We start from the raw sequence: 72,089 nt of genomic DNA, 5'->3' as shown, positions 1-72,089 counted from the left end.
GAAGGAAATCAGTCCTGAATATTGATTAGAAAGACTGATGCTGAAGCTGAAACTCTAATACTTTGGCTACCTGATGAGAACTGACTCTTTGGAAAAGCCCCTGATGCTGGGAAGATTGAGGGTGAGAGAAGAGGATGACAGAGGATGAGATGGTTGGATGGCATCACCGACTCAATGGACATGAGTTTGAGTAAGCTCCAAGAGCTGGTGATGGACAGGGAAGCCTGGCATGCTGCAGTCCATGGGATCTCAGAGAGTCGGACATGACTGAGCGACTGAACTGAACTGAACTGATGGTATTCATTTAACTTTTAAGGAACTGTCAAACTGTTTTCAAAAGTGGTTGTATTATTTTATGCTCCATCATCAGCATGGGAGTTGCATTTGCTCCACATTCTTCAATACTTGACATTGCCATCTTTTTTTTTTTTTTAATGTAGCTGTTATCATGAGTTTTTCTTCTATTATTGAGGTGTAAGATCATATGTGCTAGATACAGGCAGGCTTTTTGTCAAATATAACTACTGTGTTTTACAGCTCATCTTTTCAATATTATAAATGTTTTTGAAAAGTGAAAAGTTCTCCATTTTGATGAAGTTTACTTTATGAAGTTATCTTTGAAAATTCACACATTTTGGATCCTGTTTAAGAAAACTTTTCTTATCCTAATAAGATTTTCCCCTTATGTTTTCATCTAGTTTTATAATTTGAGCTTTTACATTCAGGTCTAGTATACATTTGTGATAACTTTAGCATATGGCGTTAGGTAATCATTATTTTATTTCCACATGGATAGCCAATTGTTTCAACACCATTTATTAAAAAGACTTTCATTTCCCTATTGATTTACCTTGGCATCTTTGTCAAAAATGAATTGACCATAAATGTGCTAGACTCTGTATTCTATTCTGTTTATCTATACTTCTATTTTTATGCCAATATCATTACCGTAACTTTTAGTAAATGTTAAAATTAGGTAGTGTAAGTCTTCCAGCTTTGCTTTTGGTTCATCTCTTCTTTATTCTCTTTTTTATTTCCAGGCTTTGTTTGGAATAATTAACTTACTTAGGATTCTATTAATCTCCACATTTAGCTTATTAACTAACCTTCTGTGTTTTACTTTTTTAGTCCTTGCTCTAAGTTTTACAATGTACACATTTCCCTTATCATTGCCTAACTTCAAACAACAGTATATTACTGGGAGGGGCTTCAGGATAAGGGACACATGTATACCCATGTCTGATTCATGTCAATGTATGGCAAAAACCACTACAATATTGTAAAGTAATTAACCTCCAATTAAAATAAACAAATTCATTTTATTTTTTTGATAGTTCATTTATTTTTATTGCTGAATAATATTCCATTGCCTGGGTGTACTGCAGTTTATTCATTTATCTACTAAAGGTCATCTTGGTTGCTTCCAACTTTTGGCAATTATGAATAAATCTTTTATAAACATCTGTATACAGGTTTTTGTGTAGATATAAGTTTTCAGTTCATTCAGGGAACAACAAGGAGTCCATTGCTGGGTTATATGGTATGAGTATGTTTAGTTTTTTAAATAAGGAATTGCCAAATTGCTTTTCAAAGTGGCTGTACCATTGTGTATTCTCACCAGCAATGAGAGTTCTGTTGCTTCACAGTCTGGCCAGCATTTGGTGTTGTTATTGTTCTGGATTTTAAACATTTTTTTTTAAATTTTTATTTTTACTTTATTTTGCTTTTTAAAAAATAGCATATTACTTCATGTCGAATATAAAAGGCTTTCAAAAGTAGAGGAAGTGAGCTCTCTTCCTTTGTACTAATGTGCTATAGCTGTCATACATCTCATTTCTATATTTGTGATAAACCTCTCAATTTACTATTAATTATTATTTTGAAGGAATTATCTCTCAAGGAAGTTAAAAGTAAAAAAATAAATGTCTCTCATATTTACTCACATGCTTCTTTTTTATGCTTTTCATTTTCTTCTGTATATCTGTGCTTTCATCTGATAATATTTTCCTTCTGTGTGTAAAACTTCCTTTAGTATATCTTATACTACCAGTCCACTAAGACCAAATTTTCCTCACTTCTGTTTTTATTTCACATTTGAACTATATTTTCCAGATTCTTTGGTTTCCCTTGTGGCTCAGCTGGTAAAGAATCCGCCTGCAATGCGGGAGACTTGGGTTTGATCCCTGGGTTCGGAAGATGTCCTGAAGAAGGGAAAGGTTACCCACTCCACTATTCTGGCCTGGAGAATTCCGTGGACTCTAGAATCCATGGAGTCGCAAAGAGTCGGACATGACTGAGTGACCTTCACTTTTCTTTGTATATAGAATTTTAGATAGCTTTTTTTTTTTTCCTGATAGCATTTAAAAGGTATGATTCTATTGTCTTGCAGAATTTCTAAAAAGAAGCATGTTCAAAGTTTGATCATTTTTTCTCTGTATGAAACATGCTTCTTGCCTCTGGTTGATTATAAGATTTTCTCTTTAACACTGGTTTTCAGCAATTTGACCATGATGTACGTTTGACTGGTTTTCTTTATGTTTATTTTTATTTTATTTTTTTAATTTTAGTTTTTTATTTTTTAAATTTTAAAATCTTTAATTCTTACATGCATTCCCAAACATGAACCCCCCTCCCACCTCCCTCCCCATAACAACTTTCTGGGTCATCCCCTTGCACCAGCCCCAAGCATGCTGCATCCTGCGTCAGACATAGACTGGCGATTCAATTCACATGATAGTAACATGTTAGAATGTCATTCTCCCAAATCATCCCACCCTCTCCCTCTCCCTCTGAGTCCAAAAGTCCATTATACACATCTGTGTCTCTTTCCCTGTCTTGCATACAGGGTCGTCATTGCCATCTTCCTAAATTCCATATATATGTGTTAGTATACTGTATTGGTGTTTTTCTTTCTGGCTTACTTCACTCTGTATAATCGGCTCCAGTTTCATCCATCTCATCAGAACTGATTCAAATGAATTCTTTTTTACAGCTGAGTAATACTCCATTGTGTATATGTACCACAGCTTTCTTATCCATTCATCTGCTGATGGACATCTAGGTTGTTTCCATGTCCTGGCTATTATAAACAGTGCTGCGATGAACATTGGGGTACATGTGTCTCTTTCAATTCTGGTTTCCTCGGTGTGTATGCCCAGAAGTGGGATTGCTGGGTCATAAGGTAGTTCTATTTGCAATTTTTTAAGGAATCTCCACACCGTTCTCCATAGTGGCTGTACTAGTTTGCATTCCCACCAACAGTGTAGGAGGGTTCCCTTTTCTCCACACCCTCTCCAGCATTTATTGCTTGCAGATTTTTGGATCGCAGCCATTCTGACTGGTGTGAAGTGGTACCTCATTGTGGTTTTGATTTGCATTTCTCTAATAATGAGTGATGTTGAGCATCTTTTCATGTGTTTGTTAGCCATCCGTATGTCTTCTTTGGAGAAATGTCTATTTAGTTCTTTGGCCCATTTTTTGATTGGGTCGTTTATTTTTCTGGAGTTGAGCTGCAGAAGTTGCTTGTATATTTTTGAGATTAATTGTTTGTCAGTTGCTTCATTTGCTATTATTTTCTCCCATTCAGAAGGCTGTCTTTTCACCTTGCTTATAGTTTCCTTTGTTGTGCAGAAGCTTTTAATTTTAATTAGATCCCATTTGTTTATTTTTGCTTTTATTTCCAGAATTCTGGGAGGTGGGTCATAGAGGATCCTGCTGTGATTTATGTCTGAGAGTGTTTTGCCTATGTTCTCCTCTAGGAGTTTTATAGTTTCTGATCTTACATTTAGATCTTTAATCTATTTTGAGTTTATTTTTGTGTACGGTGTTAGAAAGTGATCTAGTTTCATTCTTTTACAAGTGGTTGACCAGTTTTCCCAGCACCACTTGTTAAAGAGATTGTCTTTACTCCATTGTATATTCTTGCCTCCTTTGTCAAAGATAAGGTGTCCATATGTGTGTGGATTTATCTCTGGGCTTTCTATTTTGTTCCATTGATCTATATGTCTGTCTTTGTGCCAGTACCATACTGTCTTGATGACTGTGGCTTTGTAGTAGAGCCTGAAGTCAGGCAAGTTGATTCCTCCAGTTCCATTCTTCTTTCTCAAGATTGCTTTGGCTATTCGAGGTTTTTTGTATTTCCATACAAATCTTGAAATTATTTGTTCTAGTTCTGTGAAAAATGTGGCTGGTAGCTTGATAGGGATTGCATTGAATTTGTAAATTGCTTTGGGTAGTATACTCATTTTCACTATATTGATTCTTCCAATCCATGAACATGGTATATTTCTCCATCTATTAGTGTCCTCTTTGATTTCTTTCATCAGTGTTTTATAGTTTTCTATATACATGTCTTTAGTTTCTTTAGGTAGATATATTCCTAAGTATTTTATTCTTTTCGTTGCAATGGTGAATGGAATTGTTTCCTTAATTTCTTTTTCTACTTTCTCATTATTCGTGTATAGGAATGCAAGGGATTTCTGTGTGTTTATTTTATATCCTGCAACTTTACTATATTCATTGATTAGCTCTAGTAATTTTCTGGTGGAGTCTTTAGGGTTTTCCATGTAGAGGATCATGTCATCTGCAAACAGTGAGAGTTTTACTTCTTCTTTTCCAATTTGGATTCCTTTTATTTCTTTTTCTGCTCTGATTGCTGTGGCCAAAACTTCCAGAACTATGTTGAATAGTAGCGGTGAAAGTGGACACCCTTGTCTTGTTCCTGACTTTAGGGGAAATGCTTTCAATTTTTCACTATTGAGGATAATGTTTGCTGTGGGTTTGTCATAGATAGCTTTTATTATGTTGAGGTATGTTCCTTCTATTCCTGCTTTCTGGAGAGTTTTTATCATAAATGGATGTTGAATTTTGTCAAAGGCCTTCTCTGCATCTATTGAGATAATCATATGGTTTTTATTTTTCAATTTGTTAATGTGGTGAATTACATTGATTGATTTGCGGATATTGAAGAATCCTTGCATCCCTGGGATAAAGCCCACTTGGTCATGGTGTATGATCTTTTTGATGTGTTGTTGGATTCTGATTGCTAGAATTTTGTTGAGGATTTTTGCATCTATGTTCATCAGAGATATTGGCCTGTAGTTTTCTTTTTTTGTGACATCTTTGTCAGGTTTTGGTATTAGGGTGATGGTGGCCTCATAGAATGAGTTTGGAAGTTTACCTTCCTCTGCAATTTTCTGGAAGAGTTTGAGGAGGATAGGTGTTAACTATTCTCGAAATTTTTGGTAGAATTCAGCTGTGAAGCCATCTGGACCTGGGCTTTTGTTTGCTGGAAGATTTCTGATTACAGTATCAATTTCCGTGCTTGTGATGGGTCTGTTAAGATTTTCGATTTCTTCCTGGTTCAGTTTTGGAAAATTGTACTTTTCTAAGAATTTGTCCATTTCTTCCACGTTGTCCATTTTATTGGCATACAACTGCTGATAGTAGTCTCTTATGATCCTTTGTATTTCTGTGTTGTCTGTTGTGATCTCTCCATTTTCATTTCTAATTTTATTGATTTGATTTTTCTCTCTTTGCTTCTTGATGAGTCTGGCTAATGGTTTGTCAATTTTATTTATCCTTTCAAAGAACCAGCTTTTGGCTTTATTGATTTTTGCTATGGTCTCTTTTGTTTCTTTTGCATTTATTTCTGCCCTAATTTTTAAGATTTCTTTCCTTCTACTAACTCTGGGGTTCTCCAACTCTTCCTTTTCTAGTTGCTTTAGTTGTAGAGTTAGGTTATTTATTTGACTTTTTTCTTGTTTCTTGAGGTATGCCTGTATTGCTATGAACTTTCCTCTTAGCACTGCTTTTATAGTGTCCCACAGGTTTTGGGTTGTTGTGTTTTCATTTTCATTAGTTTCTATGCATATTTTGATTTCTTTTTTGATTTCTTCTGTGGTTTGTTGGTTATTCAGAAGTGTGTTGTTCAACCTCCATATGTTGGAATTTTTAATAGTTTTTCTCCTGTAATTGAGATCTAATCTTAATGCATTATGGTCAGAAAAGATGCTTGGAATGATTTCGATTTTCTTGACCCACCTCAAAACAAGGGACACATACAGACTGAAAGTGAAGGGCTGGAAAAAGATATACCACGCGAATAGAGACCAAAAGAAAGCAGGAGTGGCAATACTCATATCCGATAAAATAGACTTTAAAACAAAGGCTGTGAAAAGAGACAAAGAAGGCCACTACATAATGATCAAAGGAACAATCCAAGAAGAAGATATAACAATTATAAATATGTATGCACCCAATATAGGAGCACCACAATATGTAAGACAAATGCTAACAAGTATGAAAGGGGAAATCTTTATGTTTAATCTTCTTGGTAGCTGCTTATTGATCTTGGTAAATTTGTGGGTTTCTATTTCTCAAAAATTTGGAAAAATTTCAGTCATTATTTCTTCAAATATATTTCTACCCCACTGTTTCTGGCAATCTAATTATGTGTCTTTTAGAATATTTGATACTGTGTGATTTTTCATTAATGTTGCCTTGCCTTGTAAGTCTTTCTTTTTACTGTGTTTGCTGTTGGATAATATCTATTGTTAGATCTTCAAGTTCATAGATATATTTTTCTCCAGTGTCTAGTTTGCTATTAATCTTATTTAGTAAAGTATTAATTTCCAATATTGAATTTTCACTGGTAGATTTTTCTTTTTATAATTTGCTGTTCTCTCATATTTTTCTTTTAATCTTTACACATACTAAGTATATAACAAGCATTTCAGTTACTTACAGTAACCTTGTTCCTTTCTATGCTTGTTCTATAGCTTTGTTGTGGTGAGGTTTAGCCTTTATACTGGGATTAATTTAGCCCCACTGCTAAGGCATAATCCTTCTAGGGTCTATACTGAATTCTCTGAATAATCAATGAGGTATCTTCATTCTGGCTTTTGGGGAGTCAAATGATCCCTTGCCCTGCATGGTCTTTGGGGTGGTATGACTTACAGATTCTATAATCATTCTTTTCCTCAGAAAATTGTACTTTGACAGACAGATGGGCCTTTCATTTTATAAGTATACAAATGGACTTTCAGTCACTCGTGCAGATTACTGGATTTATTTTTCTGTATAGCTCCCTATTTTTCCAGTATTCTGCCCCTCAAATTCTAGTTGTCTCAGCCTCTTAAAACACATATATCACTTTACATAATTCAGCAAAAACACCAACCTCTGTTTGAGTTTATCCTCCCTGCTCTGTGGTCCAGAAATTTTCTCCAGACAGAGATTCAGGTATCTGTAAGTCTCAACTATGTCCTTGTTTCTTTTCTCAAAGATCATAATCCTTTGTTGCCCACTGTCCAGTAACTGAAAACAGATATTTCATATATTTGACACAGTTTTCTACTTTTTTATGTAACTGGAACTTAATTTTATACACTTTTATTTTCTTATGGACAAAAGTAGAAAGTGGCATCATCTTTTGGAGGAAGAAAAAGAATGCTCCAATATAGAAAATATATAGTGGTTTTAAAAAATGTCTTCTGAAAATTGATAGAGTAGGAAACTCCAAGATTCCATCTAACCACAAAAGCAGCTAATGTGCCTGCAAAAATTATCAGATTAACTTTTACAGAACTCTAGACTCTAGTCAAAATTTTACAACAATCAGGAAAATGTATGATGAAGCAAGAGTAATGTAGCATTTTAGACTGATTACCTACCATTCATCAGTCTTTACACTGGGAGTGGCCATGAGGTAATGGTGAAGGTTGCTAGTGTCAGAGTGAGCAATATGGACCTTATTCTTAAGGAACTGTGTGTCCATTTGGAACTGCTTGATCTTTCATGAGAAACAAGTACATGAACTTGTTGGTATTTTGCCTAATGATGAACGTTCCCAGAGCAGGGTTGGCTTTCTGGTGGCATCTTCCAAAAGCATGTAAAAGCACAAATTTTAGCCATAGCACACTGTGACAAGGAGTAACAGTTGAAACAAGGATTACGCATACCAGAAAACTTGGGAAGGAAGAAATTAGGAAAGAATACATGAAAGGAACTAAGGGATTCTATAAGTTCTCATATATACCAGGAATTCAAAAAGACCATGTTCATGACCAGGACTGCCCACACACTCAGAAAAGTCCCAAGAAAACGTAAACTTCACTTCAAGCTGACCTAAACACTTAATGCAAGCAGGGAGTGAAAGCTAAGGCAAAGTAGTAAATGGCCTAAATAAGCATTGAAAAAGAGTTCTAATACAAATCCAATTTGAAAAGACCAGGAGACTCTTCCTTCCTCCTTTCTTTTTTCTCTAGGTATTTCTTTTAACTGTCAGAACAATGGCTAACCACTTAACTAATGAAGAACAGACTTCAGTGGTCACATGTGACAAAGGACACAGATTTTACAAAAGAGTTTTTAAAAGTTACTAAACAAGAAAACAAGAACAAACCAGAAGAAACTGAAAAACAAACCCCAGGTAGGGGGAGAATGTGATTTCTATAGTTGCCACTTTATACTATTCAAAAAGTTCAGTTTTCAACAAAAATAACGGGACTTGCAAAGAAATGAGAAAGTATGGCCCATTCACATGAAAAGAAAAGAAATTAAAAAGTGTCAAGGAAAAAGCCCTGGACATGTTACAAAAAATTAAATCAATTGGTTTCAGTTCAGTTCAGTTGCTCAGTCGTGTCTGACTCTGTGACCCCATGAAGCGCAGCACGTCAAGCCTCCCTGTCCATCATCAATTCCTGGAGTTCACTCAGACTCATGTCCATTGAGTCAGTGGTACCATCCAGCCACCTCATCCTCTGTCATCCCCTTCTCCTACTGCCCACAATCCCTCCCAGCATCAGAGTCTTTTCCAATGAGTCAACTCTTCACATGAGGTGGCCAAAGTACTGGAGTTTCAGCTTTAGCATCACTCCTTCCAAAGAAATCCCAAGGCTGATCTCCTTCAGAATGGACTGCTTGGATCTCCTTGTAGTCCAAGGGACTCTCAAGAGTCTTCTCCAACACCACAGTTCAAACACATCAATTCTTCAGCGCTCAGCCTTCTTCACAGTCCAACTCTCACATCTATACATCACTACAGGAAAAAACATAGCCTTGACTAGACGGACCTTAGTCGACAAAGTAATGTCTCTGCTTTTGAATACGCTATCTAGGTTGGTCATAACTTTTCTTCCAAGGAGTAAGTGTCTTTTAATTTCTTGGCTGCAGTCACCATCTGCAGTGATTTTGGAGCCCCAGAAAATAAAGTCTGACACTGTTTCCACTGTTTCTCCATCTATTTCCCATGAAGTGATGGGACCAGATGCCATGATCTTCGTTTTCTGAATGTTGAGCTTTAAGCCAACTTTTTCACTCTCCTCTTTCACTTTCATCAAGAGGCTGTTTAGTTCCTCTTCACTTTCTGCCATAAGGGTGGTGTCATCTGCATATCTGAGGTTATTGATATTTCTCCCGGCAATCTTGATTCCAGCCTGTGTTTCTTCCAGAACAGCATTTCTCATGATGTACTCTGCATAGAAGTTAAATAAGCAGGGTAACAGTATACAGCCTTGATGTACTCCTTTTCCTATTTGGAACCAGTCTGTTGTTCCCTGTCCAGTTCTAACTGTTGCTTCCTGGTCTGCATACAGATTTCTCAAGTGGCAGGTTAGGTGGTCTGGTAATCCCATCTCTTTCAGAATTTTCCACAGTTTATTGTGATCCACACAGTCAAAGGCTTTGGCATAGTCAATAAAGCAGAAATAGATGTTTTTCTGGAACTCTCTTGCTTTTTCCATGATCCAGCGGATGTTGGCAATTTGATCTCTGGTTCCTCTGCCTTTTCTAAAACCAGCGTGAACATCAGGAAGTTCACGGTTCACTTATGGCTGAAGCCTGGCTTGGAGAATTTTGAGCATTACTTTATTAGCATGTGAGATGAGTTAAATCAATTTAAATCAATTTAAATTTAAATGAATTAAATCAATTGATTTAAATATACCCAAATAGCTAAAAGAAATTTTGGACAAAGAACAAAAACAAAACAGAAGGATGAAGTCTTCCCAAATAGAGAATCAAATATGGAGACAGAATTTATTAAACACAATCAAATAGAAATTTCTGGAGCTGAAAGGTAAAATAGCCAAAATTAAACTTCACTATGGGAGTTAAACAGCATATTTGAACATGCTGAAGCAAGAATTAGCAAGCTTGAGGATCAGATTATTTGTTGAGCAGAAAGGAAAAAAATGAAGAAAGATATCCCAAGAGAATTGTGAAACACCATCATGTACATGAACATCCACATGATGGAGTCCCAAATGGACAGGAGAGAAAGAAAGGGACAGAAAGAATATTTGAAGAAATAATGGCTAAAAACCTACCTAATTTGGGGGAAGGGCATATGGCTGTATAGAAATCTGTTAGCTCACTTCCTCTACAGACATACCAAATCTACATCTGCCTATAGAGCAATTCCTCCTAAAGAAGACCAGAGGGCTGACTGACCAGCTACTACACAGAATGAGTGCATGGAAATGGGTAGAAAAGACACAACATCCATAGTAACCCCACTTTTGACTCAGCAACCTGCAGCAAGAAGGGATTGAAGAGGGACCTGAATGCACTCACCATGGGACATAGTGAACAAACAGTAGTTTAAAGGAAAGCTAGACTCTAAGGGCAGACTTTATTTTTTCGGGCTCCAAAATCACTGCAGATATTGATTGCAGCCATGAAATTAAAAGACGCTTACTCCTTGGAAGAAAAGTTGTGACCAACCTAGATAGTATATTCAAAAGCAGAGACATTACTTTGCCGACTAAGGTCCGTCTAGTCAAGGCTATGGTTTTTCCTGTGGTCATGTATGGATGTGAGAGTTGGATTGTGATAAAGGCTGAGTGCTGAAGAATTGATGCTTTTGAACTGTGGTATTGGAGAAGACTCTTGAGAGTCCCTTGGACTACAAAGAGATCCCAGCAGTCCATTCTGAAGGAGATGAGCCTTAGGATTTCTTTGGAAGGAATGATGCTAAAGCTGAAACTCCAGTACTTTGGCCACCTCATGTGAAGAGTTGACTCATTGGAAAAGACTCTGACGTTGGGAGGGATTGCGGGCACGAGGAGAAGGGGACGACAGAGGATGAGATGGCTGGATGGCATCACTGACTCGATGGATGTAAGTCTGAGTGAACTCCAGGAGTTGGTGATGGACAGGGAGGCCTGGCGTGCTGTGACTCATGGGGTCGCAAAGAGTTGGACACGACTGAGCGACTGAACTGAACTGAACTGAGACTCTAAGGGAAGAAAATCCATTTACTAACCCTAGAACTTCTTTCAATGAGCAGGCAACTGCAGAAGCCCTCCCTGTTTTCAGAAGCACAGTGCAGGCCACTGAATACCTGTGGGACTCCCCTCAGCCCAGGCCCACTCCAACTTCAGCCCCAGCCATTCAGCCAAGGAAGCCTTAGGTGCAACACTGTCCAGGGACTGTCTCCAGCCTGGGCCCATTTCAGCTTCAACAGTCCCTTCAGGGTGGCTTGGGCAGCAACACCCACCAAGGACTGGCATCTTCCCTGGCTGATCCAACTTCAGCCACCTGGCCCAGCTGTTCCACTCACCTTTAATATCTCTATGACCAAGGGAATCAGTCCTAATTAGTATTGTTAATGGTGAGGCATCATGGGATCAATAGTAGTGTACAATTTTTAAAATTCATACTTTCCTGATGCCTCAACATCTCCACCATCTGTGAACACCTTGTGCAAGCTAGGTGTAGCAGTGTGATAGGCCGATCCTTATCACAGTTCACCAGTCTTGCCCTCCCCTGACTGTGACCTAATAGCATTCAAGAAATTCTTCTCACGTCACTTACTTGTGTGCTCCACATTGACCCTCAATAAAGGCACTTGCTCATGGGTCTTCACTTTCTTGGCCTCCCATCTGCCTGGTTGAGCATGCTCCCTTGGAGCTCCTCTCATATGGCCACCTGAATGGCATCCCGTGCTTCTCTCCTTTAGGAGTTGCGAGTATAATAAATCTCTTTCACTTTCATCCACCTCTCCGTGGTGTTATTCTGTGTTTGCCTCTGACTGTTCATCAATAATTCTCATTTTAAATAGCAAAAGCAAAAATAAACAAGAAACAGACCAGTTCTTAGAAAGACACAAGTTCCTGCAACTCACTCAAGAAGACAGAGGATGCTGCTGCAACCTGCATCTACTAGTAATAGAATGATCTATATGCTAAAACAAAGGTTTAAAGAAAGTGCTTGAGGGCACTTATAAGAGAGTAATTAATCTCAGCTGAGAGGAACAGGGTGAATTTGATAACATGAAGCTGAGGTGAGCTGCAGTGAAGAAAATGAATTTTGTTAGGCGGGAAATTTATTTCAGGTAGTGGGGGTAGTCATGAGTAAAGATGTGGAGTGGCATCTGTGACCTTAGTTCCCAGACCAGGGATGGAACCTGTGCATTGGAAGACAGATTCTTAACCACTGGACCACCAGGGAAGCCTTTGCTTATTAAACTTTGACAGCAGTGTCACTGGAGTTTTGGGTGCTCCAATTGGACATGAGATTTTTTTTTTAAACTACATTGAGACTAGTTAATTAAGGGATATAAATACTGTCTTCAAAATCTAATCTGAATTACAGTTAACAAACCATTTTGGCAGAGGGTGGGGAGCACTCAGGGGATGAAGTGATATAATTTGTATTTGTAGACAACTTGGGCTTCCCTGATAGCTCAGTTGGTAAAGAATCTGCCTGCAATGCAGGAGACCCCTGTTCGGTTCCTGGGGAGGGAAGAGTCCCTGGAGAAGGGAAAGGCCACCCACTCCAGTATTCTGGCCTGGAGAATTCTATGGACTACATAGTCCATGGGGTCACAGAGTTGGACACGACTGAGTGACTTTCACTTTCACTTTTCACTTTCCCTCTGTATGTGGTGTAGAGGATGGATTGAAGAGGTTAAGACCTATTAAAAAATAATCAGTTAGTACTTGACAAAAGACAATGGCAGGAAGAATAAAATGATCATTTTATTTATTTTTTTCTAGTTTTACCTCATAACATGATGCTTGACAAATTGCCTTCTCTGAGGATAAAACTATCTCTATGCCATCTACAGTGATTACACCCAATGAGTCTGGCCTTCTTGTATTACAAGTAACTGGAGGAAGTTTCATTCCTATCTTCTCAGAGTTTAGTTTATAAGAAAGAGTAAAATAGAATGGAGATCCATTCGTATATTGTTACTTTCAGCTTCAAGACCTCACTATGGTGTTTTTGTACATGACTAAGAGATTAAAAATAAGAGCTGGGAATAAAAGCAAAAATAAACAAATGGGATCTAATTAAAATTAAAAGCTTCTGCACAACAAAGGAAAATATAAGCAAGGTGAAAAGACAGCCTTCTGAATGGGAGAAAATAATAACTAATGAAGCAACTGACAAACAACTAATCTCAAAAATATACAAGCAACTTCTGCAGCTCAACTCCAGAAAAATAAACGACCCAATCAAAAAATGAACTAAATAGACAAAGAACTAAATAGACATTTCTCCAAAGAAGACACACGGATGGCTAACAAACACATGAAAAGATGCTCAACATCACTCATTATTAGAGAAATGCAAATCAAAACCACAATGAGGTACCACTTCACACCAGTCAGAATGGCTGCGATCCAAAAATCTGCAAGCAATAAATGCTGGAGAGGGTGTGGAGAAAAGGGAACCCTCCTACACTGTTGGTGGGAATGCAAACTAGTACAGCCACTATGGAGAACGGTGTGGAGATTCCTTAAAAAATTGCAAATAGAACTACCTTATGACCCAGCAATCCCACTTCTGGGCATACACACCGAGGAAACCAGAATTGAAAGAGACACATGTACCCCAATGTTCATCGCAGCACTGTTTATAATAGCCAGGACATGGAAACAACCTAGATGTCCATCAGCAGATGAATGGATAAGAAAGCTGTGGTACATATACACAATGGAGTATTACTCAGCTGTAAAAAAGAATTCATTTGAATCAGTTCTGATGAGATGGATGAAACTGGAGCCGATTATACAGAGTGAAGTAAGCCAGAAAGAAAAACACCAATACAGTATACTAACACATATATATGGAATTTAGGAAGATGGCAATGACGACCCTGTATGCAAGACAGGGAAAGAGACACAGATGTGTATAACGGACTTTTGGACTCAGAGGGAGAGGGAGAGGGTGGGATGATTTGGGAGAATGCCATTCTAACATGTATACTATCATGTGAATTGAATCGCCAGTCTATGTCTGACGCAGGATGCAGCATGCTTGGGGCTGGTGCATGGGGATGACCCAGAAAGATGTTATGGGGAGGGAGGTGGGAGGGGGGTTCATGTTTGGGAATGCATGTAAGAATTAAAGATTTTAAAATGTAAAAAATAAAAAACTAAAAATAAAAAAAAATAAAAATTTTTAAAAATAAATAAATAAATAAATAAATCAGCTGGAAAAAAAAATACGTTAAAAAAAAAAAAATAAGAGCCCTATGAATACCTTGCAGATAGTCTGTATTTTATACCAATATTTTAATACAAAGCCTGCCTAATAATAGTGGTATAGTAATTATTTTTTCTTCAGTTCAGTCACTCAGTCGTGTCCGACTCTTTGCGACCCCATGAATAGCAGCACGCCAGGCCTCCCTGTCCATCACCATATCCCGGAGTTTACTCAAACTCACGTCCATCGAGTCAGTGAAGCCATCCAATCATCTCATCCTCTGTTGTCCCCTTCTCCTCCTGCCCCCAATCCCTCTCAGCATCAGAGTCTTTTCCAATGAGTCAACTCTTCACATGAGGTGGCCAAAGTATTGGAGTTTCAGCTTTAGCATCAGTCCTGCCAATGAACACCCAGGACTGATCTCCTTTAGAATGGACTGCTTGGATCTGTTTGCAGTCCAAGGGACTCTCAAGAGTCTTCTCCAGCACCACAGTTCAAAAGCATCAATTCTTCAGCACTCAGCTTTCTTCAAAGTCCAACTCTCACATCCATACATAACCACTGAAGAAACCATAGCCTTGACTAACAGTTATAAACTTCTCTACTGACTGTAGATGATTTATAATTATAGTGACTTGTAGGTTATAGATTTTCTGGAGCAGTTATTAGTACAAGTGATGCAGCCAAAGTTGAAAACAACTTTGACAGTTTTGCTCAGGATTCCTGTATATCTGAGCCTTCCTTCTGATTTATATTCTTTGTCATTTATACTTCTCAGCCCAGAATCAGAGTGGAGTCAATTCTTTCTCCCCTACTGAGCAAAGGACCCATAGCTCAGTTCAGTCACTCAGTCCTGTCCAACTCTTTGCAACCACATGGACTGCAGCACACCAGGCCTCCCTGTCCATCATCAACACCTGGAGTTGACTCAAACTCATGTCCATTGAGTTGATGATGCCATCCAGCTATCTCATCCTCTGTTGTCCCCTTCTCCTCCTGCTGTCAATCTTTCTCAGCATCAGGGTCTTTTCAAATGAGTCAGTTATTGCCATTAGGTGGCCAAAGTATTGAAGTTTCAGCTTCAGCATGAGTTCTTCCAATGAATATTCAGGACTTATTCCCTTTAGGATGGACTGGTTGGATCTCCTTTCTGTCCAAGGGGCTCTCAAGAGTCTTCTCCAACTCCACAGTTAAAAGCATCAATTTTTCGGCACTCAGCTTTCCTTATAGTCCAACTCTCACATCCATACACGACTACTGGAAAAACCATAGCCCTGACTAGATGGACCTTTGTTGGCAAAGTAATGTCTTTCTTCTTTTTAATATGCTGTCTAGGTTGGTCATAACTTTTCTTGCAAGGAGTAAGTGTCTTTTAATTTCATGGTTGCAGTCACCATCTGCAGTGATTTTAGAGCCCCCCCAAATAAAGTCTGCCATTGTTTCCCCATCTACTTGCCATGAAGTTATGGGACCAGATGCCATGATCTTAGTTTTCTGAATGCTGAGCTTTAAGCCAAATTTTTAATTCTCCTCTTCTATTTTCATCAAGAGGATCTTTAGTTCTTCTTCACTTTCTGCCATAAGAGTGGTGGCAAGGAACAACAGACTGGTTCCAAATAGGAAGAGGAGTACATGAAGGCTGTATATTGTCACCATGCTTATTTAACTTATATGCCGAGTACATCATGAGAAACACTGGGCTGGATGAAGCACAAGCTGGAATCAAGACTGCCGGGAGAAATATCAATAACCTCAGATATGCCATGACATCACCCTTAAAGGACCCACATGTGCATCTAAAACTGGTCATAATTTGTAAATTAATTAATGTGGTACAATTATTTGGTCTCTACTAGTCAAACAAACAGCTTCCTGCGTGGCACTAATGGTAAAGAATCCACCAGCCAAAGCAGGAGACATAAAGAGACACAAGTTTGATTCCTGGGTCAGGAGGATCTCCTGGAGGAGGATATGACAACACACTCCAGTATTCTTGCCTGGATAATCCCTTGAACAGAGGAGCCTGGCAGGCTACAGTCCATATGGTCACAAAGACACAACTGAAGCAACTTCACACGCCCACATGCAGGCAAACAAACGAATGCCTCAAATCACCAGAATTAACCATTTAAGCCCTGGAGAAGGCAATGGCACCCCACTGCAGTACTCTTGCCTGGACAATCCCATGGACGGAGGAGCCTGGTAGGCTGCAGTCCATGGGGTCGTTAAGAATCAGACATGACCGAGCAACTTCACTTTCACTTTTCACTTTCATGCATTGGAGAAGGAAATGGCAACCCACTCCAGTGTTCTTGCCTGGAGAATCCCAGGGACGGGGGATCCTGGTGGGCTGCCGTCTATGGGGTCGCACAGAATCAGACATGACTGAAGCGACTTAGCAGCAGCAGCAGCAGCAACCATTTAAGCCCAAGAGAACTCAATGATGATAAATTGAATCGAGTCAATAAATCTCAAGAAAGAAAAACATGCAACTACCTAGAGATTTGTTGAGCAATCGTTGTTTTGTTGGTTGTTTTAGTTGTTTTTTTATTACTTGCAAACTCTAAAAATGATTGTGAGTGGAGAAAGAAATAGGATATTGTAAGTACTATGTGTTCATTTTCCTTCAGCCTTACATTTGACAATTCTTTTGATTGAAATCAACTGAAGATAAGTAAGAAAGTGAATGCCTCTACTCTGGCCCTGAATAATCTTGTTGCTCTTTAATGCATAGAAATTATGTCCTTTGTAATACCCTCTCCAGGCAACTCAAAATAAAAACAGTCTTTGATTGGTATGTATGCTGAAGGTTTGCATTTGGAGCTGTGTGGAAGAAACAATTATATAAAGAAGAGGAAGATGAGCATTCAAGAGGTATCTACCGGTGACATTTAAGTAATAGCAAAGTTATTTCTAAAACAACAGGATATGGGGATGTGTTTCAGATCTGCAGAATAGAATGAAAAATCTTGTGAAAAGTCTTACTCTTGCATTTCCAGAAAAAAGTGCAAGAATTAATGAAGAGTTCACTTTTCTGAATACTAAGACTTCTCATTTTCTCCTGTTCTAGCTGACAGATTTCACACTTTTACTCAACTGGTGTGTTAATAAACATTGTACTGTGTGTTCTTATTTTCATGGACTTTTCACTGACATATTGACAGGGATTTTCATATTCTTTTTATTATGCTACCTGAACACACCTTTGATTCTTTTCCTTGAGTTCAAGTTGACAAGAAAAACTTCAACTGTCTGAATGTAGATTCCCAGAAAAATCTTCGCCAATAAGGTTACGAAGATAAGTTTAATATTAATAGATAATTGGAGGGGAGAGGGAGTGAGGCTGCCTGATAGATGAAAACTGAGAGAAAGAGAGACAGAGATAGAAAACTTAGAGAGAAAGAAAGTGAGAGACAGAAAGGGAGTGAGGGAGAGGGGAGAAAGGCAGAAAGAAGGAAGAAGGAAGAAAGCAAGGGAAGAAGAAAGGGAGGGAGGGGGAGTGAGAAAAAGGGAAAAATAAAGAGAGAAAAAAGAAAGAAAAAAACTGTCAGGGGGAGAAGGCATTGACTATAGAACTTGAGGGCTTTGTCTGCCTTTGGCAGGAGAATCTAGTAGTCAATGGGGAAGATTTCTTCACAGGAGGCAAATTGCTTGTGGATTCTGAAAATTACACAGTACTTATAAAACATTGAACATATCCCTGGTGACAAGTACTTAAGTATGCAATTTGGTACTTCTTAGGGAAAGTTTTGTATTACATAAATTTGTGTTTCAGAGCCTTCTCCCATTCTGGGTACAAGACGGATAGACAAGTGGGAGGTGGCATAGCTTTTATATCAGTCATTGTGCAAATATACCTTTGGCTCTGCCTCAGGTTTAAAATATTCTCAAGTCTGGAAAAACAATCGTAGTTGGGGAAGTAATATTTTGCCTAATAAATGCTCTTCCTCTCAAATCAACTTGCATTCTTCATTAATGATATGCTTTATTTGAAAGTCAAAAGAGACAAAATGGGCAAGTAGTGATTTAAATGACAGATTTTATGGCTATTCCCTTTAATATCAGAGGTAGAAGAAACCTGAGTCCTACTGAAGTACAGAGCTTGAGGCAAGTTCTTTAGAAGCTAACAGAAAATTAGTGACAGAGATCAAACTAGAGCCCAGATCGTACTGCTCCCAGGCCATGGCTTTATACAAAAGAACTGCCTCTAGTAAAACTCAGTCGGTCCAACTGATGAGAGGCCTTTAACGGCTCTCATTCAAACAGTAGGCATTTTCTCTCTCCTATTTACCTATCTCCCTTCCCTAATACAGCACCCTCATCACCTGCCCCTAGATCTGCCATGTCCTAAGCAAAAAAGTACCTCTTTTGTGAAACCTAACTCCATTCTCCAGCCCACGCTGATTACAGATTTAAACCTCAAGCTCTCAGCACAACACTCAAGTTTTAATTTTTTTGTTTTTATGTCCTTAATCACATAGTACTTGGAATTATTCTTGATTATTTCAGAAAGGTTGTTTTGTCCCTTCAATTTAATTGCAAACTCTTTAAGGACAGGGGCCAGGTTTCCTGCTTGCTTAATAACAGCTCCCAACCCCAAACTACCCACGCACAACCTTCCACAGTCAGACAATTGATATATCTTGTTAAAACTAGAGTTTTTAGTGAATCACAAGCATTTTCAAATGTGTTTTTAAAATGTGCTGTTTTCTTCTTTGTACATTTCTCTATTTTTCAAATTCTGTGCAATGACTCTGCATTACCTTTTAAGTAGAAAATTATACACCATTAAAAAAACTTGAGAGGCCCACATTTTTTTTAATGATTTCTTTTCTCAGAGCTTCAGCTCATGTCTCTTTTCTGATGCCTCCTAAAGCTATTAAATTCTCTCTGAAGATTTTACCCAAGCAGTACACATGCATATCTTACTGCTCATGACCTATAGATCTCTCTTTCAAGCTCTGTGTCTTAAATCTATCCACTGTAGTGTTTATTCAGTCAGCCAACAAACATTAGTTAGGCACTGGTAAGTGCCAGGGACAGTTTTAGGTCTTGCGTAGACATTGAAGCAAAACAGATAAGGTTATTCAGTGAAGCTTAATGGTTAAAAATGCACAGCAAACAAACAAATGAATAAATCTGTAATTTTTAATTAAGAAAATTAATTACAGATGCAGAGTTAGAGTTGAGATTCAGATTGAGAGCTAAAAGGGATATGAATGAATTTCACACCTTTCTATTTTCTATTTTTATTTTTAAGGTCCAGAGAATATAAGTTAGTTTCCCAACATTACACAGCTGAACATGTACTTGTAAGGAGGCTTTGACTCTCAGACCAGTGCTATTTTACATGTACATCATCCTGTTACCCTTCCATTTAGATGGCAGCTAATCTTCTCAAACATGACATTTCATAACACATATTATTCAAGACACAAGATGTTCCAGGATCTTTCTTACGTTCAGGGATACAGTGTTACATGATCAACGTCAAAAACAACAAATGCAATCACTCCGATCATGGAACTTATCCTGGAGAGTTTTAATCTTGACAGATATGTGTCTATTTGATTAAATCTTTCAGAAAACCATCTTTTGATTTTGCTTATTCTCTCATTTAGTAACCACTTTTCCATCTTATTAATTTGGCTACTAATGTAATGTTTATCCTTAAAATTCCAAATAGGAAGAGAAGATTTTAAGAATATACATTTTATTTTATGTGTCATTTTAACTTCATCTCCAATCTGAATGTGATGTTTTTATTATTGTGCAGTTATGTTTTCTTATTTGTATTATGTCTTCTTATTTGAGCCATAAATTATATAGAATATTTTTGTTTTTCATTTTTTGAGTATATGGAGGCTGCTGCTGCTGCTGCTGCTAAGTCGCTTCAGTCGTATCCGACTCTGTGTGACCCCACAGATGGCAGCCCACCAGGCTCCCCCGTCCCCAGGATTCTCCAGGCAAGAACACTGGAGTGGGGTGCCATTTCCTTCTCCAATGCATGAAAGTGAAAAATGAAAGTGAAGTCGCTGAGTTGTGGCCAACTCTTCACGACCCCATGGACTGCAGCCCACCAGGCTCCTCCATCCATGGGATTTTCCAGGCAAGAGTACTGGAGTGGGGTGCCATTGCCTTCTCCGTATATGGAGGCTACTCTTGTTTTATTGATTTCTAACTTTATCACATAGTTATCAGTAGAAGTGGCCTATATATTTTATTTTTAGACTTACTTTGTGGCCTGTATATGGTCAATATCTGTATTATTTGAATATGTAATATCTAAACAATGGGAGCAGATATATCATCCCCAGATAAAGCTTGTTAACAGCGTTTTTCATTTTTTTTAATATCCTATTTGTCTTTTGTCTGTGTAATCTTATCAATCTCTCAGGCGAAAATCTGTGCTAAAATCTCCTGGTATAATTAGAGACATGTTCATTTTCCTTTTTAATTCTATTTTCTTCTATATTTTAAGCCTAAATGACTACAGCAGTCTGTTGCTTCTGTATCTTGCCTTTCCCCATGTAACTTCTAATTCCCTAAAACTAAAATTTGAGCACATTGTTCTTCTGCACAGAACATTAATGGCACATTTGTCAGTCCATCAGTCTTGAATACCTTTTCATGATTTCCATATTTGATATCTATCCTATGTCCCCACTCCTATTTCCACTAATCCTTTATCATGAGCTTTATTCATGAATTCTTTTTCTTTTACATAAATCTCATTTATACTTCCATGCTGGTCACAAATCTAAGAATATTCTCCCTTCTTTCCTCTACTTATCTAATTCCTACCTATTATTTAAGGATATTTCCTCCATAAAGCCTTCATATTCACCAGAACTTATACTCATCACTCTTTTCTTAGACTTTCAGGGAACTCTGGTTCTAGTGGGCATTTGATAGTTTGGGGTTTTTAACTAGACTAGAAAATCTTTGAGTGAGAAACTGAATCTTAGAACATTACAAAGATAACATATAGTAGGAATTTAATCCATTTAGGCTGCTGAAGATTTTTATTGATATTGATTTGCTAAGTTAAATAGAACTCAAGACTGAAGACAAAATGTGTTAAAGATCTGGTGGCTTAGTTTGGCTTAATGATGAAGAAAATCCTATAAATCTTATTATCAAGGAATTAAAATTCTTTCTTTTTATTAATGTGTTAATTCCTATTTTTTGAGACCAATAAAATAAAAGGTCTTACCCTTCTAATAAAAGAAACTGAAAAGAGAATAGAAAGACAAATCCTACTTACTAATCTGTAAGTGAAACACATTTATGTATGTCAGATATAACATTTTTATTTATAATTCCTAGTTATATTTGACCTACATCCAAACCAAGAATAAAATGCTAAGAAACAACAGTATTTTCACCTTTCTTTTTATGAAAAAGATCAAATAAATTAAGGAGGAATTTTCAAAAGGTTAGTTGCTGGTTCATTTTGTTTCCTGACAGTTTATTACATGCTTCAGTACACAGGATGTTTTCTGCAGAGTGATCGCTAATCAATGTCTTATTAAGAAATGGTATTTCTTGTAAATCACAGAAAGAGCATCTGTCTCAATACCGTAATTTCTTTTCTCATAGTTTGACTTTGGGCAGTTCAATTATATCACACAGAATTTCATTCATAAAAAGACCACATGAGGGCTATGACATTATCTGAGAGTAGATCATCCACAGAAAAAAGTACTTTCAATTTCTTAAAAGAGTCTAGTTGGTGTAAGTATGGCTTAAATTATTTTTTTATAATAACCTCTTTTTTTTTTATAATCACCTCTTCTTATTGAACTTGGAACCCTTAGGAAATGAGGTCTCAAGTTCAACATGAACACTAGGCAATTCTTACTTGTCTATTTTTCCCAAGAACTGAATATTTTTTTCCCTTGGAGGTGAGTGGTTACTTATTTTTCACTCCACTTGTTCTATATGAAGGTCTTTCCCTAAAGTAATGCTCCTGGCCTTTCTCCTCACCAGAGGAAGAGTGGCTTAACTGACTGGAGAGCCTGGGAGAATAAACTGTGCAATCATGATTAAACCCTTCTTCTCTTCCTCTCTCAGCACTGAAGCTACTGTCCAGCTGAGAACTGGTGCTTTCATGTCATCTCCATTTCATGAAGTAAAGGCTATCAACCTGCATAAAGAGGTCTGAGGTTCACCAGATATACTGCTGACTTCAGAGCTCATGCTCTTAATCATTTATTTGTACTGTTCATCAACTCTTGACATTATCTGAGGTTAAGTAGATTGCTCAAAGTCACAAATAGGTTTAGGATTGAAATTTGAATTCAAGCATAGGTTTTTGGCTCAAACTACCACACAATTGCACTCATCTCACATGCTAGTAAAGTAATGCTCAAAATTCTCCAAGCCAGGCTTCAGCAATACGTGAACCGTGAACTTCCTGATGTTCACGCTGGTTTTAGAAAAGGCAGAGGAACCAGAGATCAAATTGCCAACATCTGCTGGATCATGGAAAAAGCAAGAGAGTTCCAGAAAAACATCTATTTCTGCTTTATTGACCATGCCAAAGCCTTTGACTGTGTGGATCACAATAAAAACTGTGGAAAATTCTGAAAGAGATGGGAATACCAGACCACCTAACCTGCCTCTTGAGAAATCTGTATAAAGGTCAGGAAGCAACAGTTAGAACTGGACATGGAACAACAGACAGGTTCCAAATAGGAAAAGGAGTATGTCAAGGCTGTATATTGTCACCCTGCTTATTTAACTTCTATGCAGAGTACATCATGAGAAACGCTGGACTGGAAGAAACACAAGCTGGAATCAAGATTGCCAGGAGAAATATCAATAACCTCAGATATGCAGATGACACCACCCTTATGGCAGAAAGTGAAGAGGAGCTAAAAAGCCTCTTGATGAAAGTGAAAGAGGAGAGTGAAAAAGTTGGCTTAAAGCTCAACATTCAGAAAACGAAGATCATGGCATCCGGTCTCATCATTTCATGGGAAATAGATGGGAAAACAGTGGAAACAGTGCCAGACTTTATTTTTTTGGGCTCCAAAATCACCGCAGACGGTGACTGCCGCCATGAAATTAAAAGACGCTTACTCCTTGGAAGAAAAGTTATGACCAACCTAGATCGCATATTCAAAAGCAGAGACATTACTTTGCCGACTAAGGTCCGTCTAGTCAAGGCTATGGTTTTTCCAGTGGTCATGTATGGATGTGAGAGTTGGACTGTGAAGAAGGCTGAGCACTGAAGAATTGATGCTTTTGAACTGTGGTGTTGGAGAAGACTCTTGAGAGTCCCTTGGACTGCAAGGAGATCCAACCAGTCCATTCTGAAGATCAACCCTGGGATTTCTTTGGAGGGAATGATGCTGAAGCTGAAACTCCAGTACTTTTGACACCTCATGTGAAGAGTTGACTCATTGGAAAAGACCCTGATGCTGGGAGGGATTGGGGGCAGTAGGAGAAAGGGACGACCAAGGATGAGATGGCTGGATGGCATCACGGACTTGATGGACATGAGTCTGAGTGAACTCCAGGAGGTGGTGATGAACAGGGAGGCCTGGCGTGCTGCGATTCGTGGGGTCGCAAAGAGTCGGACACAACTGAGCGACTGAACTGAACTGAACTGAAAGATGACTTTTTGAAAAGCACTGTACTGTATTTGTCCAGTTTAATGTTAAACTCAAAGAATGGAGAGGTCTACTTCTGACCGTTATAGAATGACAAAGACCGAATTTACCCTCCCTCCTGAAACAAAAATAAAATAGACAAAATGTATGAAATAGTAGAGTTCAAGACAATGGCGATCAAGCAATGAAGGAAAGTAATCCAAGACAGAAGGGAAAACAAATCAGCTGAACACTGTGAATCCCAGATTATCTGTTTGAGTTTCCAGACTGCTATGGTGAGCAGAATAATTCAAGTGTAGCACCCTTGGTATCCCTGAGGTAAGGAAATGGAGCTGAGAGTCCAGGGAGAACAAGGTGACTAGAAGTTCACAGGACAGAGTGCCACAGGGAAGAGAGTTGCACAGAATGAGAACCCTAGAGATCTTTAGAGAATGTCCCTATGGTATTTGACTGAGAACTGATAAGCACATATGCATGAAAAAAGTCACCTGAGGCCAGAGGGAAAATATACTCAGAAAGGATCAGAAAAGAGTGGCCCATTCTCATACAGAGCAAGTAACAATGCCTATTCTCACCAACCAGATGAACCAGGCAGAAAAAATATATAATTCTTGTGGTAGTGGGTGGAGATCTTAGGAAATCTTGCTTCATTAGACAGGAATAATTGGCACCAAACTGAACACTGCTCTAGTCCTTCCTAATAAATTTTAAAAGAAAGACACAGAACTATCAAACTGATTGTAATTATTTTGACTACATCCCAAGAGAAAGCTCAAGAATATTTTCAGAAATACAAAAATGTATACCATCCAACAAAGTGAAAAAAAAAAAAAACACAATGTCTGACATGTAATCAAAGATTACCAGATATACAAAGAAATAGGAAAACACATAATAATGAGGATAATAATTAATCAATCAAAATTGACTCAGGATTGACTCAGATGTTAGCATTAGCAGATAAAACTTTAAATGTTTTCATAACTATGTTGCATATGCTTAAAAAGTTAAGACACATATGAAATATCTGGAGATAAAAACTAAAATACATAAGATGAAAAATATACTGAATGGGATTCATAATAAATTAGACATTGCAAAAGATAGATTATGTTATGGAGATGTAACAATGGAAGCTATCAAAAATTAATCACATGGAGAAAAAAATAACCCATTCAAATTAAAAGAGCATATCTGATCTATGGGATCACTTCAAGTAACCTAATATACATGTAACTAGACTTATTGGAGATGGTGGTGACACAAAATACATTTGAATAAATAATAATAACTTTTCCAGGTTTATGAAAGTGATCCATCAGGAGAATCTCAATAAATTTCTTGTGCAAGAACATGAAGAAATCTATACCAAGTCACATCATAAGCAGGTTATTTTAAACCAGTGATAAAAAGAAAATTTTTAAGCATTCAGAAAATTTGTGGCATGCTTCTAAAGCAGTATTAGTGAGAATTTTATAGCACTAAATGCCTATGTTAGAAAATAAAAAAGTTGTTTCACATTAAAATTCTGTAAAAGGAACATCAAATTATGTCCAAAATAAGCAGAAAATGGAAATAATAAATTTTAATGGAGGAGTCAATAAAATAAAAAACAGAAAAACAGTAAAAAATCAAAATCAAGACCTTTGAGAGGATTAATAAAAGGTATAAACCTCTAGACAGACAGATCGGGGGAAAAAAGACACAATTGACCAAAATTAGGATGAGAGAGGTTACATCACTACATATTCTTAAAAAATAAAATGTTAGTAAAGGAACATTAAGAACAAATTCAACAAGTTAGACGAAATGGACAACTTCCTTGAAAGCCATGAACTGTCAAAGTTCTATTTAAAAGATATATACACTCTATCTATTAAAAGTAATACATTTTTACTTGGAAATCTTTCCACAAAAATATCTCCAGGCCCATATGACTTCACTGGAGAGTTTTGCCAAACATATATAGAATAGATAAAGTGATTTCTATACATGCTCTTCCAAAACACTGCAGAAGAGGGATATTTCCCACTCATTTAATCAGCATTAGCCTGATAGCACAAGTACACAAAAACATTCCAAAATAACTACAGAGCAATATATTTCACAAAAATTGATGCAAGATGCTTTTGAGTTGTGGTGTTGCAGAAGACTCTTGAGAGTCCCCTAGACTGTAAGGAGATCAAACCAGTCAATCCTAAAGAAAATCAATCCTGAATGTCCATTGGAAGGACTGATGTTGAGGCTGAAACTCCAGTACATTGGCCACCTGATCCAAAGAGCCAACCCATTGGAAAAGACCCTAATGTTGGGAAACATTGAAGGCAGGAGGAGAAGGAGATGACAGAGGATGAAATAGTTGGATGGCACCACTGACTCAATGGACATGAGTTTGAGGAAGCCAGGTGTGCTGCACTCCATGGAGTGGCAAAGAGTTGGACACGACTGAGCAAATGAACAATAACAACAAAAGATGTAAATAAATTTTAGCGGATTGGATCCAACAATATATAAAACAATAATAGACCATGACCAAGTGAATTTCATCTCAGGAATGCAGAAATGGTATAACAAGATCAATCAACATCATTCACCATATTAACAGACTAATATATGTATATATATATATATATATATACATATATATATATATATATATATATATATGATCATCTCAGGAGACATAGAAAATGAATTTAACAAAATGCAACATCCATCCATGATGGAAAAAACTCTCTCAGCATAAAGCAAATCAAGCAAAGATAAATATTGACTAATATCACTTATATGTTGAATCTAAAAAAGTTAAGGGGCTCTCCTTGTAGCTCAGTCAGTAAAGAATCTGCCTGCAGTGCAGGAGACCTGGGTTCGATCCCTGGGTTGGGAAGATCTCTTGGAGAAGGAAATGGTGACCCACTCCAGTATGCTTGCCTGGAAAATCTCATGGACGGAGGAGCCTGGTGGGCTGCAGTCCATGGGATCACAAAGAATCGGGCATGACTAAGTGACTAACACTAAAAAAGTTAAACTCATAAAAACACAGACTGGAATGGGAATTACTAGGAGTTGGCAGCACCAATAAAAGTTTGCTGAATTTTAATTAATTAATTCATGAGCTGTGTGACTATAGACCTGAGTTATAGTTCCAATACTGTTTCTAAATTAGTTTGCAACTTTGGGCAAATCACATTACCGTTTAAGCTAATCATTGCAATTTCTTTTTAACTCTGATAGTCTGATGTGTCTGCTAAGACACTTCAGTTGTGTACAACTCTTTGTGACCCTATGAACTGTAGGCCCACCAAGCTCCTCTGTTCATGGGAGTCTTCAGGTAAGAATACTGGAAATGGGTTGCCATTTCCTTCTCCAGTCTGATACTAGATCTAAAAAGTCCAGTCTCTGAGATTTAGCAAACCAGACTTTAAGCTAAAAATCTGAGATAGACACAGTTCAGTTCTCTTAAAAGACAGACATCAAAACAAACAGATTAGTAATAGTAATATTATGGAATAAAAGACTCATGATAAGAATAAGGCCCATCAAAATTATATTTTCTCAAATAAGATGTCCATAATAGTCATCCTACAGTTCCTTGTTTTGGAAACAGTCCCAAGAAAGAAAAGACTCCTATACTTTTATCCTAAGTAATAAAATTATCAAATATTGATATTATTCTGATAAGCTTGTTTCAGACACGACCACCAGCTAGAAAAAAAATGAATCATACTTATTCAATTATAAAGAAATAAGCTCATGAACAATTGCTATAAGCACACGTTGTTGTTGTTTGTCACTAAGTTGTGCCCAAATCTTTTGCGACACCATGGACTCTTCTGCCAGCCTGCATCCACCAGGTTCCGCTATTTATGGGATTTCCCAAGCAAGAATACTGGAGTGGGTTGCCATTTCCTTCTCCAGGGGATCTTCCTGAAGCAGGGATTGAACCTGCATCTCCTGCATTAGCAGGTGGGTTCTTTACCATTGAGCCACCTGGGAAGTGCATCAGTTCAGTTCAGTTCAGTTGCTCAGTCACGTCTATCTCTTTGTGACCCTATGGACTGCAGCAACCCAGGCTTGCCTGTCCATCACCAACTCCTTTCCTGGAGCTTACTCAAACTCATGTCCATCGAGTCAGTGATGCCATCCAACTGTCTCATCCTCTGTCATCCCCTTCTCCTCCTGCCCTCAATCTTTCCCAGCATCAGGGTCTTTTCAAATGAGTCAGTTCTCATCAGGTGGCCAAAGTATTGGAGTTTCAGCTCCAGCATCAGTCCTTCCAAAGAATATTCAGGACTTATTCCCTTTAGGATGGACTGGTTGGATCTCCTTGCAGTCCAAGGGGACTCTCAAGAGTCTTCTCCAACTTTAGAGTTCAAAAGCATCAATCATTCAGTGCTCAGCTTTCTTTATATCCAACTCTCACAGCCATATACATGACTACTGGAAAAACCATAGCCTTGACTAGACAGACCTTTGTTGGCAAAGTAATGTCTCTGCTTTTTAATACGCTGTCTAGGTTGGTCCTAACTTTTCTTCCAAGGAGTAAATATCTTAATTTCATGGCTGCAGTCACCAACCACAGTGATTTTGGGGCCCTGAAAAATAAAGTCTGCTACTGTTTCCATAAGTACAGCTTATGGGAAGTCCATAAGCACACATAAATAACATCTTCTTGTTTGGTTTATGAGAAATACTCTTACTACCATATCAGTAATATGGCTTAGAATTTTAATGTCTCTGCTTTTTATATGCTGTCTAGCTTGGTCCTAACTTTCCTTCCAAGGAGTTAGCGTCTTTTAATTTCATGGCTGCAATCACCATCTGCAGTGATTTTGGATTACAAATAGCTGTGAAAAGAAGGGAAGTGAAAAGCAAAGGAGAAAAGGAAAGATATACCCATTTGAATGCAGAGTTCCAAAGAATAGCAAGGAGAGATGAGAAAGTTTTCCTCAGTGATCAATGCAAAGAAATAGAGGAAAACAATAGAATGGGAAAGACTAGCGATCTCTTCAAGAAAAGTAGAGACACCAAGGGAATATTTCATGCAAAAATGGGCTCAATAAGGACAGAAATGGTAGGGACCTAACAGAAGCAGAAGATATTAAGAAGTGGTGGCAAGAATACACACAAGAGCTATACAAAAAAGATCTTTGCAAGCCAGATAATCATGATGGCATGATCACTCACCTAGAGCCAGACTTCTTGGAATGTGAAGTCAAGTGGGCCTTAGAAAGCATCACTACGAACAAAGCTAGTGGAGGTGAAGGAATTCCAGTTGAGCTATTTTAAATCCTGAAAGATGATGCTGTGAAAGTGCTGCACTCAATATGCCAGCAAATTTGGAAAACTCAGCAGTGGCCACAGAACCGGAAAAGGTCAGTTTCCATTCCAATCCCAAAGAAAGGCAATGCCAAAGAATGCTCAAACTACTGCAGAATTGCACTCATCTCACACGCTAGTAAAGTAATGCTCAAAATTCTCCAAGCCAGGCTTCAGCAATACGTGAACCGTGAACTTCCAGATGTTCAAGCTGGTTTTAGAAAAGGCAGACGAACCAGAGATCAAATTGCCAACATCCACTGGATCATCAAAAAAGCAAGAGAGTTCCAGAGAAATATCTATTTCTGCTTTATTGACTATGCCAAAGCCTTTGACTGTGTGGATCACAATAAACTGTGGAAAATTCTGAGAGAGATGGGAATACCAGACCACCTGACCTGCCTCTTGAGAAATCTGTATGCAGGTCAGGAAGCAACAGTTAGAACTGGACATAGAACAACAGACTGGTTCCAAATAGGAAAAGGAGTATGTCAAGGCTGTATATTATCACCCTACTTATTTAACTTCTACGTAGATTACATCATGAGAAACGCTTGGCTGGAAGAAGCACCAGCTGGAATCAAGATTGTTGGGGGAAATATCAATAACCTCAGATATGCAGATGACACCACCCTTATGGCAGAAAGTGAAGAAGAACTAAAGAACTCTTGATGGAAGTGAAAGAGGAGAGTGAAAAAGTTGGCTTAAAGCTCAACATTCAGAAAACGAAGATCATGGCATCCAGTCCCATCACTTCATGGCAAATAGATGGGGAAACAATGGAAACAGTGGCTGACTCCCATCTTTACAACAAGGGAAAAGCTGGACAAACTAAAAATCAAAGAGACCCAGAAATAAACTTAGTTTGGAGGACTACCAGTTCATGAATGATGAATAGACAGTCAATCCAGAGAACCATCCCTGGAAGAGAAACTGCCAGAGCCATAAATTAATCAGAACACTTAAATGGTGATTGTAATGAATTGTTGAAAGCTGAAGGTTTATGAGCATGAAAGTGAGAAACAACCAGGGCCTCATGGACCCTCACATTCACATGAGGTTTATTTGCAAGAATCCTGATTCTTTCTCATATTAAACAGCTAAGAAAAATTATACATCTCTGGCAGAAATAGGGGCAAATTATCCATTTCAAGTATGCCCAGAGCATTCTGCATAAGAACCCCAGTCTTGGACTTCCCTGGTAGCTCAGTGGATAAGAATCCACCTGCCAATTCAGGGGACACGATTTCGATCCGTGGTCCAGGAAGATTCCACATGCCATGGAGCAACTATGCCTGTGTGCCAGCAAGTCGCAACTAATGAGCTTGCATGCTGCAACTAGTGATGCCCGGTGTTCTGCAACAATGAGAAGCCTGTGCAGCACAACTAGAGAGTAGTCTTAGCTCTCTGCAACTAGAGAAAGCCTATGTGCAGCAATGATGACCCAGCTCACCCAAAATAAACAAATATAGCAGTGTGTACATATCAGTACATGTAAAAAAAAAATCCTACTTTTCAGCAGGAAAGACTTACCAGAGCCCTGTATCACTTGAGGGAATGACATTCTCCCACTCTAGCCCCCTCTAGCGTTCAGAAACACTTGCAAAGGTCATAGGCCAAAGGCATAAATCCCTCTGAAAGACTGATATTTAATCAAGAGATTATAGAAAACTCTGCCTCTCCTATATACTACATTGATGCCAACAGACCTGTAGTATGGTAACAGTGCATTACAGCTGAAAGAGCTACAAGAGAGCAAATCTTTGTGAGAAGGAGTAACTATAGAACCCAAAATGTAAGAGACAGAAAGAAAGATACTTTAAGAATTTGATGCCTTCAGTATCTATAGTTACCAAAAAAACAAACAAACAAAACAACAACAACAACAACAACAAAACTAGACACAAAGCAATTCTTAGAAAACTAATATATATCCTCACCCTATAGGCTTCCCTGGTGGCTCAGAGGTTAAAGCGTCTGCCTCCAATGCGGGAGACCCGGGTTCGATCCCTGGGTTGGGAAGATCCCCTGGAGAAGGAAATGGCAATCCACTCCAGTATTCTTGCCTGGAGAATCCCATGGATGGAGAAGCCTAGTAGGTTACAGTCCATGGGGTCGCAAAGAGTCGGACACGACTGAGCGACTTCACCTCACTTCATAGGCCTATTTATCTTCATTCCTGTTACCCAATGCATCTTGTCTGGTTTTTAACAACAACAACAACAAAAATACAAGGCATTCTAAAATGAAAGAAGAGAAAAGCATACTCTGAAGAGACAAAGCAAGGGTCAGAATCAGACTAAGAGAGGACACAGATTTTGAATTATCAGATATAAAATTAAAATAACAATGATTAACATATTAAGTGCTCTAATGAAAAAAGTAAACATTCAAGAAATGATGGGTAATGTAACCAGAGAGGAAAATTTCTAAGAAAAAAGTCAAAAGGAAATTACAGACATGAAAATCTCTAATAGATATGAAGAAGGTTCTTGTTTGGTTTATCAATACACCAAGGAAAAAATTAGTGACCCAAGGAAATTTAGACATAGCCAAGGAAAAAATTAGTGAGCTTCATGATAGATCACTAGAAACTTCTCAAGTTGAAATGCAAAGAAAAAATGGGGGATAAAATCCCACCAGAACATTCAAGAACTTTGGAACAACTTCAAAGGGAATAATTGGAATACCAGAAGAAAAAAGAAAAAATAGAGAAGCAATATTTGAAGCAATGATGTCTGAGAAATTTCCAAAATTAATGACAGACATCAAACCATAGATTGAGGGAGTTCATAGACTATAAAATGGCATAAGCACTAAATAACTATACCTAGGAATATCCTATTTAAACTGCAGTGGGGACAGCTTGTGTGTAGAAGGAAAACAATAACAATTACAGTGGACTTCTTCTCAAGAATCATAAAAAGTAAGAAGAGTGGCATGAGATATTTAAAGTGTTAAAAGAAAACACAGTAAAATTATCCTTCAAATATGAAGAAGAAATAAAGCCTTTTACAAACCCTCCCATTTCCATTCCCCCAATAGAAAGTCATTGACAAGAGACCTGCCCTCCAAGAAAAGTTCTTGGAAAATCTTCAGGAAGAAGAAAAATGCTTTAGGTCATAAACTAGATCTGCATGAGAAAGAAAGAACAGCAGAGAAGGAGTAAATAGAGATAAAATAAAATCTATTTTTTTCATATTCTTCATTTATCTAAAAAATAAGTATTTAATGTCATAATATTCACAGAGTACAGTGATTATTCACAGAGTACAGTGATTATAGCATGTGAGTGAATGAATGAGTAGCAGCAATATCATAAGAGCCAGGAGACAAGAATGAGGACTATTTTGTTATAAGATGTCTGAGCTACACAAGAAATTTTATTTAAAGTGGACTTAGAGTATTATAACACATTTTCAAAAAAACAATAATTGATGCACTAAAGGAGTTGTAAAATGGAATAATGAGAAACACTCAGTTAAAACCAAAGATTGAAAAGAAGGCTCTGGCAATGATTAGAAAATAGTTATAAACATGGATAATATTAATCCAAATATATCAATAACTACTTTAAATATTAATGTCCTTAACACACTATCCCAGATGATTTCTCCATTAAATTCTACAGGTGGATTCTTTACCACTGAGCCACCTGGGAAGCCTAACTTCTAAGGATGGAATACCAATTCTCCACAATCTCTTACAAAAAATAGAAGCAGAATGAATATTTCTTAACTCACTCTATTAGGTCAGCATCACTCTAATACCAAAATTAGGCAAAGAGATTCTAAGAAGAAAAATGACAGATCAATATCTCTCATGAATATAGATGTAAAAATCCTTAAGAAAATGTTAGCAAAATGAATCCAACAATGTCTAAAAAAATACACCATGACTGAATGTTCTGTGAATCTGGTTCAACATGAAAATCAGTTAATCACTGAATGTAATTTACCACATCAACAGACTAAAGAAAAATCATACAATCATATTAGTTAATGCTGAAAAGGTATTTGAAGAAATATGATTTATGACAGCATCTGCCCCAAATGAAATAATTGGGTATATATCTAGTAAATGTGTACAGGAACTCTACGCTGAAAATGACAAAACAAAAACAAAGAAGCACCTAGAAGGGTGGGATGGGATGGGGTGTAGGAGGGAAGTTCAAGAGAGAGGGGACATATGTATACTTAAGGCTGATTCACGTTGGTGTATGGCAGAAACCAACACAATATTGTAAAGCAATTATCCTCCAATTAAAAAAAATAAAATTATTATATAAAAAATCAAAAAAGTTCTAATTAATGGAGAAATATTTTGTATTCATGATTGGAAAACTCAATATTCTTAAAATGCAAATTCTCCTCAATTTGATCTATAAATTCAATACAATGTGATTTAAAATTCCAGCAAGATATTTTAAAATGATTGACAAACTTATTCTATAGCTTAAATGATAAGACAAAGACCCTAGAACAGCCAACACAATATCAAATAAGAACAGAGTTGGAGAACTCACACTATGTGATTGTAAGATGTACTATAAAGTTACAGAAACTAAGACAGCTTGATATTAGATGAAAGAATAGATACATAGATCAGTGGAACAGAATAAAGAGCCCAGAAATAGACCCAAACAAATATAGTTAACTGATTTTTGACAAAATGGGAAACAATTCCATGGAGAAAGGATAGTCTTTTCAATAAATGATGCTAGAACAAGTAGACATCCATATGCAAACACACACACACACACACACACACACACACACACAATCTAGATACAGATCTCTTACCTTAACTAAAAAGTAAACTTAAAATGAATCTTTAAAAAGAAAAAGCCTATGATATTTCTAGAAGAAAACATAGAAAACAGTCTATGTGACCCTGAGTTTGGTGATGACTTTTTAGATAGAATATGCACAACATGAGCCTCAAAGAAATAACTGACCAATTACTATTTATCAAAATTCAAAATGTGCTCTGCAAAGGACACTGCTAAGAGAATGAAAAAGTCAAGCCACAGCCTGGGAAAAAATATTTGCAAAACACGTATCTGATAAAGGGCTTGTATCTACAATAAAGAAAGTGCTCAAAACTAAAAAATAAGACAGCAAACAATTATATTAAATAATGGGCAAAAAAAAATGTATCACCGAGAGAATAGACAAATCTCCCACAGAGAATAATTTTAATAGGTTATGTAGATACGGTGCCTTCAAAGAGATGGAGCAAAGCATCCCACTCCTTAAGTGTGAGCTGCACATTGTGACTTCCTTCCAAAGAGAACAGTATGAAAAGTTGGGGGTGGGGGGTGGTGGTGGAGCAACTTCACAGTGGAGAAACTTAACAAACACAACCTCAGCCAGGTGGTCAAGGGTTATCTGCCCCCGTTGGTAGTCCATATTCTTGACATGATGTGATGAGAATGGCACTTTGACTCTGTGATCTTCCTCTCTAAAACTCATAACCTCTAACTGATCATACAGAAATCATCAGACAAATTCCGATAGAGGGGCCTCCTACAATATTTGTGACAAGTACTCTGCTGAACTAGCAAGATCATCAAAAACAAGGAAAATCTGATTAACTGTCACAGCTAAGAGGAGTTAAGGAGATATGACATTTAAATGTCTTGTGGTATCCTGAATGGGACTGTGAAACAGAAAAACAACAGTAATAAAATAATGAAGAAATCTGAATAAAGTGTAGACTTAAATTAATAATATACCAACATTGGTTCATTAATATTAACAAATGTACCATCCTAACAGGAGATGTTAATAAAAGGGAAAACTGTTGCATATGAGAACTCCCTGTACTGTTTGATTTTTCTGTAAATCTAAAACTGTTTAAAAAATAGTCTATTAATTTTAGAAACTTAACACAAGTAAGACTTTGTCCTGAGCTGAGATCCTCTCCCAGCCCCACAAAACAAATTCCACAGTCATCTCTGTAAAATAATACCACCAAAAGGAAAAAAAAAAATCCTTTGATGGTAGACATTCCTCAAGAGAATATTTACTCAAGCATTTGGTAGTTCATAAGGCTGAATTTTTGCTCTACCTGCAAGGCATATTTTGAGTGTATATAATCCTTCTCTAATCTTTAACAATTTTTAGGTCAGTGAAACTTTATTTTAAATCTTTTTTTGTTTGTTTGTTTGTTTCATTTTCTGAATTCATTTCCAAAGTTTCTTTAAAAAAAAAAACAACAACCTAGTTTCAAATCTAAGTTCTTCCACTTTTACTGAATCTGTAGACATTGAAATTAATTAACTTCTCCAACCTCCTGTTTCCTCTTCTACAAAAGAGAAATAATAACAATCTTTAACTTACAGTATTATCATTGAGACTAAATAAGTTTTAAATGTGTGATGAAGAAAATATATTCATCCCTTATCTTTGTCTATTTCTAAGGAGAGTTAATTCCCTTTAACTAACCAGTTAAATTTTAGGATAATGAATGAGGAAAAGAACAGTAAAGCTGGAGAGGTTCACCGGATAGGCAGTGGAGCTGTGGAGAAAGGACAGCCGCTATTTGCATGGTCATGTTATGAATAAAATCTGCCATCGACAGTTTACTAAAGTTCAGTTCAGCTCAGTTCAGTCGCTCAGTCATATCCAACTCTTTGTAACCCCATGGGCTACAGCACACCAGGCCTCTCTGTCCATCACCAACTGCCAGAGTCTACCCAAACCCATGTCCATTGAGTCGGTGATGCCATCCAACCATCTCATCCTCTGTCATCCCCTTCTCCTCCTGCCCTCAATCTTTCCCAGCATCAAGGTTTTTTCAAATGAATCAACTCTTGGCATCAGGTGGCCAAAGTATTGGAGTTTCAGCTTCAGCATCAGTCCTTCCAATGAACACCCGGGACTGATCTGCTTTAGGATGGACTGGTTGGATCTCCTTGCAGTCCAAGGGACTCTCAAGAGTCTTCTCCAACATCACAGTTCAAAAGCATCAATTCTTCAGCACTCAGCTTTCTTTATAGTCCAACTCTCACATCTATACATGACCACTGGAAAAACCATAGCCTTGACTAGACGGAACTTTGTGGGGAAAGTAGTGTCTCTGTTTTTTAATATGCTGTCTAGGTTGGTGATAACTTTCCTTCCGAGGAGTAAGCATCTTTTAATTTAATGGCTATAATCACCATCTGCAGTGATTTTCAGTTCAGTTCAGTTCAGTGGCTCAGTCGTGTCCGACTCTTTGCGACCCCATGAATCACAGCACGTCAGGCCTCCCTGTCCATCACCATCTCCCGGAGTTCACTCAGACTCACTTCCATCGAGTCCGTGATACCATCCAGCCATCTCTTTTAGAGCCCCCCAAAATAAAAAGTCAGCCACTGTTCCCACTGTTTCCCCATCTATTTTCCATGCCTACAGTAAAATTTTTTGTTGTTTTTTATTTGTGTTTAGACCCCTGATTAATATTTCTTTGAAAGCAAGTATGAAGCAGCTTGGCTACTTGTAGGTTCTAATGCCAAAAATATAATAAGTACTCAGAAAAGTATTTCTTTAAGAAAAAAAAAAGAAAGGTTGAAGTTGAATATGAAATTTGGCAACACAGTGGGAAAACAGTAATTGTTATCATAGGCCCATGCTCAGTCACTCAGTCCTGTCTGACTCTGGCAACTGGGGACTGTAGCCCACCAGGCTCTTTGGTCAATGGAATTCTCCAGGCAGGAATACAGGAGTGGGTTGCCATTTCCTCCTCCAGGGGATCTTCCCAACCGGGTGATCCATCTGGGGTCTCTTGTGCCTCTTGCATTGGCAGGTGGATTCTTTACCACTGAGCCACAAGGAAGCCCATTGTTATCACAGAGAAAACCAATATTATCGAGTGATTAATGAAAAGGCACCTTCTAGGAATCAAAATTGATCCAGTAGTAGGCAGCACAGCCACACTAGTTTCCAAGGCAGGAAAAACTCTATTTAGTCTTTTCCTCTCTAATGCCTTTAAATTTCTAGAGATCATCTACCTTTGGCGAATATAGGAGTTTTGTGAGGCTTGTTAGCATTGATATGATATCTTCTGTTTTATTTGTGTTTCATATGCTTATGTTTTCTATTAATTCATGTGGAGAGGGCCTCCTTTTTCTTGACTTCAGTTTTCTGTGTGAAAGTGAAAGTGAAGTTGCTCAGTTGTGTCCGACTCTTTGCGATCCCGTGGAGTGTAGCCTACCAGGCTCCTTCATCCATGGGATTCTCCAGGCAAGTATACTGGAGTGGGTTGCCATTTCCTTCTCCAGACATGAGTATCTTAGAAGTGAAGTCACTCAGTCATGTCCGACTCTTTATGACCCCATGGACTGTAGCCTACCAGGCTCCTCTGTCCATGGGATTTTCGAGGCAAGAGTACTGGAGTGGGTTGCCATTTAATTACTGTTACTACTTCCATCCTCTCTACAGAAGGAGGCATGATTTATCTGGTTAGTGAGTTTTGGAGAAAGGTGTTTTTTGGCTCTAATATTTCTCTTTGGGAGATCTGATTGACTGTAATGAAGGAACACACTGCTCTGCACTCAACTCAGGTAGGAAAGTAAGTGGTCCAATTTCTACACTTGTCAGGGGTGGTCTGGAAGTGTTTGAGCTGTGCCTGCAATCCTTCCAGGGTGCAATAATAGGAAGTTATCTGTTGCTAGGTAATCAACACTTGCTCTCCAGTATCACTTTATCAAATTATAGCTTATATTTTGATAATCATCTGTCAGGCTACCTTGTCCTATGTCTCAATTGATTTAAAATTTAGGAAATTAAAGAATGTGTCATTTATTACTCTTATTCCCTAAGCCCTCCCCCCTAAATTACATCTTTATAAAAGCACACTTGTATTGAGAGTGCTAGCCAGAAATTGGGGCATGACTATTTATTAACTATTTCTAGAATCAATGATGAGATGTATTATACTGTGGAAGGAGACACTGCTATCACTGGCTTAAGACTGTCAAAGGAAAGGTGTCCCAGATACAAATGGTGCCTAATATACAACTATAGGTGATTATCTGCCAAACTACAAGTATCATAAATACAATCCTTATAATTCAAGTTCAGCACAATATATAAGATATACTAAAATTACCAATGTAATGACAGTGACAATGAAATACTGTACTCACAAAAGTCCTGGAAGCTGCTAATAAGAGATATTTCTGATCTATGAGATTCAGTATTACCTATCATTTCTGATTACCTATCACACCAGGGCTTCCGTGGTGGCTCAGACGGTAAAGAATCCACCTACAGTGCAGGAGACTCAGGTTCGATCCTTGGATTGGGAAGATCCCCTGGAGGAGGGCACAGAAACTCACTCCAGTATTCTTGCCTGGAGAATTTTATGGGCAGAAGAGCCTGGTGGGCTACAGTCCATGGAGTCACAAATAGTCAGACACAACTAAGCAACCAACACATCACTCCTCATAATCTGTAGCACAGTGTCAGGCACAAGATTCTTCTTAAAAAAACACATCAAATTGGTTTGCTTTCCCTCTAATAATGCACAGTGATTTTACTTCTACTATTTCTGAAGTAATGTGACTCAGTTCTTAAGGATAGAGGTAAATAACTTTTCCAAAAGAAACCAAAGACATGCATTGTCTTGTTGTGTACATTTGAACAATGATGGTCTCATTGTTTTTTTCCTTCATTTTTTGATTCTCTTTTTCATGGTAAACACTTACTTATCTCTCAAAGCCATGCTCAGATATCACTTTCCCTATGCAGTCTTTCTTTTTTCACTACTATATCAACATAATGTCAATATTGTAGGCATATATTTATTATCACATACTCATATGTGTGTTGTGATGAATTGCTATCATGTGTGCCTTCCATAGTAAATTATGAATTCTGTGATGGCAGCAATCATTTCTTTGTTGTGTATCCCCAGTGTTTTCCATGTGGTCAGTTTCAGAAAGGGCAGTCATAAATGGTTGCTGAATCATAAGCTTCTAGCCTTAAGAGGTAGGACCATTTTCCAGCCATGTAAAAGCAAACAATGCATTTTTCCTTGATTTTGAAGTTATGTGATTGGTTGGTACCTATATCTGATTGCTAGATGTGGTAAATACAGACAAAGCTCATCAAATTTGTAGGAAGAGAATTCAGGCTTTCATGAATATACAAATTCACCATCAGCTGATACTGAATGTTTGTATTCCTATAAGACTGATTTCAGTGATCAAACTATACTATCCTGACTAGTCTCCCTGATGAGGGGGTTGTTTGCTATGAAACTTGTGACACAGAAATAAAATGAAGCAGAGGTAAAATGTGCCACAGATGACCAAATCTTTGAGTATGTCCTAATTACTTCAAAGCTTCTGCTCAAGGGCAACCAACCAAATAAGTAGTGCCTATCAGTACTATCAAATGCTTATTACTTACTTTCTTTTCCTTAATTGCCAACAAAATAGGGATGATAACCCATTTCATAGAACAGTAGAGAAAATTAAATGACATAATACATGTACTTGGAGAAGGAAATGGCAACCCACTCCAGTGTTCTTGCCTGGAGAATCCCAGGGACGGGGGAGCCTGGTGGGCTGCTGTCTATGGGGTCGCACAGAGTCGGACACGACTGAAGCGACTTAGCAGCAGCAGCAGCAGCAGCTGCAGCAGCATACATGTACTTACAATAGTACTTACATGTGGTTTAAATTTTTAAAAATTATTTTCAGTACTGAACAATTCTTTACCAGCTGAGCCACAAGGGAAGCCCCTGAACAATTGAAGCTGGTGGCAATGGCTCTGCCTCCTGTTTAAGCTGTTTGAGGATTTTCAGCAAGGAGGGCAAACTCCAGAGAGCTCATATCCACCCTCCTCTCTGCATGGAATTTGTAGTTTTAAGTACAGTGCACATTTTCAGGGTTTAGCTCAGTATCAACTCCTAAGTCCAAATAACCTCAGAAATTTAGTTAAGAGTCCAGTAATCTGACCACACACTCTTCCCAAGCATGAAGTTAAGCCAATTATTATATGCCCAACCTGAAGAAATTTAATGTTTGACAACTTATTTAGGAAAGAAGGTAGGGACATTGAATTTAATTAATTGAATTAATTAAGCATAGAAAAAGATAGGGACATTGAATTAATTTAATATTGAAGGAATCAACCATAAAGTTGCTTATTTGCATATCAAAATATAATTTGATAATATTGGAAGCATGTCAGTTGCTGCCTGCTAAATGAGTATGCAATGCAATTCTTGATTAAAATGTTTGAATCGAGACATTAATTAGACATATTCCAAGATAACGCAAACCTCTCCCTATTTCAGGGTGGATATTGCCATTATCCATATAAATATGATAGTATTTCTTTAAGCTTAGTTCTTCACAGAGTACATTTTACATGGTTATCAAGTGTACTCCAATAAAATGGGGTAAGTACCCTGATTTCTATGCTACTTTGAACAAAATTCATTTAGTTTGACTTAGGCATATGAGTCTGAAATAAATTAAAGCCAATAATTTTTTAATATATTGCTTTCAATACACCCATTCTGACTGATGTTAAATTTCTCCCAAAACTTGGAAAATTATTCAGAGGTATAATGTTAATGGTGACATTTTGTTTACTACAGAAGCCCATTAAGCCCATTTGTTGGTCATTTGAAATAAAATAGAAGAGAGTGGGGAAGAACAGTCAGAGAGATACACTAATTAATAGCTTTATTACAAAGGCTTTGGACACTGAACTTGATACATTTCTAGAAAGAACAGTTATCGTAACCTTGCCAGTGCAGTTGGGAATTTGGAAAATAGGAATAGTTGGTTTGCTAAATGGATAATATATAGTGTATAGTGTTGGATCATGCAAGGGAGTAAAGCAAACAGATTATTATTACATTAAAATTTCAGTGCTAATTGAATTTTTGTTTTGCCTTGTGATTACAAAATCCTTACAAAAATGCACTGCTGTATTTAAAATGGATAACCAACAGGGACCAACTATATAACACAGGGAACTCTGCTCAATATTATCAGTTCAGTTCAGTCACTCAATCATGTCCGACTCTTTGCAACCCCATGGACTGAAACATGCCAGGCCTCCCTGCCCATCACCAATATTATATAACAACCTAAATGGATAAAGAATTTGAAAAAGAATAGATACATGTATATGCATAACTGAATCACTTTGCTATACACCTGAAATTATCACAACAATCAACTACACTCTAATATAAAATACAAAGTTTAAAAAAAGGGTTTGCTTAAATAGGTGTTTTGCAATGGAGTGATAGCTAGTTTTAAATCATTATAGCAGCAGTTTAATTTAATAATGTTTTATAAATATGCTGGGATTATTTGCATGTATATTTTGCTCAAGCACAAGATAAGACCCCAAATTCCTAGCAACAACATAATGATGTTGTGATGACAGTACCAAACAGATAATTACATATACGGTTTATTGCTTAACCACTCAATTACTAAAAATAAAATTTTAAACATCTCAGTAAAGCAAAAACTAAAGAGGTGATGTGTGCTGTTATATATGTACATATATATTTTTTATCCAGGTTTTCCAGGCTATCTATGGTCCCAAATGATCAGGCAGACACTCATTTCATTTATTCAACAACATTTGTTGAAGATTTAACATATACCAAGACATACATTTTTTTGTTGAAGATTATATGAGATCAAATACAAATTCTTGCTTTTTAAGATCTCACCATCTAGTTTCTATAATATTAAAAATTATTAGTTAAGACTGGTTAAAATGAGTTAGTAACTTTATTATCTAGTGCTCCAATTGTGCTTCAAATATTTAGCAATAACTAAAAACCAGAAATGCTTCCCTAGCAGCTCAGCTGGTAAGGAATCCACCTGCAATGCAAGAGACCTTGGTTTGATTCCTGGGTTGGGAAGGTTCCCTGGAGAAGGGATAGGCTACCCATTCCAGTATTCATGAGCTTGCTTGGTGGCTCAGATAGTAAAGAATCCGCCTGCAATATGGAAGACCTGGGTTTGATCCGTGGGTTGAGAAGATCCCCTGGAGGAGGGCATGACAACCTACTGCAGTATTCTTGCCTGGAGAATCCCATGAACAGAGGAACTTAACAGGCTACAGTTCATAAGGTCTCAAAGAGACACGACTGAGCGACTAAGCACAGCACAGCAAGAACTAGAAACATAACAAGAATAAAAGGAAGTGAATAAAGTTGAAATCTGCTGGTCTCTGGAGCATGTAGTAGCTGCCAGGAGTTTGGCTTGTTTGAAATGTGTTCCATATGAGATGGGATCAATGCCAGTCTCTCACTATAAAGTCAGTGGTTTGGGATGAGGCACACTTTTCACTAAAGGAAGGAGAGACAAGTACCCTCACCAAACATGTTTAAATACATGCATATGCTTTGTTAAATAAATTAGTTCAGGAGAAAAAATATTTTTTAGGTGGGGCTGAAAATATTTGTTATCTACTTTCCCAAAACTATATCATATAGCTATGCCTCATCATATAGGTAAATAAATGTCAACTGGAAAAGACCAAGACTAAACTTTATTTTTTTAACTTTTTATTTTGTATTGGGGTATGGCTGATTAACGATGTTGTGATAGTTTCAGGTGGACAGCAAAGGGGCTCAGTCATACATGTACATGTATCCATTCTTCCCCAAACTCCCCTCCTATCCAGTCTTCCAAAGCACAACTTTAAAAAATAAGATATAGGTGAATATCTCTCTAACCTTGAGGAAAATGGAGGCTTTCTAAAACAAGCCATACTTAACACCAGAATTAAATAGTTTGACAAGTTTGAATATATTAAAAGAATGAACTTCTGTCCATTAAAAGACAATCTAGATACAGAGAAGGTATTACAGCTCAAACAGCTGACAAAGGATTATTTGAAAATACAGCAAGAATTCTTGTAAATTCAAAAGAAAATAAGAAAAAAAAAAAGAAAACATACCAAATCATGAACAAATATTTTGTAGAAGAAAAACATCTGTGAGGACTAAATATATGTTTAACTTTACAAAGAAGGGACTATAAACCAAGACCACAATGTGATAACAGTATGTACCCACTTCGATTAGTAAAGAGTCAAAAGTATTGAAGAGGATCCAGTATTGAATGAACAGAATCTCTTATATATCACTGTTGAGAGTATAAACTAGTACAACTACTTAGGAAAACAATTTGGCGTTTTTGTAAAAATGAATATTGACACACTCTACAAAACAAAAATGACATGAAAACTCTGGCACATACTTATAAGAATGTTTACAGCAGTACAGTTACATGTAAAGAAAAGTAAAATAACAAACAAAATATTCAAATACTTAGTGACTGAAGAATGGATAAATTATAGTATATTAATATAAATATATCCTAGAACTGCATGTACAGAATAGACAACTTTTAGTAGTATATCTTTGAGTGATAAAACAACATTTTGTGTACTATTATACCTTTGAAAATGTACCAAAAACCCAAATATGTAAAATGATACATGTTTAAGCATACATACACATACAAATTAAATTTTAAAATAGCATTCAGGATAGTAACTAGCTTTGTTGGGAGAGAAATAGGATAGAGAAGTAGTACATAGTGTACATTACAACGGACAAGTGATCAGATAATAATAAAACAACTTATTGCTTTTATACTAGCAAATGAAGGGAAAAAGGAGCTTATACAGAACAACAGAACATTTTCAATCTAAGGTGAGAATGAAGAATTAAATGGGATAAAGGGATGAAAATAAAAGAAAAATATTAAAATATAATTCGAAATATAACATATTAAAGATAAATCTCTATGGGAAACAAAGATTGTTTCAACTTTTTTAAAAGCCAGAAAGCTGTTGTTATAAAGAGAAGTACCAAAATAAACTGGAGATATCAAGGGAACATTTCATGCAAGGATTGGCATGATAAAGGACAGAAATGGTAAGGACCTAACAGAAGCAGAAGATATTAAGAAGAGATGGCAACAAAACACAGAAGAACTATACAAAAAAGGTTTTAATGACCTGGATAACCATGATGATGTGATCACTTGCCTAGAGCCAGACATCCTGAAGTACGAAGTCAAGTGGGCCTTAAGCAGCATCACTATGAACAAAGCTAGTGGAAGTGGTGAAATTCCAGCTGAGGTATTTCAAATCCTAAAATGTCATGCTTAACTGGAATTCCATCACATCCACTAGCTTTGTTCCAAATCACTCCAGATGGTAACTGTAGCCTTGAAATTAAAAGATGCTTGTTCCTTGAAGAAAAGCTATGACAAACCTAGACAGCATATTAAAAAGCAGAAACATTACTTTGCCAACAAAGATCCCTCTAGTTAAAGCTATGGTTTTTCCAGTAGTCATGTATGGATGTGATAGTTGGATTATAAAGAAAGCTGAGTGCCAACGAATTCATGCTTTTGAACTGCGATGTTGGAGAAGACTCTTGAGAGTCCCATGGACAGCAAGGAGATCCAACCAGTCAGTCTTAAAGTAAATCAGTCCTGAATATTCATTAGGAGGATTGATGCTGAAGCTGAAACTCCAATACTTTGGCCACCTAATGACAAGAACTGACTCATTTGAAAAGACCCTGATGTTGGGAAAGATTGAAGGAGGGAGGAGAAGGGGGCGACAGAGGATGAGATGGTTGGATGGCATCACTGACTCAATGGACATGAGTTTGAGCAAGCTCCAGGAGTTGTTGATAGACAGAGAGGCCTGGTGTACTGCAGTCCATGGGGTCGCAAAGAGTCGGACATGACTAAGTGACTGAACTGTACTTAACTGACTAAAAAGATGATGCTGTGAAAGTGATCTACTCAATATGCCAGCAAATTTGGGAAACTCAGCAGTGGCCATAGGACTGGAAAAGATCAGTTTTCACTCCAATCCCAAAGAAGGGCAATGCCAAAGAATGTTCAAATGACTGTACAACTGTGCTAATTTCACCTGTTACTAAGGTTATGTTCAAAATCCTTCAAGCTAAGCTTCAACCCACTCCAGTGTTCTTGCCTGGAGAATCCCAGAGATGGGGGAGCCTGGTGGGCTGCGATCTATGGGGTTGCACAGAGTCAAACACGACTGAAGTGACTTAGCAGCAGCAGCAGTAGCAGGGTTCAACAGTACTTGAACTGAGAACTGAAAGATGTACAAGCTGGGTGTGGAAATGGCAGACAAACCAGAGATCAAATTGCCAACATTCATTGGATCATAGGGAAAGCAATTGAATTCCATAAAAACATTTACTTCTGCTTCATTGACTACTCAAAAGCTTTTGACTGTGTAGATCACAACAAACTGGAAAATTCTTCAAGAGATAGGAATACCAGATCACCTTATCTGCCTCCTGAGAAACATGTATGCAGGTCAAGGAGCAACAGTTAGAGCTGTATATGAAACAATGGACTGTTTCCAAATTGGGCAAGGAGAACGTCAAGGCTACATATTGTCACCCTGTTTATTTAACTTCTATGCAGAGTACATCATGTGAAATGCCAGACTGCATGAATCACAAGCTGGAATCTAGATTGCCAGGAGAAATATCAACAACTTCAGATATGCAGATAATACCACCCTAATGACAGAAACTGAAAAGGAACTAAAGAGCCTCTTGATGAAATTGAAAAACGATAGTGAAAAAGCTGGCTTAAAACTCAACATTCCAAAAACTAATATTATGGCACCCGGTTCCATCACTTCATGGCAAATAGGGGAAAATGGAAGCAGTGACAAATTTTCTCTTCTTGGATTCCAGAATCCCTGTGGACTGTAACTGCAGTCATGAAATTAAAAGATGTTTGCTCCTTGGAAGAAAAGCTATGAAAACCTAGACCGTGTATTCAAAAGCAGAGACATCACATTGTGACAAAGGCCCATATAGTCAAAGCTATGGTTTTTCCATAGCATCTTCATGATAGCACAGTCATAAAGAATCTGCTTACCAACACATGAAACATGAAGAGATATAGGTTCAATTCCTGGGTTAGGAAAAAGCACTGGAGTAGGAAATGGCAACCCACTCCAGTATTCATGCCTATAAAATTCCATGGACAGACGAGCCTGGCAGGCTACAGTCCATGGTATCGCAGAGTCAGACACAACTGAGCAACTGCACAAACACATGATTTTTCCAGGAGTCATGTGTGGATGTGAGAGTTGCAACATAAAGAAGGCTGAGTGTCAAAGAATTGATGCTTTCTAATTGTGGTGCTGGAAAAGATGCTTGAAAATCCCTTGGACAGCAAAAAACTCAAACCAGTCAATCCTAAAGGAAATCAACCCTGACTATTCATTGGAAGGGCTGATGCTAAAGCAGAAGTTCGAATACTTTGCCCACCCGATACAAGGAGCCAACTCATTGGAAAAGACCCTGTTGCTGGGAAAGATTGAGGGCAGGAGGAGAAGAGGACAACAGAGGATGAGATGGTTGGGTGGCATCACTGACTCAATGGACGTGAGTTTGGGTAAACTCTGGGAGTTGGTGATGGACAGGGAGGCCTGACATGCTGCAGTACATGGGATTCCAAAGAATCAGATACAACTTAGCAACTAAAAACACTTCCACGTGGTGTTATTGGTAAAGAACTCATTTGCCAATGTAGGTAGATGAAAGAGACACAGGTTCAATCCCTGAGTCAGAAAGATCCGCTGGAGGATGGCATGGCAACCCACTCCAGTATTCTTGCCTGGAAAATTCCATGATCAGAGGAGCCTGGTAGGCTTCAGTCCATGTATGTGTACACATCCAGTCACTTCAGTCATGTCTGACTCTTGGCGACCTTATGGACTATAGGCCACCAGGTTCCTCTGTTCTTGGGATTCTCCAGGCAAAAATACTGGAATGGATTGCCATGCTACCTCCAGAAGATCTTCTCCACCCAAAGATCAAACTAGAGTCTGCCTGTGGCTCCTACACTCCAGACAGATTCTTTACCCACTGAGCCACCTTGGAAGCCCTTTCAGTCCATAGGGTCACACAGACTCCAACATGACTGAAGTGACTTAGCATGCACACATAACTATCTAAATATAGAAAAAACATATTTAGTTAGTTTAAAAGTCACTTCTATAATAGCCAGGACATGGAAGCAACTGAGATGTCCATCAGCAGACAATGGATAAGAAAGCTGTGGTACATATACACAATGGAGTATTACTCAGCCATTAAAAAGAATACATTTGAATCAGTTCTAATGAGGTGGATGAAACTGGAGCCTATTATACAGAGTGAAGTAAGCCAGAAAGAAAAACACCAATACAGTATACTAATGCATATATATGGAATTTAGAAAGATGGTAATGATAACCCTGCATGCGAGACAGCAAAGGAGACATAGATGTATAAAACAGTCTTTTGGACTCTGTGGGAGAGGGAGAGAGTGGGATGATTTGGGAGAATGGCATTAAAACACGTATAATATCATATGTGAAATGGATCACCAGTCCAGGTTAGATGATGCTTGGGGTTGGTGCACTGGGATGACCCAGAGGGATGGTATGGGGAGGGAGTTGGAACGGGAGTTCAGGATGGGGAACACGTATACACTTGTGGTGGATCCATGTTGATGTATGGCAAAACCAATACAATGTTGTAAAGTAATTAGCCTCCAATTAAAATAAATAAATTTATATTAAAAAAATAAAAGTCATTTCTAAACAACTTGTCACATTTAGAATATGAGATAAATGAAATTTCTATACATCAAAACTGAAGTAGTACTTATGGGTAAATATGTAACATTAAGAATGCATATTTAAAAACAATAAATATTAAAAATAATTGAGTAGAGTATTAAAACAAATAGGCTAAGAACCAAAGGCATAGACAAGAGCATAAATATTAAAGATAAGAGAAAATTTAAATATTAGCAACAACACCAAAAACTTTTTAAGACAATCAGTAAAACCAAGGCTGGAATCTGATTGATTATATTCTTTGAAGCCAAAGACGGAGACGTTCTATACAGTCAGCAAAAAAAAAAAATAAAAATAAAAGATTGGGAGCTGACTGTGGCTCAGATCATGAACTCCTTATTGCAAAGTTCAGACTTAATATTGAAGAAAGTACAGAAAACCACTAGACCATTCAGGTTTGACCTAAATCAAATCACTTATGATTATAAAGTAGAAATGAAAAATAAATTCAAGGGATTAGATCGAATAGACAGAGTGCCTGAAGAACTATGGATGGAGGCTCATGACATTCTACAGGAGGCAGTGATCAAGACCATCCCCAAGAAAAAGAAATGCAAAAAAAAAAAAAAAAGGTAGTCTGAGGAGGCCTTACAAATAGGTGAGAAAAGAACAGAAGCTAAAGACAAAAAGAAAAGGAAAGATACACCCATTTGAATGCAGAGTTCCAAAGAATAGCAAGGCGAGATAAGAAAGCCTTCCTCAGCAATCAATGCAAAGAAATGGAGGAAAACAATAGAATGGGAAAGACTAGAGATCTCTTCAAGAAAAATAGAGTTACCAAGAGAACATTTCATGCAAAGATGGGCACAATAAAGGACAGAAACAGTATGAACCTAACAGAAGCAGAAGATATTAAGAGGTGGCAAGAATATTCAGAGAAACTATACAAAAAATATCTTCATGAACCAGATAATTATGATGGTGTGATCACTCATCTAGACCAGACATTCTAGAATGCAAAGTCAGGTGGGCCTTAAGAAGCATCACTATGAACAAAGCTAGTGGAGATGATGGAATTCCAGTTGAGCTATTTCAAGTCCTAAAGGATGATGCTGTTAAAGGGCTGCACTCAATAGGCCAGCAAATTTGGAAAACTCAGCAGTGGCCACAGGACTGGAAAAGGTCAGTTTTCATGCCAATCCCAAAGAAAGGTAATGCCAAAGAATGCTCAAACTACCACACAATTGCACTCATCTCACACACTAATAAAGTAATGCTCAAAATTCTCTAAGCCAGGCTTCAACAGTACATGAACTGTGAACTTTCAGATGTTCAAGCTGGATTTAGAATATGCAGATGAACCAGAGATCAAATTGCCAACATCAGTCAGATCATCAAAAAAGCAAGAGAATTCCAGAAAAACATCTATTTCTGCTTTATTTACTATGCCAAAGCCTTTGACTGTTGGATCAGAAGAAACTCTGGAAGATCCTGAAAGAGATGGGAATACCAGACCACCTGACCTGCCTGCTGAGAAATCTGTATGCAGGTCAAGGAGCAACAGTTAGAACTGGACATGGAACAACAGACCGGTTCCAAATAGGAAAAGGAGTACGTCAAGGCTGTATATTGTCACCCTGCTTATTTAACTTCTATGCAGAGTACATCATGAGAAACGCTGGGCTGGAGGAAGCACAAGCTGGAATCAAGATTGCTGGGAGAAATATCAGTAACCTCAGATATGCAGATGACACCACCCTTATGGCAGAAAGTGAAGAGGAGCTAAAAAGCCTCTTGATGAAAGTGAAAGAGGAGAGTGCAAAAGTCGGCTTAAAGCTCAACATTCAGAAAACGAAGATCATGGCATCTGGTCCCATCATTTCATGGCAAATAGATGGAGAAACAGTGACAGAATCTATTTTCTTAGACTCCAAAATCACTGCAGAGGGTGACTGCAACCATGAAATTAAAAGATGCTTGCTCCTTGAAAGAAAAGCTATGACAAACCTAGACAACATAATAAAAAGCAGAGACATTATTTTGCCAAGAAAGGTCCATCTAGTCAAAGCTATGGTTTTTCCAGTAGTCATGTATGGATGTGAGAGTGGACTATAAAGAAAGCTGAGCGCTGAACAAATGATGCTTTGGAACTGTGATGTTGGAGAAGACTCTTGAGAGTCCCTTGGACTGCAAGGAGTTCCAACCAGTCAATCCCAAAGGAAATCAGTCCTGAATATTCATTGGAAGGACTGATGTTGAAGCTGAAACTCTAATACTTTGGCCACTAGATGTGAATAACTGAATCATCGGAAAAAAACCCTGACGCTAGGAAAGATTGAAGGTGGAAGTAGAAGGGGATGATAGAGGATGAGATGATTGGATGGCATCACTGACTCAACGGATGTGAGTTTGAGTTGGTGATGGACAGAGAAGCCTGGCATGCTGCAGTCCATGTGGTCGCAAAGAGTTGGATACAACTGAGCAACTGAACTGAACTGAACTGAAGGCTGACATTTCAAAAGATTCGTAAAGTATACAAAATTTTCAAACAGAATTTGAAAAAAAATCTTGTAAGCTGAATACCTAAGAGGAGTTGCTATATCTAATTACAAAAGACACTCTGGAAACCTCTGAATGCTTGAGAATAACTTTTACCCTTAGAACTAATGAGACTTGAAGGTGAGCTATAATTTTTTTTTTAACGTTCAGTATTCTAATAAAGCCATCATTGTGGCACTTCACACCTTTAATATATCTAGCACCTTTAACAGTTCACATAGATGATCTCATTTCTGGAAATTAAGAAGAACAGGATGTGCACCTGTCATGGGCATGAAAATGCTCACAGGGTACTTGAAAGAGAATTACTGTGAGAAGCCATGTTCTTGCAGGCTTCTGAAGAAAAGGGCAGCAAGCCAATGTCCATAAATTGCTTCCTCTTGAAGAAAATACAGTTACATGATTAGATAGATAGATATACTCTTGCTATTAAGATGTCAAAAAAGAGAATAAATTATATTCATAAATTCATCATAAAAACAATTAACTGGATATTTTCTGTTTACCTGCTGCATTAAAACTTAAGAGAATTTTACTTGTTCATTTGGAAAAATGTACAGATAAAATACAATGTCATATTGCTTTATTGAAGTGACTCACACATTTCAAACTAGCTATTTGGGATAGACTTATTGTAACACTTGGCTTTTATTTTTAACAAAATATTTTACTTTGTTACAATTTCATTTCCTTTCCTTATAGGTGACTTTGCAATCACAAAGAATTCTTGTTACCATATAAGAATGAAATTATTGCTTACACTTTCATCTTCTACATGAAATATATTTTTACAAAAATAGAAAATTTTAACATAAATTAAAAAAAAAGTTGTTCTGTCAAAGAAAAATATAAAATTGTTTCTAGTCAATGAATATTTATGAATGTAATTATTTTTTATCATAAAAGAGAATATGCTCTTGCTTTCATATGATCTTGGCACACATACAAAAAATAGTCGCTTTAAAACATCATATCTGACAGCTGTTGTCACAGCCGCCTCTCCTGATGTCTTCTAAAATGCCTGAATACATTTTTTAAATTTCTATTTTTACTTCATTTTGCTTTACAATACTGTATTGTTTTTGCCATACATTGACATGAATCTGCCACGGGTGTACATGAGTTCCCAATCCTGAACCCCCTCTCCCACCTCCTACCCCATATCATCTCTCTGGATCGTCCCCGTGCACCAGCCCCAAGCATCCTGTATCCTGTATTGAACATAGACTGGTGGTTCATTTCTTACCTGATAGCATACATGTTTCAATGCCATTCTCCCAACTCATCTTACCCTCTCCCTCTCCCTCTGAGTCCAAAAGTCCATTCTATACATCTGTGTCTCTTTTGCTATCTTGCATGCAGGGTTATCATTACCATCTTTCTAAATTCCATATATATGTGTTAGTATACTGTACTGGTGTTTTTCTTTCTGGCTTACTTCACTCCGTATAATAGGCTCCAGTTTCATCTATCTAATTAGAACTGATTCAAATGTATTGTTTTTAATGGCTGAGTAATACTCCATTGTGTATATGTACCACAGCTTTCTGATCCTTTCATCTGCTGATGGACATCTAGGTTGTTTCCATGTCCTGGTTATTATAAACAGTGCTGTGATGAACATTGGGGTACATGTGTCTCTTTCATTTCTGGTTTCCTTGGTGTGTATGCCCAGCAGTGGGATTGCTGGGTCATAAGGCAGTTCTATTTGCAATTTTTTAAGGAATCTCCACACTGTTCTCCATAGTGGCTGTACTAGTTTGCATTCCCACCAACAGTATAAGAGGGTTCCCTTTTCTCCACACCCTCTCCAGAATTTATTGCTTGTAGACTTTTGGATCACAGCCATTCTGACTAGTGTGAAATGGTACCTCATTGTGGTTTTGATTTGCATTTCTCTGAGAATGAGTGATGTTGAGCATCTTTTCATGTGTTTGTTAGCCATCCGTATGTCTTCTTTGGAGAAATGTCTATTTAGTTCTTTGTCCCATTTTTTCATTCGGTTGTTTATTTTCCTGGAATTGAGCTGCAGGAGTTGCTTGTATATTTTTGAGATTAGTTGTTTGTCAGTTGCTTCATTTGCTATTATTTTCTCCCATTCTGAAGGCTGTCTTTTCACCTTGCTTATAGTTTCCTTTGTTGTGCAAAATATTTTAATTTTAATTAGATCCCATTTGTTTATTTTTGCTTTTATTTCCAATATTCTGGGAGGTGGATCATAGAGTATCCTGCTGTGATTTATGTCAGAGAGTGTTTTGCCTATGTTCTCCTCTAGGAGTTTTATAGTTTCAGGTCTTACGTTTAGATCTATAATCCATTTTGAGTTTATTTTTTGTGTGTGGTGTTAGAAAGTGATCTAGTTTCATTCTTTTACAAGTGGTTGACCAGTTTTCCCAGCATCACTGGTTAAAGAGATTGTCTTTTCTCCATTGTATATTCTTGCCTCCTTTGTCGAAGATAAGATGTCCACAGGTGTGTGGATTTATCTCTGGGCTTCCTATTTTATTCCATTGATCTATATTTCTGTCTTTGTGCCAGACCATACTGTCTTCATGACTGTGGCTTTGTAGTAGGGCCTGAAGTCAGGCACGTTGATTCCTCCAGTTCCATTCTTCTTTCTCAAGATTGCTTTGGCTATTCGAGATTTTTTGTATTTCCATACAAATTGTGAAATTATTTGTTCTAGCTCTGTGAAAAATACCGCTGGTAGCTTGATAGGGATTGCATTGAATTTGTAGATTGCTTTGGGGTAGTATACTCATTTTCACTATATTGATTCTTCCAATCCATGAACATGTTATATTTCTCCATCTACTCGTATCCTCTTTGATTTCTTTCATCAGTGTTTTATAGTTTTCTATATATAGGTCTTTAGTTTCTTTAGGTAGATATATTCCTAAGTATTTTATACTTTTCGTTGCAATGGTGAATGGAATTGTTTCCTTAATTTCTTTTTCTACTTTCTTATTATTAGTGTATAGGAATGCAAGGGATTTCTGTGTGTTGATTTTATATTCTGCAACTTTACTCTCCTGATATCTTCTAAAATACCTGAATACATTTTAAAAAAAAAGTCAAACACAAAACTTTGGAGAAAAACGGATTTATAGACAAACTTTGCCAAAATTAAGGAATTTTCACTAACACTAATATAATGGAATTTGATTAAATACAGACACACATACACACACCATGGTGTCCTTCACAAAACAGAGCAGTTGCATTTTAAAAATGGAAAAAGAAAAATTAAAGATAAAAATGGAAAAAGATTAATTTAAGACCCTGAAAAGCCTCAAAATATCATTTCACAGATTCTGAATAATTGGAGCATTCCCTGCCTAATACAAGCTGAACAGAACCCCGTAATTTGGAGGATGTTGGCTGTAAGTTGGGTAAAAATGGGGACAAAAGTAGAACAGGCACTTTGACCAAATTCATTGCTATAGATGCACACCACAGGGAATCAGCTGCAAGTGGGCCACAAGGTCAAACCTAACAGAAAACCTAACAGTGCTGTGGCTTTGCTTCTCCTGACTTCCACCTTAGCAGGAATGGACAGGAATGCTGAGAAAATGCCCTGACTCAGCCACATTCTGTAACTGGTGGAGAGTTTAGACAGAGCAGAGAAAAATATCCACAACATTTTAAATCATGGAATGGCAATTCACTAAATGGTGAAGAGGAAGTGTGCAGAGACAAACCTTCCCTGAAAGACCAGCCCCAAACTCCAAATTCTTTCCCACTCAACCTCAGGTGGCTTTTCTTGCCTGGGAAATCCCATTGACAGAGGATCCTGGTGGGCTGCAGTCCATGGGGTCTCAAAGAATCAGACACGACTTAGTGACTAAACAACAGACTTCAGTATCACTCATTTGGTCACATAAAGATATATCAACCCACATGTCCTACAAAACTTCTGAGTCATTAAGTCCAATAGTATTCAGACACAGTGAGCGAATCCAAGGGAACTTTTTATACACTAATTTGGGTCAACGACCAGTTTATTATAGACCTGCCCCCAATTAAAAGATAGATAGTTACTTTGTGAAGCCATTGTGCCAAACAAAAGAAAAAGATGAACATGAGATTTAAATAGAAGTAGAGAACAAAGAAAACCTTCAACAGAGTGACAAGGCAAAAATGAATAGCCCATTTTTTATGTTTTGTTTTGCTTTTATTTATTTTTAATTGGAGGATAATTGCTTTACAATATTGTTTTGGTTTCTGCCATACATCAACATGAATCAGCCATGTCTCGTCCGTCTTGAACCTCTCTCTCACCTCCCACACCATCCCACTCCTCTAGGTTGCCACAGAGCACTAGATTAGTGGTCCCTGTGTCATAAAACAAATTTCCACCAGCTATCTAATTTTACATATGGCAATGTATATGTTGCAATGCCACTCTCCCAATTTGCCCCACCCTCTCCCCCATGTGTCCACTAGTCTGTGCTGTGTGTCTGCATCTCCATTAACAGCCCATTTTTGAATAGACATCACCCCCAACTTTAAAAGAACCCTGCGAATGACCAACAAGTGTATGAAAAGATGCTCAACATCACTGATCATCAGAGAAATGCAAATCAAAATCAAAATGAGCTATCACTTCCTATCTGTTAAGATGGCCATTATTCAAAAAAATAAAAAAGAAAAAAGAAAAAGAAGGAAAGAAAAGAACCATTTGTGAGGATGTAGAAAAATTGGAACATTTATGCACTGTTGATGGGGATGTAAAGTAATGAAACTACTATGGGAAAAGGTACAGAGGCTCTTCAAAAAATTAAAAATGGTACTACCATATGATCCAAACCAATTTCTGGGTATATATTCAAAGGAAATAAAATCAGTATCTCGAAGACTCCAATCTTCATTGCAGCATTATTCACAACAACTAGGAGGTGGAAGCAACCCAAATGCCCATCAAAGGATGAATGGGTAAAGAAGATGCTGTATATGATACAATGAAATACTATTCAGCCATAAAATATAAGGAAATCTTGTCATAGACAAAAATATAGTTGGACCTTGAGGGCTTTAGGTTAAGTGATATAAGCTAGTCACAGAAGGACAGATAACTGCATGATTCCATTTATACAAACGAGGTATCTAAATACTCAAACTCATTGAAGCAGAAAGTAGAATATTGGTTACTAGGGAGGAACTGGGAAGAAGAGAAAAAGGAAATTTGATACTCAATGAGTATAAGGTTTTAATCATACAAGATGAATGAGTTGTATAGATCCATCATACATTGTGCTTACTGTTAACAATACTGTATTGTACACTTAAAACTTGTTAAGAGGGTAAGTCTCATGTTATTGGTTAGAGGCTTTTAGCTTGGTATAGTTGTAACTGACTTAAAAAAAAAGTCTGCTACTGAAATCCATGTTTTGCAAGAGTATATTTTTGAAAATATTGTCAGATCCCAGAAACCAGTATTCATATCTGCCAATGGCAAACGTGTGAAATATGTAAAAATGTAAAAAGCAGCTTTTAGGGGTATTTTTAGTATTTGAAATGATCTGATGCAATTAATAAATTCTCATCTTGTTTTTTAATCTGAAAAAAATTTAAGAGGACACTTCTAAAATTATTTACTAGAGTAAGCAGAAATAATTTTTAGAAAACATCTGCTTCCTACTTTCAATAAAATTTAAATAAACAATGAATCCATAACAGAAATGTTGAATCTTGGATAAATAATGCAACAGATTCATAGGAAAATGGAGATAGGAATGTTCTGGAATGAATATAATTAAAGAAGTAATAACATGACACAGAATACAATGTTTCTAGAAACACTAAACTACTAGAGAATCAACCAGTAAGAAAACAAAAATATTCTTAAATGAAATGTAATGTAAAAAATACAACCCAAATAATATCCACTGAAATAGGAAAGACTGTGGTAAAGGAAGTAAAATACAATAAATTTTTAATGAGCCCTACTATTTCCTTCTCCAGGGGATCTTCCTGACCCAGGGATCAAACCCGTGTCTCTTTACCCAGGTTCTTTACCACTAGTGCCACCTGGAAAGTCCCTTTCAAAGAAGATTAGTACATATTAATAGTAAGAGACTCAGTGAATATTTTATACATGAAGAAATGAAAGAATGAGGAATATTAATCTAACCCTAAGTAGTAAAAGCGCATAACTTAAGGTTGAAAATGAAGCAATACATATGCATTTTAAAATGTATTTTCTTTGTTTAAACCTTAAGTAAAGAGGTTTCAGTTACTGTAGTCTTGTTTCTTAATTTATAATGCATTATCATTATTTGTGAGAGAAGTCCTTATTTATTTTCCATTTTTTAAGCTTCATACTCCACTTCTTTTCCCTTCTACCTCATAGGCAAGTATGTTAGTAAGTTGAATGTATATCTGCATATTTGAATGAGTGTTTTGCAAAACGTGTATCTTGCATGTTTTTCTAATTTGTGTAAATGGTACTGTCTTATATCATTCTGTTTTTTATTTATTTTATTTGAACCAAGTGTTGTGTTTTTAAGATCCATTCATGTTGCTCTATGTATATCTAAAGCATGTGTCTAACGGTTGCATAATAAATACTCCACGTGTACACTGACCACATTTAACCAGTGATCAAGATTGAGTTGCCTCTTATTCTCCTTCTTAACAATATATTTCAATAAATATCTTTGAATATATCCCCTTATGAAGCTATATTATTATTATTTGGGGATATATATCTAGGAAAGGAATTGGTGGGCCATAGGATACACATATATGTAATTTACCTATATGAATATTGATAGATTTCTCTAAAGAAAGGCTACACAATTACATTCCTACCTGCAGAACATGATGGTGAATATCTTAGCTAAAGTTCTCCAAAAGAATGAGACAAGGATTTATATACAGATAATTTATGGGGGAGGTGATCTCAGAAAGCAGCATAAGCCACTGGGGAGACAGAGACAGAGAAGGGCGGAAAGCCAGTAATGTGTGTGTTAATGACTTAGTTCTGATAGGGGCAAAGAGGACTCAATTCTGCTAAGAGTATCTGAAAGCATACAGAATCACCACCGGTTATGTTTGATAAAAAGACCAAATGCAGAAGCATTTGTCAGCTTATGACATTCACAGGTCAGTTTGTTCCTGGTGGTGTTAACCCCACCTCTCCTTCTCTGGCCCCTACACTTCTGATCTGTACATGCCCTTGGGACTAGTGAGCTTCTATAGCTGTCCAAACATTGAAAGAGCCCAGCATGGAAAGTGCAGACATGTGATATGTGCATGAGATGAGCTGAGCTGCAAGTGTTCATAGACCTGTACCAAGAGGATTAAAACCAGAGGTGAGGCAGAAAGGCGTGAGTCAAGGCACCAGAGCATCTGGCATAGTTCCCACATCCTTATTTCCTTACTAACATGGCTTATCCAGTCTCCAAATTTTTGCTGTTTTGTTGTGTTAGTTGCTCAGTCTTGTCCAGCTCTTTGCAACCCCATGGGCTGTAGCCTGCCAGGCTTCTCTGTCCATTGGATTTCCAGGCAAAAATACTGGAGTGGGTTGCCATTTCCTCCTCCAGGGGATCTTCCTGACCCAGGAGATCTTCCTGACACAGGGTCTCCTGCATTGCAGGCAGATTCTTAACTGTTTGATCCACCAGGTTAGATTTAAAGTGATAGCTCTTCATTATTTTAATTTGTGTTTCTCTCATTTCTAATGAGCATGAGCATCTCTTCATATACTTTCTAGCCTTTAATGTTTCCATTTCTGTTAACTGCTTGTTTGTATTCATTGATCATTTTTCTACTTAATTTCCTGTCTTTATCTTATTTTATATAAATTAACCATTTGTGCAGTTTTGAGAGAGTCAATTTCTAGGCAGGTTGATAAAAAGTCTGGAGGAGAAAGGGGTCTGGGGCTCTCAAGGAGGAGATAGGAGTCTGGAATTCTCAGGGAGGAGGAAAGGACAAATTTTTTTTTCTATATTCTTTAGCAAGAATTATATAACAACAATGTATCTTGCTTGAGGACATGTTTCTCCTTCTTAAGAACCTTCTGACTAATTCTGTTATCTTAAAATGTAAATTGTGGGAATGGATTTAGTAAGATTTTTACAACCTTGAGACATTCTTTTGATTTATTGTAATAACCAATTGAAAAAGTATATAACTCCCTTTTCTGAGACTAGCAGTTGGGCACTCTCCATTCCCCTTCTGATGTCTACATCAGAAGCTTTCTCTGTCCTTTTTCCTTTTTACTAAAACTCTGCTACACAAAAGCTCTTGAGTGATCAAGCCTGGTCCCTGGTCCTGAAGCTAAATCTTCTGAGATCATCCTTTATCATAAGCTATCAGTTTTAAACACTACATATATTTATTTCTACTGTTATTGTCACTTATCTTTGTCTATTGTGTCTTTTGTTGAACATAAACTTTGAATTTTAATTTAATTGGGTCATTTTCTGCTGTATGAATTATACTGGTAAAATATCATTTTAACAGTTCTTTCACAAGCTTCCCTGGTGGAATCCTCCTGCCAATGCAGGATACCAGGGTACAGTCCCTGGGTTGGGAAGATCCCTTGGAGGAGGAAATGCCAACCCACTCCAGTATTCTTGCCTGAGAAATCCCATGGGCAGAGGAGCCTGGCAGGCTACACAGTCCATGGGGTCGCAAAAGAATCAGACATGTCTTATTGACTAAACAAAAAACTGTCCTTTCCTTGCCTGCCCCTGGGACACACAAATATCTCCTTCATTCCCATCTACTAGCATTATAGTTTTATCTTTCATGTTTATGTCAATAATTTATCTAGGGTCCAGATTTTTTATGTTTTGTTAGCTAATTTCATCTTTCTTCATAAAGTGATCAGTTTTCCCAAGATTATTAATTAAACAGTCTTTCATGTGTTCATTGATTTGTGGTAACCATTTAGACAATATGAATTTTGGGCTCTCTTCTGCTCCACTGGTCTATTTACTCACCAACACCACACTGGTGTTACTGCTGTGATTTTATTATGTCAGTAACTGGTACGACAATTCTGACTTTTCTTTTTAAAGATTGATCCAGCTTCTTACAGTACATTATTCCTTCATATGAATTTTAGAGTAATTAATAAAGTTCCTCAAGAAATAAAATTGAAATATTTGTTTTGAATGCACTGAATTTAATGGTCATTTTAAGAAAGAATTAACATCTTTATAACTACTAAACTATATCATCAAAAACATAAAATGTCTCTCCATTTGTTTAAATGATCATATGCAATTTTTTCCAGTTTCATTAAGGTATACTTGACAAATAAACAGTTTTATATGTCTAAGGTGTGCAACATTTTGATATATCATTGTGAAATGATTACCACAATCAGGCCATTTAACATTTCCATCATCTCACATACTAACCGTTTTTTGTGTGTGTGATGAGAACATTTAAGATCTAATCTCTTAGAAAGTTTTAAGTATACAAAAGTGTATTATTAAATATAGTCACCTTATTGTACATTAGATTTCCAAAATTTATGTATCCTGCATAACTGAGACTTTGTAGCTTTTGACCAACATCTATTTACCCCCACCACTTACTACCACTATTCTATCCTCTCTTTCTGTAAGTCGGTATATTTAATCTACCATAGATATGAAATTTACAGACATGTCTTTATGCAACTTCAATAAAGGCCAGGTTTTAAACTTCAGGGGCTTTCAAAGCAAGAAACATTCCAGAAACTGTTTGCTGCTCTTTACCATCTGTCTTTTCATGACAATATCATCCATTCACAGGGTGGGAGAGTTTCCAGTTTTTCTCTTGACATCTGGTCACATAATTTAGGTCTACAAATGGAAATCAAAATGCAGAATTGAGCCTATTATCTAAATTATTCTGCCTTCAGTCTCTCTGCACACCCAGACCTAAATAAAACCCAGAAAAAGATGCATGAAATATTCACAAATACAAAGCAGAAATATTTGATAAGCTTTCATCAAAATAGTGAAAATAATTGCCCTTCAATTCATACTAAAAGCTTTTTTCTTCGATGTATAGTACTGTTCCAGATGGTTTGAATATATTAAAAAATAGCTCATGAAGAAAGACAGAATATATCAGGAGAAATGCGACGTTTAGTGCTAAAGGAATGTTGATTAAAAGGTCTCCTGGAAGATTAAAAGATCTCCTAAGAACTGGACACAGAATAAAGTCAGTGAAGCAAAATTTCATAATGGTTGATGATTATAATTTTGTTCTTAACCAAATTGATGTAAACTGATTGAGAAAAACAAAGATTCCAAACAGTGGCAGTGGCATTAGTAAAGATATGGTGGAAAGAGGGAGCAAGATATATTAATGATAGTGATTTGACTGAAGAGATGGGCAATATTATGAGAAATGAAAAATACATTTATGGAGATAAGAGTGATAGAATAAACTGAGAATTTTACATGTTTGGCTAAGGATGTATAACTTCCATTTACAGAGGTAAAGTGAAGTAGGATGTTTTGCCAACCTTCTTACTTTGAAAACAATCAACCCAGAAATATGGCTTTAAAAGAAAACAAAACAACCTTATGATGTAGGATGGAAACAATCAACCCAGAAATATGGCTTTAAAAGAAAACAAAACAACCTTCTGATGTAGGACATGATGGCATAAACACATCTCTTCTGGCTGCTCTCTACTAAGTACAAGTGAAAATATGGAAATAGTACTGTAAAATAGACAGTCATGGAGAATCCTAACAAGTTAAAAAGAGAAAAGAGACTGCCCAGGGGACTGCAGAACTTGAGGAAAAATACAGCTACCCAGTATCTGACCACCCACCTGGGGAAGAAGCAAAACCAGGCCCAAAGTCTCTTGGCTCTCCAAAAGACAGAAAGCGTGCCAGGTTCAGTGTCCTGATGGAGTGGTAGTCCCACTGGCACTGTATCATCAAAAAAACAGGACCTGGGAAGAACTCTCTGTTCCACAGACCCAGCTGCTCCCAGTAGGACCTGGTGGGAACCAGTAGGCCAATGAAGTATTGGATTGGCCAAAAAATTCATCCAGGGTTTTTTTTTTTTTTTTTTTTTTGGTAATATCTTGCCCAATCCAATATATCCTACACTTTCAGGCAGCACTAGGAAGGATCAGAGAGAACTCCATCAGCACCAAGTGACCTGGCAAAGTGTGGTCCATGTGTCCCATCAGGCCCAATGTCTCCCATCTCCACTAGAGGCATCATGCCTGGGGAAACACATTGAAAGAATAATTGATATGACATTTTACACATTCTTTTTCAGAAAGCAAACAGAAGTGGATAGAACACTTTCCAACTTATCTTGTGTGATCAGTTTTACCCTAATACCAAAACCACATAATGGCAGTACAAAAAAATGAAAACTTCAGGCTGATAGGTATCATAAACTTAACCTCAAAATATTTCAACAAAATATTAGCAAGACATTGTATAAAAGTAAGGTATTCATTCTTCTTAAACTGTTTGTTAGAATTCTCCAGGGAAACCATCTGGACCTGGAGATTTCTTTTTCAAGAACTTTTTAATTGCACATTCAGTTTCTTTAACGATTAAAGGGTTATTCAGATTGTTTATCTTGTTGAACTTGGTACTTCGTGATTTTTAAGAAATTGGTTCATTTCTTCTGAGATGTTGAAATTATGACCCTTCAGTTGTTTACAAAATCGTCTTGAAAGTGAAGTTGCTCAGTCGTGTCCGATTCTTTGACACCCCATGGACTGTAGCCCACCAGGCTCCTCCATCCGTGGGATTCTCCAGGCAAGAATACTGGAGTGGGTGGCCATTTCCTTCTCCAGGGAGTCTTCCTGACGCGGGGATTGAACCCAGGTCTCCCGCATTGCAGGCAGATGCTTTAACCTCTGAGCCACCAGGGAAGCCCAATGAATGCAAGATATGTAATTATATCTTCTAGTTTATTTCTGATATTGGGAACTTTGTGTCCCCCCCCAATCTTGCTTAAGTCTTGCAAATATTATTAATTTTTTTAATAAAATGAACTTTCTCAGATTTCCTCCATTTTTTTCATTGATTTTTGTTATTATGGTTATCTCTTTCCTTCTCTTTGCTTTGGTTTTACTTTAGTCTTTCTAGTTTCTTTAGTAAAAACTCACTAAGGATTTGAGGACTTATGTCACATAATTTCATAATATTTTTTAAATCCACAAACAACAAACAGAAAACTAAAAATATTAGGGGATTATATCTCCAATGGGAGGCAAATGAACCAGTCTAAATGAGCCACATGAAGTGGTTGGTAAATTATTTGTACAGATAACTCAGACCAATAAAATCTTTCACAAGAATTTGCTGCAAAAGTAAATATTTCATTGAATTATCTTAACGATTTTCTCAATTGTCCAATTTTTATTGACAGCAAAAGCTTAAAATAATATAGAACTTAAAATAACATAAAAGGCAAATAGTCTTTAAAAATACTGTATGCTGAGAAAAAGGACAGAGACAAGTGAATAGAGAACACAAAAGAATATCTCGTGGTGTTTGCACCCAAAAGCCGTAGAGAGGATTTCAGGGGCAAAAAGAATCACCAGAAATGAAAAAAATCAACAAATCTAAGCAGAAATGAGATTGATAAAGAAAATTAGGAGCACCAAAGTTAAGAAGTGCGATTCAGTTTACATAACAGAAGATAAGAAAACACAAATAAGAAAGAGGAATTAAGATGAATTATAAAGATAATTCCAAAGATAAGCAATGCCAAAGAATGCTCAAACTACCTCATAATTACACTCATCTCATACACTAGTAAAGAAATGCTCAGAATTCTCCAAGCCAGGCTTCAGCAATATGTGAACCGTGAACTTCCAGATGTTCAAGCTGGTTTTAGAAAAGGCAGAGGAACCACAGATCAAATTGTCAACATTCGCTGGGTCATCGAAAAAGTAAGAGAATTCCAGAAAAAAACATCTATTTCTGCTTTATTGACTATGCCAAAGCATTTGACTGTGTGGATCACAATAAACTGTGGAAAATTCTTCAAGAGATCAGAATACCAGACCACCCGAACTGCCTCTTGAGAAACCTGTATGCAAGTCAGGAAGCAACAGCTAGAACTGGACATGGAACAACAGACTGGTTCCAAATAGGAAAAGGAGTGTGTCAAGGCTGTATATTGTCACCCTGCTTATTTACCTTACATGCAGAGTACATCATGAGAAACGCTGGGCTAAATGAAGCACAAGCTGGAATCAAGAGTGCCAGGAGAAATATCAATAACCTCAGATATGCAGATGACACCACCCTTATGGCAAAAAGTGAAGAACTAAAGAGCCTCTTGATGAAAGTGAAAGAGGAGAGTGAAAAAGTTAGCTTAAAGCTCAACATTCAGAAAACTAGGATCATGGTAGTTGGTGCCATCACTTCATGGCAAATAGATGGGAAAACAGTGGAAACAGTGTCAGACTTTATTTTGGGGGGGGTGCTCCAAAATCACTGCAGATGGTGACTGCAGCCATGAAATTAAAAGACGTTTACTCCTTGGGCAGAAAGTTATGACCAACCTAGACAGCATATTAAAAAGTAGAGACATTACTTTGCCAACAAAGATCCATCTAGTCAAGGCTATGGTTTTTCCAGTAGTCATGTATGGATGTGAGAGTTGGACTATAAAAAAGCTGAGTGCTGAAGAATTGATGCTTTTGAACTGTGGTATTGGAGAAGACTCTTGAGAGTCCCTTGGACTGCAAAGAGATCCATCCAGTCCATCCTAAAGGAAATCAGTCCTGGGTGTTCATTGGAAGGACTGATGTTGAAGCCGAAACTCCAATAATTTGGCCACCTTATTCAAAGAGCTGACTCATTTGAAAAGACCCTAATGCTGGGAAAGATTGAAGGCAGGAGGAGAAGGGGACGACAGAGGATGAGATGGTTAGATGGCACCACCGACTCAGTGGACATGAGCTTGGGTAAATGGGGTTGCAAAGAGTCAGACACGACTGAGGAACTGAACTGAACTGATAAAGATGAGGAGCTTTACTTAAGAATGATGGTAGGGGCTCCCCTGGTGGCTTAGTGGTAAAGAAGCTGCCTGCCAGTGCAGCAGACATAGCTTTGATCCCTGATCTGGGATGATCCCACATCCCGAGGAGCAACTAAGCTGGTGTGCCACAACTATTGAGCCTGTGCTCTAGAGCCTGGGAGCTGTAACTACTGAGCCCATGTGCTCTAGAGCCCACGCTCCTCAACAAGAGAAGCCACCACAATGAGAAACCTGTGCACTGCAACTAGAGAGTAGCTCGCCACAATTAGAGAAAAGCCCGCCCAACAAAGAAGACTCAGCACAGCCAAAAATAAATAAATAATGCTATTTAATTAAAAATAAAAGAATGTTGGTGAAGCAGTGAAGTCTAGTAGTTGATAAAGCTTGCCAGGGCTAGACTCACAATATGCCATTTACTAGATGTGAAAATTAAGACAAATTATTTATCTTCTTTCAGCCTTTGTTTCTTCATCTGTAAAGCAGGGAATGATAAAAGTTAAAACTTGACAGGGTTGTTGTGAGGATTAAATGAGATAATGTGTAGTCATTTAACTTGATGTTTACATGTAGTAAACAAGGAATATTAGCTATAATTATAATTCTGGCAATATCTTTATATATACATATCTCAGTAATTATATTGAGTATCTATTAAATCTTTACAGTTCTCCAAATGTTTTTATTGTTTTCAGGGTCATCGTCCAACATGTCTCTACCACAGTCTCTTTTCCTGACCATAACTTTACAAGTTCTAGTTTGCTTATTCAGCACTTTCTACTATGGCCATTTTACAGGCAAAGAAACTGAGGCCCGGGGAAATCAGTAAGTTGTCCAAAGGCATCCAGATGACATTGGGTGAAACTTTGTAGAGATTTATTACCTGGTGAGAAAATAGATGGAAGAAAGTAAATAATTAAAATCTGTTACAGCTTTAAAAGTTTAACTATGATAAGATAAATGGGGAAAGCAGCACATCCATAAGGAGGAAAATGTCAAACCTGACTCAGAAAAAGGTATTGGCTGATTCCTTAATAGTCTCTATAGCCCTGAATTTCCTTATGATTTTGTTAGCTAACATTGTGAAATGTCTTGACTGTTAGTTCAGAAAACTAAGAATCTATAAGAAGATAGACAGCATCTCTTAAGACGGGAAAAATATTGGCTGATTGAATTAGTTGACTTAGGATGGTATCAGTACAATGATTTTTTTCCTTTAAAGGATTGGATGGTATGAGTGGGGCTTATCATTATTAACTAAAATGTTATTTTTCAGATTATATATATCAAGGGATTTGGATACCTAACAGCTTAAAATGTCCTTCAATATGCAACTTAAATGTGCAAAAGGACTTTTATGTTTCTGTAATTGTTATTTATATTTAATGTGAACCTTTGTTTTGCCCCTGGGGATAGACTTTAATCTAGTGAATTCAGAGTAAACTCAGATAATTTGGGATTTTTCTCATCTGTTTTAGGGTAAATGCATTACATTCATGATTTGTCTATCTTTTTTTTTTTCTTAATATACATTTTCTTAGCCTGATTTCTTTGAACTTTTATGTTTCAAAAATCAAAAGCCAGAAAGTTTGAGATTAACAAACCTGTTCTTATAAGTTGCTGCCTCTCTGATGAACTTCAAAGCCTATTTTGAAATCTCTTTTGAAACTCAAAAGCTGAGAATTGATTCCTTTCTGTTTGAATTTCTGTCATAACTGTACCTTAAAGGTGGTGAGTACAGAATGATACCCTTGCCTTTGCATTGATGGGATGGAGTTGGGAGAGCAAAATACATACTATGTCATATTTTACAAATTTATTAAATAAAATTAAAATATTTGTCTCAAGTTCTTCCAACCAATAAGATGTTCTACATGTAAACTTGAATAAAGCTAGTGGAGGTGATGGAATTCCAGTTGAGCTATTCCAAATCCTAAAGGATGATGCTTAAAGGGCTGCACTCAATAGGCCAGCAAATTTGGAAAATTCAGCAGTGGCCACAGAACTGGAAAAGGTCAGTTTTCATTCCAATCCCAAAGAAAGGCAATGCCAAAGAATGCTCAAACTACCGCACAGTTGCATGCATTTAACATGCTAGCAAGGTAATGCTCAAAATTCTCCAAGACAGGCTTCAACAGTACATGAACTGTGAACTTTCAGGTGTTCAAGCTGGTTTTAGAAAAGGCAGGTGAACCAGAGATCAAACTGCCAACATCCATTGGATCATTGAAAAAGCAAGAAAGTTTCAGGAAAACATCTACTTTTTATTGACTATGCCAAAGCCTTTGACTGTGTGGATCATAATAACCTGTGGAAAATTCTGAAAGAGATGGGAATACCAGACCACCTGACCTGCCTCCTGAGAAATCTGTATGCAGGTCAGGAAGCAACAGTTAGAACTGGACATGGAACAACAGACTGGTTCCAAATAGGAAAAGGAGTGCGTCGAGGCTGTATATTGTCACCTGCTTATTTAACGTATATGCAGAGTACATCATGAGAAACGCTGGACTGGAAGAAACACAAGCTGGAATCAAGACTGCCAGGAGAAATATCAATAGCCTCAGATACGCAGATGACACCACCCTTATGGCAGAAAGTGAAGAACTAAAGAGCCTCTTGATGAAAGTGAAAGAGGAGAGTGAAAAAGTTGGTTTAAAGCTCAACATTTAAAAAACTAAGATCGTGGCATCTGGTCCAATCACTTCATGGCAAATAAATGGGGAAACAATGGAAACAGCGAGAGACTTTTCTTTTCTCGGGCTCCAAAATCACTGCAAAGGGTGACTGCAGCCATGAAATTAAAAGATGCTTACTCCTTGGAAGAAAAGCTATGACCAACCTAGACAGCATATTAAAAAGCAGAGACATCACTTTGCCAACAAAGGTCCATCTAGTCAAAGCTATGGTTTTTCCAGTAGTCATGTATCGATATGAGAGTTGGACTATAAAGAAAGCTGAGCATTGAAGAATTGATGCTTTTGAAGTGCGTAGTTGGAGAAGACTCTTGAGAGGAACCTGGACTGCAAGGAGATCCAACCAGTCCATCCTAAAGGAAATCAGTCTTGAATATTCATTGGAAGGACTGATGTTGAAGCTGAAGCTCCAATACTTTGGCCACCTGATGTGAAGAACTGACTCATTTGAAAAGACCCTGATGCTGGGAAAGACTGAAGGCAGGAGGAGAAAGGGACAACAGAGGATGAGATGATTGGATGGCATCACCGACTCGATGGACATGAGTTTGAATAAGCTCCAGGAGTTGGTGATGGACAGGGAGGCCTGGTGTACTGGGGTTGCAAAGAGTCGGACATGACTGAATGACTCAACTGAACTGAACCGAACATGTAAACTTGAACTGGACCATCAGTGAGCAAGCTAGCTAAGTTGCTTCAGTCATGTCTGACTCGTTGTGACCCTGTAGACTGTAGTCTGCCAGGCTCCTCTGTCCATGGGATTCTCCAGGCAAGAATACTGGAGTGTGTTGCCATGCCCTCCTCCAGGGGATCTTCCCAACCCTAGGATCAAACCCATGCTTCTAGTCTCCAGATTTGTCAGGCAGGTTCTTTACCACTAGTGCCACCTGGGAAGCCCCTAAGCTTTCTTAACAATTGCATTTATATAGCAGCAAGCCTGGTCAGCCCAGAGGTAGATGGGATATGAAAAGCAGAGAAATTAATAGAATAGATAATAATAGATAATAAAAGCATGTCAATACACTCCAATATTCATGCCTAGAGAACCCCATGGACAGAGGAGCCTGGCAGGCTACAGTCTATAGGGTCACAATGAGTCAGATGTGACTGAAGCAACTTAGCTAGCTTGCTCGCTGATGGTCCAGTTCAAGTTTACATGTTCGGTTCAGTTCAGTTGAGTCGCTCAGTTATCTATTATCTATAATAATAGATAATAAAGGATTCAAACAAGAAGTAAGTGGTAGGAGTAAGAGTGGAAGTCAGCCCAGCAACTGTGTTTTAGAGACAGGCCACCAGATACCAGAATTTCTACTAAAGAGATAGTCTTTTTCTTATTCAATTGTTGTGAAATCCATTCTTGTTCATTGTGTAGTTTATTTTGGACTCTTCTAGAAAATCGTTAATACAAGTGTTACTGATGTTTAATGAAATACCTAACTCTGTTTATAATATCTCAGAGCTGAGTATGACTTAAGTGTCATTTCCACATAATGTAATCATTTATTTTCATTTCCCAATTGCCTTGAGTAGTAATTATTGTTGAAGTGGTTATTGTCAAAACAGTACACAACTTATGTCAGTTGCTGTATAGATATTCAGATAAATAGAGATGTACATTATTTCTTTTATCATACCTATGTTACTGGTTAGGACAAATGATCATAACATGCCATTCTCCCTGCTAACCCAAGGAAGAATAACTTCCCTGGAGAGCCATAGACCCATCTGAAGATTTAGCACTGGAGCTGGCAAATTTGTCCTAGTTTTTGTGACTTGCAGGAAACTATATATCCTGTTTGTTGGCAAATCTAATCTTTGCATTAACATAGAAGAAAAAAGAAATCCAGAAGTAGCTGAGAATCTGATTGATATGCAATTGCATTAAAATAAGAGAAAATGTAGTGCTGTTTGCTGATGGTTTCCTTCAGTCACCACAGGGTAATAAAAGCAACATATTTTTTAATTACCATTTCTTACTAGAATGTGGAAATATTAGCCTCCAGATACCCATTTAAAAGCCCGAAACCAGATGGTGGAAAATATCCAACTGAATCGAAGCTGAGGGGAGAACAATCTGAGTAAAGTGATTTGGAGACATCTGATACATGAAAAGGGGGCATATAAAGATTCTGACAGAAAGAAAGGGAAGGCAGAACTCAACCTCTAAAACCTCGGAAAGTGTCAGACATATTTGAGAAAATCATATCAAGTCAATAATGACCAAATTCACATCTTATTTCAGGGAATGGCTAGAAATCATAGGCTGTAATTTCTAGCATCATATATGAAATTGCTCCTTTAAGTGAAAGTAATTTTGATACCTTAAATTTCCATGATGTCTTTCTTTTCAAAGAAAGTTTCTCACACTGAAGCTTGCAAGTACACAGAGTTAGTTGTCAGCAGAAATTTGCAAAGAAGAAAATGTCCTGAGCCACGTTGTCCTTTTTCTTCTTTCTTCTGGCTCCACTTCACAACCTTCACCACACATTCTCCCAAGCTCAACTTCCATATACCAAAAGACAAACACAAAATATATGCTACTATACCTATGAACACTGCTTCTGGAGTAGAGGAACAAATTTTTCCCAGAATCAATCAACTGTTTGTTCTCAGGGATCCTACAATATCCATTAATTCATTGAGTAAAAACATATATTGAGCAGCCATGTTTTGCCAGATGCTTAGAAGGCCCTACAAGATAAAAACATGAGCAAGGTATATGGTTGGCCCTCTCTATCTGTAGGTGACACATCCACTGATTCAACAAACTATGGATTTTAAAAATTTGGAAAAAAAATTCTAGAAAGTTCCAAAATCAAAACTTGAATTTGTCTATGTGGCAACTATCTACATGGCATTTTCATTGTATTGACAACTATTTACATAGCATTTACATTGTATTGAGTATAGTGCTTATGGAAAAGAATACACACATGAAAAAGCTCAGAGAGATGATTTTGACACACTGAACAAAATCAAGTATGGCTGAAGTATTTCAAGAATGGGAGTGTGCAGTCAATCAATCGAGTCACTCAGTTGTGTCTGACTCTTTGCGACCCCATGAACCACAGCACGCCAGGCTTCCCTGTCCATCACCAATTCCCGGAGTCCACACAAACACATGTCCACTGAGTTGGTGATGCCATCCAACCATCTCATTCTCTGTCGTCACCTTCTCTTCCTGCCCTCAATCTTTCTCAACATCAGGAAATGAGAAATTTAAAATGAGTCAGCTTTTCGCATCAGATGGCCAAAGTATTGGAGTTTCAGCTTCAGCATTAGTCCTTCCAATGAACACCCAGGACTGATGAGGTATTAGATTAGGCAGAAATCAAAGCCACCTTTCTGTGCCTTGAACATACCAAGCAAGCTCCAGCCTCTTTCAAAACTCCACCTGGCTCTCTCTCTCTCTCTCACTTCATTGTAGTCTATGCTCAAATGTTGCTTAATCAGAGAGGCCTTCCTTAGCCTACCAATCTAAGAGGACTTCCTTCCCTGTCGTTTTCTGTCTGTTGATTTGCTTCATTTTTCTTCAATACTCTTACCACCATCTGATATTTCATTTATCATCTTTCTTCCTTCAGTAGACTATAAGCAGCTTGAGAGGCCCTTTATTTGTTCTTTTCATTGCTATATCTCCAGTACCTAAAATTATTCCTGACAAATGCAGTTGTTCAATAAATATCTGATAAATGAAGATGTGAAAAGCACTTAGAATAGTGCCTGACAGATAATGAGTGCTTAAAAGTGTTATTAGGTATTTTTATTATGAAGTGTGGATGAGGCAGAGGAGATCATAAAAAGATAAAATAAAACGAGTATTTGAGTATCACAGTATCTCTGACTGGAAACCTGGGTTTGAGTTTCTGCTTGAAAGCTCCCATAAATGGAGAGACTTTGTTATTTCCTGCAGCACACTATCCCACCAGTCAGACCAAAGATGTATTCATTCAAAGGTTTTCTCTTAGATTGACCTGAAATCTGTGTTTGTAGCTTCTTTCATCTCTTCCAACCTTCTTGAAAAACACAAAGCAAATTCTTTCTGGAGAATTAAAGTCTGCTATTACATTTTTCTTTACATTTAGTCAGAACAAAAACATTAAATTCCTTGAACTTAGTGAATTTCTGTTAGCCTTTTAAAATATTCAGACATATGATATGACTTTCATTGGTCCCTGGGTTGTCATTATTAATGCAATTTTTGATTCTATAAGCATTTCAATAACTGTGTTTACTGAGTAGTTGTATAATTGTACATGAACACTGATTCATTTTAAAGTGTTTTCTCTAAAAGATGTATTCCCTGATTGGCTCAGTCAGTAAAAGAGTCTGCCTGCAATGGGGGAGAGCTGGGTTCAATCCCTGGGTTGGGAAGATCCCCTGGAGAAGGAAATGGCACCACCCTCCAGTATTCTTACCTGGGAAATCCCATGGACAGAGGAACCTGGTGGGCTACAGTCCATGGGGTCACAAAGAATTGGGCACGACTGAGTGAATAACGCTGATTTAAATTTGTTAACTTAGCTGATTAATACAGAATTCTATTTTTTATACTTGAAACTAGAGAAAAACTAATCTATTAATCCAATGCTTTGCCCTAAGCTAAGTAGAGCAAATCTTTGGGGTTTGAGGATTTAAAATTCAAAGTTTCAAATATCCACAGAAGACACAAATATTAATGGCACATAACAGTCTGTAACTTTACTGAGGCATGAGTTTTCCTGAGTCATGAACTGCACATCCTGCAAGGTTAGTATGTGGCAGTGAGTCTCTTAGCTTATGAGTCAGCCAAGCTATCGCCCACGCTTATACATCTTAACCTGACTCTGTTATTCTCTGGTCAAAATATTTTATGGAATTGAAAT

The sequence above is a fragment of the Ovis canadensis genome, chromosome X, assembly GCF_042477335.2.
Source record: "Ovis canadensis isolate MfBH-ARS-UI-01 breed Bighorn chromosome X, ARS-UI_OviCan_v2, whole genome shotgun sequence".
In the NCBI taxonomy this organism is placed as follows: domain Eukaryota; kingdom Metazoa; phylum Chordata; class Mammalia; order Artiodactyla; family Bovidae; genus Ovis; species Ovis canadensis.
The sequence above is the reverse complement of the archived record's forward strand: the minus strand, read 5'-3'. Positions refer to the sequence as shown.